The sequence below is a fragment of the Loxodonta africana genome, chromosome 2, assembly GCF_030014295.1.
Source record: "Loxodonta africana isolate mLoxAfr1 chromosome 2, mLoxAfr1.hap2, whole genome shotgun sequence".
Taxonomy (NCBI): Eukaryota; Metazoa; Chordata; class Mammalia; order Proboscidea; family Elephantidae; genus Loxodonta; species Loxodonta africana.
This window is the reverse complement of record NC_087343.1, coordinates 152,368,337-152,438,912: the sequence shown is the minus strand read 5'-3', so window position 1 is coordinate 152,438,912 and position 70,576 is coordinate 152,368,337. Positions and strand designations below refer to the sequence as shown.

The following is a 70,576-nucleotide window of genomic DNA, read 5'->3' as shown; positions in this document are numbered from 1 at the left end:
AATCCTGGCTTTCTACTGACCATTGTGGGAGTAGGAAAAGTCTCTCCCCATCTCAAGGCTCAGTTTCCTCATCTGTAAAATGGAAATAATAACAGTACCCACCTGACAGGATTGTTCTGAGCAATCACAGAAAGACGGTATGCCTGGCCCAAAGTAATCACTCAAGAACTGAGAGCTGTTGTTCTTGTTACTGGGCAATGGGGAGCCACTGAAGGCTCTTGACAGAGAGAGGAATACAAAGTAAAGCTGGGCTGGGAAAGAGCTGACTGAGCTGCTCATACCTCACCACAAGGGAATCCCTGGGGCTCGAGAAAGATGAAAGCAGGTCCTCAGGTCTGGGCCAGAGCACAAGCTGTCCCAACTCAAGGTTTCTTTGATAGCTTGCTTTATCTTTTAAAAGTCTTGTGAATTCCCCTATAATCAATCCGCAAATGTTCTTAATAAAATTAACATATTATGTTATTGAACTCTCAGTAGGATAGGCATTCCAGGAACCCAAACCACTGCCATCAAGTCAATTCTGACTCGTAGCAGAACAATTTATCCCAGGCTGCCCTTTATCCACCTGCACAGTCAGGCTCCAGGCTGACACCACGGGTGGACCTAGCCAGCAGCCCAGCCTCATAAGGGTGTCCTCAGCCGGCTAGGAGTTCCCTGCCTGGAGTGCACTCTCCTCCTACCCTAGCACCAGCACCAGCCGCTACAGGACTGGGTTGTCGGAACATCCATTTCACAACTGAAGGGCTATCTTCTTGAAACTCAAGTATTGGCTTACCTGTCCCCTCTCAGAGAGGTCTTCCCTGACCTGCTGGGTGAATCAGTTATCTACTGTCTCTGTCACATCACCCTCTTTTAAATGCCTGCCCAGCACTCTTCCCTATCTTATATTTTCTTAGTTATCTATCACCAGTCTGTCTCTCTTACCCAACCAGAATGTAAGCTCCATGACAGCAGGACTTTGTCTTGTGCACCAATGTGTCCCTCCCATATGAAACAGGGCCTGGCTCATAGCAGGTGCTCAATAAATACTCATAGAAAAAAGGAAATAACTAAGGAAAGGAGAGAGGAAGGAAGAGAGAAAGCGAGGGAGGGAGGAGAGCAGACGCAAGGGGAGGAGGGAGAAAAAAATTAATAAAGGAACAAAATCTGGGTTCTTGGCCCCAAGGGTGGAAGGTTCCTTTGAAGCCTCAGTCACCCCTTCTGTAGAATGGGCAGGGCCTCTAGCCCCAAGGCTCCCTGCCCAGGGACAAGCACTAGATATAGTCACACTGTAGGTTCCTGACCTCTCCCCACAGTGCTGTCACAGGCCTGCCTTGGAGCCGCCCCTCCCTTCCCCACACCCCATCTCAGAGAGACAGAATTAATTTCCCCTTGGCATAAACTGATTTTGATGAGCCCAGTCCCTGGCGATTCATCACAGGCCTCTCAGGGAGCGCAGTAGGGGACGGCCGGCAGCAGCATGACTTATGGGCCTCGAGGACCCAGACACCCAGCTGCTTCTGATGGCTCCGGACACCTCCAGCCCCCCTAAATCAGCTGCGCCGGAGGCACCAGGATCACTGCCCAGCCCATCCTCAGGCTCGGCTGGTGCCCCTGGCAGGCGCCTCCCAGGTCAGGGGTCACAGGCTGCAAGGAAGCCAGTGACTTCATCCAGGCTGACTCACTCCAGCTGGCTAGTGGGGATGGAGTGAGAGGGAAGCAGCAGCCCTCTCCAGCTTGGAGCTGAGGTAGGGGGAGACCATCCTCCCCCTGCACCCCAAGAGGTTCCCCAAACCAGATTGTGCCCCACCCCCTACCCTGTACCATCATCCAAAAATCCACTCTGATTATCCTGCAAATAGTCTAGGATCTCAGCTCACTGCTGGCCCCTCTTACCAGCCAGATCAAATGGACCAGTCCTATAACCTCTCAGCCTCAGTTTTCTCATTTGTAAAATGGGCCTGGTGACCCCTCTTCCACCTACTGTCTAGAGGTAATAATGTGAGAATCTGACGGATGTAAGAAGGTCTTGGAGATAGGTAAGTACCATCTGGAAGAGGGGACAGGAAGTGGGGATCAGAGAACCCCTGTGCCATGGGGTTGACCCCAGAACTCTTACCCTGGCTTGCAGTGCCCTAAATGGATGACCTGCCCTGCCCTCCCCTCTGCCCCCTCACACTTCACCCTCAGATAGGTGGAATGCTCCTCCCACCTCCAGGGCACTGCAGTGCTGTTCTTCCAGCCTAGAACTCTTTTTCGTTCCTCTTTGCCTCTTATTCAACCCTCAGTCCTCAGCTTAAATATCACTTCCTCTGGGAAACACTTCCTAGCCCCTCAGTTTGCTGTTAGGGGCCCCTCGTCTGTGTCACCACAGCCTATCAGTTGCCCTACATCTGTACCCTGGACCCTGGCCTTGTTCTCCCCTGCATCGCCAGGGCCTAGCCCAGTACCTGGCTCACAGTAGGTGCTCACCGAGTATTGGCTCAGTTGAACTGAACTTCGTGCTTACTTAGGCTGGCTGGCAGTGGTTGCCTAGAGCACTGTGTTGAGGATTCTGAGAGTGCACAAACACACATAAAGACTGTGCCTGGCACAAAGTTATTGCTCAATACATGTCAGCTGTTATTATTGGTGCTGTTATTAGGAGTTGGCTCTTGGGAATCTACAGCTTCCCTCCCCTGCACCTGTCCCTACCCTTAGTCACAGTTCCAAAAACTCTCAGGGTGGGGAAGGAAACAGAGTGCTTTTGTTTTGAAATAAAAGGAAGACAGGTACCTGCCTCTAGCAGAAAGAACATCAACATGGAGTCAGGAGACCTGAGTCCGAAGCCTGTACCACACTGCTGATGAGGTATGGGCTTAGATAGCAGGGACTCCAGAACCAGGGTGGTTATTAGCCATGGTGGAGTCCTCATCTCAAGCCCCTCCCATCCTAAGATCCCCATCTTCATACAATTGCAGGGCCTGCTGTGAAACCTTAAGAGCAGGGTCAAACCTCCCATTCCCTCACTCTCCAGCTCTGTGACCTTGGGCAAGTCCACCTCTCTGAACCTCAGTTTCTTTATGTATAAAATGGCAATGAAAGCAGTAGCTGGCACTTCTTGGAAGGATTAAATGAGATAAGGTAGGTAAAAAATGCACTTAGCATTTGGCTCAAGGCCCAGTAAGTGCTCAGTGAACATTATCCTTTATCATCATCATCCCCTGAACACTTTACCACTCTGCGTGGGTTAAGATGCCCATGTTAACGATTCTGGTCCTTCCACACCATGGTAACTCCTGGAACCCTCACAGCCAACTAAACTGTCATCCCCACTTTCTCGATGGGCAAAGTGAGGCTCAGAGAGGCTGGGACTTTTCAGACTGAAAATTCCCTGAAGGCAGAGGCCATGCCTACCAAGCATGGGATCCTCTTAGTACTGAGGCTGGGCCTCTGCCATCAGACCCAGGGGCCAGGTCTCTTTTGGCCCTCCCAGCCCAGCACCAGGCTCTGCCCTAAGATCAGCCAGAGGCCCACCCACCCTCCCACCCAAGGGGCCTGGCCTCGGAGAAGTGGGATTGGGCAAGGCCCACTCTCCCGCCAGCTTAGAGTGCAGCACAAGGGGAGATTCAGGCTGTGGACAAAGGTCAGGGTGGGGCCTGCCTGGTCTTAGCTGCCCCAATAGATGCAGGGAGGCCTCATGACTGCCCCACCCCCTGGCTCCAGCTTCCCGCCTGACTGGGCTGAGAGCTTCCAAGCCAGCTGCCTTTGAAATGAGGATGTAGCATCTGAGATGGCGGCTGGTGGTGGAAGCCAGGCAGGCCCCTGGCCCTCTGTGTGCCTCTCCAGGCACTCCTGTCAGTGTTGGCTGGTTGAAGAGCGCTGGCGCCAGGGTCCTGGGGATGGCTCTGGGTGCCCATGCCATGGCAGAAGGAACATTTGAGTTGCCAGCGTGCCAGCCGCCTCCCAGGGCCCCAAGGGGCCAAGTCCTTTATGCAAGCAGGCGCTGGATGCCCATGTGCAAGCAGGAAATGGGAAGCAATGGAGAGCAACCACCAAGACACACATACCCAACTCTGCTTCACATACTGGGGTGACACCATGGGCTCTGGCACCCCAGATCTGAGTTCAAATCCTCCCACCTTATTTCCTAGCTATGTAACCTTGGATAGGTGACCAGTTCTGAGAGCCTCAGATCCCACAGGCCTAAATGGAAATTGTAATAGTGCTTGCCTATAGGCTGCTGTGAGGCTTAGAGAGACAGTATTTAGCACAGGGTTAGACACATGGTAAGAACTCAACAAAAGGTAGCTGGTTTTACTATTATGGTTATTATTCACTCATATATTCCACAGTTCTGTATCATACACCTTCTGAGCACCAGACGCGTGGGCCCTGAGGTTAAAAAAATCTGTGTTCGAGACACTGGGGGGATTTAGCAATGAACAATGAGAGCCTTACCCTCATGGGAGACCAATGGTCCACATATGCACAAATTAGCTTAAAAAAAACCCACTGCCGTCGAGTCGATTCCGACTCAAAGCAACCCTATAGGACAGAGTAGAACTGCCCCGTAGAGTTTCCAAGGAGTGTCTGGTGGATTCAAACTGCTGACTTTTTGGTTAACAGCCATAGCACTTAACCACTACGCCACCAGGGTTTCCACAAATTAGCTTATGAGAGAGTAAATACCTGGGAGTTTGTCCATGTGTGCACATGTGTTGCTGTGTGTGTACATGGGTATTAAAGTGTGCATGGGTGCCTATCTGGGTACCCATGCACATGCATGTTAGTGTGTGCATCCAGGTACCAAAATGTGTGTGTGTTTGTGTGCATACTTGTGTGTACACACGTGTTTCTTGTGGTGTTTTAGCATATGTGCACATGTTAATGTGTGTGTTAATGTGTATGTAGACATGAGAACATATAGGCCAGTGTGAGTTTGGGTGAATGTGGCTGCACAAAGGTGAATGTGAGGGAAAATGGATTTGAGAATGGTAGGGCCCAAAGCTAGTGCCCTCTGCTGCCTACAGCCCAGGGGGCAGTTCTGAGAGGTCATCTCAGCCATTCCTCAGTCTGAAGTACACACCTCTTCCCCAATCAGACTTGAATACTTCTGTGTCCAGAGACCTCCCAGGATCATACCCAATGCCTAGTCCCTGGTTTGCAGGAAATCCTTCATGCATCCTCATCACAGTTCCTGGGTGACACTTCAGAAACCAGCAGTCCCAGAGCCCCTGAATGAACCAGATATCAGCCCTACCTTACAGCCACACACTGTTCCTTCCAACCTGCCTTTCCAAAGGAGCAGAATGGGATCCCCTGTTTCCAGAGGCCTCTCCAGTTTGGATATCCTATTCCTGCCCCCCAAAACACCCAACAGCAACATTCCCTGCCCCATCACCACACAAAGCGCATGCTGTTAACCATGGGGCCCTGGGACTGTCCCTACCTTACTGAGTGATCCTAGACAGTCCTTTCTCCTCTCTCCATCTCCCTGTCTGGCAGTGAGGGTGCTAGACCCCATGACCTCTGACTCTTTGGGGCTTCTAGATCTGACTCTTTGGTGGTGTTGGTGGAGGTGGGGATGCTGCTGTGAGTGAGGCATTTTTGTTTATAGTGAAGGTCCCAGACTCACTAAATTAGATACTCCTTTCTGCATCTGCACTCACAAAGCCAAGTGGTCTGTTGTGCACCGAGGTTGGAAAATTCCGGGGTTAGTGGGATCCCTTGGCCAAAAGGAAATTGGGGGAGAAGTGGAAAAATCCTCTCCTCCTACCCCACCCCCAAGCTTTGCTGGGGAAGCTCTGAGGTCCTGCTACCACTCCTTCCTCACCAAATGGGCATTACTAATGGGGAGATCAGTGAATTCCAGAAATGCTCCCCATAATACGGGTAGGGTGGAGAAAGAAGGGAGTTCTGCCCCTCCAATCATCCCCCTCTGCCATCCCTGAGCCAGAGAGGCAGAAGCGTAGGAGCAGAACCCTAAATTTGAGAGGGGTGGAGCAACAGACATATATGGGGAGGGGGGCAGGCGTGACTGGAAGGGCTGGAAGGTGGAAGCCCCGTTCAGACAAAGGCTGACCCTAGCCAGGCTGGCCGGCCAGGCCCTCCACCCCCACCCCCTGCGGCAGGCGGCTTTGCAGGGCTAAACGCCAGCTCCTCGCTCCAAACCCAGTTCCCGCCGAGCGTGCTTAATGTAGCGGCGGTGACATTTCTGCCGTCAGAGCCAAAAACAGGAACCCGGCCATTTTGATGAAGGGCGCCCAGAACGCGGGTGTGAGATGGAGGGTCAGGTTCAGGCTCCTGCACTCCCAGCCCTCACCACCCATCCCTGCCCCGGCCCTGGGCCGGAGCCAGAGGGTCACATCGCAGGGCCAGGGTCCACCAGACAGATGAGGAAGCTGTTGCAGGAAAACCACCCCTCCCTAATCGTTAAGGTGGGGAAACTGAGGCCGTAGCACTGACCCCAGCCAGATCCGGGGAAGGCTGAGGAAGGGGTCAAAAACAGCCCTGAGGAGGATACCCTGAGGCATGTTCAGGTGAGAGTGCCTGTCTGAAGAGCCAGAGAGGGAAATCCAGCGGGCCGCAATAACCCATCCCAAAGGAGTCTGCACACCTGGCCCCTCATGAGGGCGCTCGCGGCGCCTCTAATCGTCCAAGCAGCGAGAGGGTTAAGCTTCCTCGCGGTACTTGCCGCAGTAAGTGGAAAGGAAAGAAGTGTCAACTCTGTTCTCACCACAGCGGGGCTGTCGGATGGCACCTCCCCCCGCCCCGCGCACCCCGCTCGGCCTGCTCCCCCGCCCTCCCCTCGGAGCGCGCACGCATACACCTCCCACCGCTTTGCCCAAATTATTTTCGATCCCGGGAGACTCCGGATGCCAGACGCGCTCGGCGGCGGCGGCGACGGCGGCCGCGCCTGATTCATTGCGCCAAAGCTGCAGATGCGACCTCCCGCCTGCGCCCCGTGCCCCGGCCCCGAGCCCGGGTGCGCGCGCGCTCCTGGAGAGATGGGGGGAGCAATTTGTAGGCGCTCCCCCCACCACAAGAGGCGGCCCCAGGGCCAGGTCCCCAGTCCTCAGCTCCCCGGGCTGTGCTAATTAGCTTCCTCCGGGGGCGCCAAGCGGCGTGAGGGGCGGTAATTTCCCGGCCGGGCTGCGGGGGAAGCGCTCGCGCCGCCTGGAAAGGTGAAATGGGAAACTCGATTCAAAGAGAGCTTTCCTCCCTCCTCCCGCCAAGCGCGGTAGAAAACGGGTTTGAAATTCCTCCTCTTTTTTTTTTTTATTTATAGTGCACCGTCTCCATGGCAACCGCGGAGGAGGTCACGGTAGCTGGGCCCCCGCGCGTCACCCCGCGCCGCGCCGGCTACAGGCGCCCGGATTGCGGCCTCCCAGGCGCCGCGGCCCGCGTGGACTCGGCTCCGAGCTCCACCGCCCCCGCTCCGCTCCGCCCGCGGCTCAGGCCTCCGCCATATGACTACCATGTCCTAACCCGGTACGGTACACCTGGGCACCAGTGCGCAAGGCTATGCCTCTGTCCCAGGCCTCCGGCACGCGGGACTGCGCCACAAAACACGTGTCCAGCCCCGAGACGGGGACGTGTGCGGCTAGACACCGCCCAGGGGCTCTCTGCACTTGTGGAAGCCCTAGGGGATCGACCTATACTGGCGCACAACTCCGGAGCTTCTGCCATGACTAGACCACCCGTGGTTAACGCGTGCTCTGGAGTCAGAGGCCCGCCTGGGTAACTTACAGCTGTGTGACTTCGGGCAAGTCAGTCTCTCTACGCCTCAGCTAGCTCCTCAGCAAAATGGAGTTGTGAGGCTTAATTGAGACCAAGTATGTTAAATGCTTAACACGGTGTTTGGCACATGGTTTTCAAAAATGGTAGCCGCAGTTGTGGTTATTTTTTACCCCAGGCTGGGAAAGCCGAAGCCTTATTGGCCCTGCTCAAGGTTGTGCTCTTAGCCGGGAGACCGGGAATTACGCCCGGAAAGCTCCCCACCACCCCCAGGTTAGGCACAAAGGCGAGAGGTGAGGGGATGCGTGCGGACTGGGCCGAGCCTGGGCTCGCCTGGGGCATAACGGGCGGGGTTGGGATCTCCTGAGTTCATCACATCCGCACCCGGAACCCTGGAAACGGGGCTCCCCGCCGTGTCCCTCCCTCCCAGTCCCCAACACCATTAGCAACTGGCCTGCCTGCCCTCCCTCCCTGGGCTGAGGCCGCACCTGCCCCACCGGATGGCGGCCCCGGGGCCGGGCCGTGCCCCCCACCGCGCACATTTCCTCCCAGCCTCCCAGCGCCCAGTCGAGCGCGCAGGGGGAGGGGACCGGGCCGCCCCCGCCCCGCCAACTTCCCACAGCCTGAGCTGCCCGGAGCCGGAGAGGCAGGAAGTCTCAGAGCCGGGGCGTGGAGGCGGGGTGGGGGCAGGAAGTTGGGGGTGACTCTCCCAGAGACCCCAGACGGGGCCCCGGCGTGGGAGCAAGGTGGGCGGGTGCGTAGGGATTAAGGGCCACACACCCCCCGTAGATTTAGACCATGTGATCTCCGAGGAGCGCCTCACGCGGTGAGGGCGAAGGCCGCTACCTCTGGCGACCCCCAGCAGCGCGCACAAGGAGGGAGGGGCAGCCTTTGTCTACTTTGCCGCAGAGGCAGCCCCCACACCCCCCACACACACCGCGCCCCGCCGGGCCCTGCACAGCCCAGGTTTTCCATCCGGCCCGGCTCGGCTCGGCAGCTGTCAGGGGACCGAGCTGACCTTCGCGAGCAGGGAGTTTCAATTAGCCGCAGATCAGATAAGCGGGCGGGCCCGTCTCTCCGGGCACCGCGGGGGCGCAGCTCCGCCCCCGCCACGCCGCGCCAAACGCGCTCCAGATGGGAACAAAGATGAGGACGCGGCTCCACCTGCCTCCCCGGGGAGGGGGGAAGTGGAGGCCCGCCGGGAGGAGCTTCCCACCCGAGGAAGGGGTTGAGCGCCTTCCCTTGCCTGTCTGGGATCCCGTGCCAGGGCAGGGGGCTAACCAAGATCTTTACGGCTCTGCTTGCCTCTTGCACTGCAGAGAGGCGCCTGCCGCGCTGACCTCATCCCCAGGCTGGCATCGTGCCCTCCTTTCCCTCCCGGAGGGAGCGTTTTGCTATCTCTGATCTCATCCAGAGCCTTACCCCAGAGGCTGGAAGGAGGCTAGGCCCAACAGAAGGAAACTGAGGCAGAGAGGGGCTGGGATTTCTTAATGCAGGTCACACCAATGCAACATTCTTTCACATATTTATTGAGTGCCTACTAAGTGCCAGGCACTGTTTAGAATCTGGGGACACCAAGGAACGAATAGTCCTGTCTCCAGCCTCACAGAGCTTACATTTCTAGTTCGGAAAGACAGACCATAACTGAGTAAACAAATAGTTGAACAAGATCATTTTAGAGAATCTGAAAAGCCAAGAAAACATTAAAATAGGTCATGTGAGACTCACTTTAGGGAGGGGACCATATAAGCTATGGTGGTCTGGGAAGGCCTCCCTTAGGAAGTGACATCTGAGCTTCAGCCTGAAAGACCAAGAGGAGCCAGGCAAGCAAAGGAGATGGGGCAGAGAGTGCCAGGCAGAGGGCACAGCTAAAGCAAAGACCCTGAGCCTGGAAAAAACCTTGCTGAAGGCGGGAAAAGGAGGCCATTGTGGCAGAACCATAGGCCCAAAAGGGAAGCAGGTTGGGCAAGGCCTTGGCAGGTGAAAGCTCAGGATTTATGCAAAGTGTGGTGGGAGCCCTTGGCGGGTTTTAAGCAAGGGTTGATATGGCCTGAGTTAAATTTTTAAAAGATCCCTCTGGCTACTACATAGATCAGAAGGAGGCAAAAGTGCAAGCAGGGAGACCAAGGAGGAGAGAGAAAAGATGGGTGGGGGGGGGAGATGTTGATGTATTATTGATATATTTTGGCAGATGATCTGGATGTGGGGGTGAGGTAGAGGAACAGAAGCTTGGTGAGTGGGAGAACCAGGATTTGAACCTAGGTCTGCCTTTGGGAACACAGAGCGGCTGCTTAGAGGTCAAGGGTAAAGCTCTGAAGCAAGAGTGCCAGGGTTCCAATCCTGATGCCGGTATTCACCAACAGAATGACCTTGAGCAAGCATCTCTATCAATTCCCTCAAGCGTTAAAAAAAAAAAGGGGGGGGGTTGATAACAAGATTGTCATTGTAAGAGCTGAATATAACAGAGCCTGGGAAAGAATAGGTGCTCCATAAATTTTGGCTACTATTGTGGGTGTTGTTACACCACCCATCCCCACATACCTGCCTCTCAGTTCTAGAGCCCTCCCCTACACACTGCCTGACCCTCCCACCCCACCTCTGGCCTTGATTACACCTTTGTTTGGAGGGCAGCCATGAACTAGTGTGCCCAGATTCAAGGAGAGGAGGGAGTCACTGGAAAAGACGTCCCAGTCTTTTTTCATTAAACTGGCTGGTGGGATCCCTCCTCATCCCAGGACCGCGACTCGCCATTCTGGGTTAACCCTAAGAGCTCTTGTCTTCATTCATGATCTCAGTGTGGGCCCTGCCTTTCCTGCCTGCCAGAAGAGTAGAGAGTATGCAAGCATCATTCATTCAATGAGGCAACTACTACAATTAACAATTCACATTTATGGGGCTCTTACCCAGATGGCAACAGAATTGTTTGCTTACTTTTACCAAGTACAGGCAGCACCATGCCCCAGTCCATACATGTATTATGTATGGATCTGGGTATGATCCATACATGACACAGTCATCCCCACAGCCCCTACAGCTCTGGGGTCACACACTCTTGGGGTTGAATTCCAGGAGCTAATCCTTACAACCACCCAATGAGGTCAGTACAAACAAGTAAACTGAAGCTTCCACAGGTGAAATGTCTTGCCCAAGATCACACAGCAAGTAGATGGTGGAGCTGAGAATCAAACCTAGGTCCTGCTGGGGCCAGAATAAGACAATTTAACCATTCTATTTTTTTTTTTTTTTTTTTTTATCCCTGTCTCACATACTGCTAAATGGAAGGTGCCTTTGAAAGTGCTTGAAAACAGTGTACCCTGAACAAAAGTCCTGCAGAGATGGATCTTCCTTTTACTTCCCTCAGCAAGTGTGTGCATTCATCTTCAAGACCCAGCCCCTTGCCAGGTGCACAACAGGTGCTCAAGTACCACTTGAATGTGGCATCCTCTTGACAAAGCCTTTACTCCCACCCATCCTTTGGGTTCTGGGCCTCCCTATAGTCCATTTCTGAGTGGTTGACTGGAAAAAGGAAATTTCTAGTTTGCATAATATTTGCATCTGCTTTGCATGCTGTTCACATAACATCAAAATGCACAGAAGGCTATGACCTGGCACCCTATTCCCCTTCTTGGTATCCTCCCACTCTAATTCCTTTCTCCACTACTGACCCAGAGCAAGTGGTGGGTTTTTTTTTTGGAGGGGGGAGTACCTAGTTAGGCTCCAACTAAGCTTGTCTACTTCAAATGTTGTAGAGAAGAGATGGAAAGACTCCTGCCTGCCCTCCTGCCAGCATATCCTGCGGGTGCACACGTGCGCGCACACACATACGCACACATGGCAGTGCTGCAGGAATCACCTGGGAATTTGGGGCCTGGGTGCCTGGCACACCCCAACAGAAGTTGAGGAGAAGGGAGAGAAGGAGGTGTTGCCACTGCTAGGAGATGGCTAGGTGGTCCCAGTAGAATCCTCACACTCCAATCTCTTCTCACACAGGGCCAGTCTGTCCCCACCATCACCACGAGAGCTGACCTCACACCCACATACCCTTCTGATATGGCCGCTTGGGCTGGAGAGAGGGGAAGGGAGAGGAGGATGGGAAGAAACGGAGATGCCAGTTAATGAGATGGGAGCAAGGACTGGAAAGAAACTGTGACTCTGAGATCCATGAGCGGTGAGGGGAAAACTCTGTACACAGCAGTCAGGTCCAACCTGGACCTTTAACCAAGCCAGGGCCTCTGAAGAGACCCTGACATGGGGACAAAGGAGGAGGGAGCTCCTGTGATTGGCTAATTAGGTGTGAGCCATGTGAGTTAACAGAGGCCAATAACCTCTCCTGATTGGATCTGGACATATTGTAATGAGTGTCTTGGGGTCTGATTGGTCATGAGGTGTCAGCAGTTAAGGACCATGATTGGCAGAGGCTTCTCGCAGCCCACACATCCGCTTCTCCCACTCCAGGTTGAAATAGGAATAGAATAGAAGCTGAATAGGAATCAGAGACCCAGGAACTCGGAATTGGGAGCTCACTTGGCGCCTTAGAAGGATGGTAGGCAGAGGGAGACTTACCGAGTAGCTATGTGCCAGCCACGTAATGAGTACTGAGGGTAACACATGTTGCTGGCAGCCTGGCAGGGACCCTCAGACCTGCAGACAACCATTGCCCAAATGCTGTGCCCTGGGAGTGCTTCCTACAGAAGGTAGCACTGGGACTGGGCCTCAAAGGATAGGTAGAGACAGGGACAAGAAACAGCGATTAAAGGCATATTGGCCAGGGACTGCTCTGGGGCATAGGAAGCAGCAGGAGGAGAGGAAAAAGGAAAGTTAGGCAGGAGCTGGATGGCACCAGGCCTTGAATGCCAGGCCTAGGAGCTAGCACTTTGACAGGGGGCATGAAAGGTAGATGCAGACTAGAGGAAGAGGTTTTGAGATTCCCCTGCTTGCCCCCTACACTCACGCCCTTGCCCCTGCCCTGGGATGGAGAAAGTGCCAGACCTATGCAAAAGTCCCCAGTGCATCAGCAACTCCATTCACTCCCCCACCCCCACTCCCCTGCTCCCCTTTCCACACAATGCATTGGGTTCTGCCCCTAAGCCCAGGAGAGGCTCCCTAGGCTACCCTCAGCTGAGCTCCCAGAGAAACCTTCCGCCCTGGTGTGGATCCTCCTGGATCCTTCTCCTTTCGCATGTCTCCATCACCTGCCTATGTTCAGCTGAGTGGCCCGACTTGGCAGAGACCTTCATAATCATTCCCACAGCCCCTACACCTCTGGGATGACACAGTCGTGGGATTGAATTCTAGTTCCCACAATTTATAGTCACATAATATCCTTCAGCCTCAGTTTCCTCACCTCAAAATAAAGATACCAATTTCCTAAGGTTCTTGTAAGGATTAAGTTGGGTAAAATACTTAACAGAGTACCTGAGTTTCATTTCTTTAATCGTTCTGGATTCATTGTGCCTTCCATGTGCCAGGCACAGTTTTAGACACTGGGGATTCAGCAGTAAATCACAGACAAGATCCCCTGTTCACAGAGGCTTCCATTCTAGAGAGCCCACCCAGTGCCGTCAAGTCGATTGCGACTCATAGCGACCCTATAGGACAGAGTAGAACTGCCCCATAGAGTTACCAAGGAGTGCCTGGTGGATTTGAACTGCCGACCCTTTGGTTAGCAGCTGTAGCACTTAACCACTACGCAGAGGGAGAATGAATATAAATCACAAACGTGTGAGATAATCTCATATTGTGACAAATGCTGTGAAAATATAAATAGATAATGTGACATAACAGGGTAACTGGAGGTAGGGGAGGGTGATTTTGGATAAGGTAGTCAGGGACCACGTCTCTGAGATGACATCTGAACTGAGACCTGAAGGATGAGGAAAAGTCACCCAAGCTAAGAGGCAGAGAAAGGGTGTCCCAAAGAGAAGAAACAGCAAGTGCAAAGGTCCTGAGGCTAGAAGAGCTTGCTTGGTGGGGAGGCTGGAGAAAGGAGAGCAGGGAAGGCAGAGGCAGGGGTATTGGGGATCATCAAGGACCTGAGAAGGAGCAAGACTTCAATTCCAAGAGCCATAGGAAACCACTGGAGGTTTCCATTAAGGAGTGCTGGGATCTGATCTACACAGTAATTGCTCAATAAAGGCTTGCTATTGTCATTATGAATAATAATAATGAGGCCCAGAGAGGAAAGGCAATTTACCCAAGGTCACAAAGTCCCCAACAACATAGCCCTTTCCTCCTCTGTTGGCCTTCCCCCACCCTAAAGGAGCTTTGTGGATCAGCCCCCAAGCCTGGAGGGAAGGAAGTGAGAGCGGGCTCCCTTCCCTCATTCAGGCTCCCTTCCCTCCGGCCATTTCCCGTGCTCCAGGCGCCTGCACCCCAATTAGCTGGCGAGGCTGACGGCCTTAGCTCCGAATGACAGACACCTCCTGTCACCCCCTGACGGGCGAGGAGATTAACTCAGAGCAGCGCCGGCTCAAGCGGACAACAAGCGGGGGAGGGGATGATCAGGCCTCCCCCAACCAAGACCAAGGGTCCCCAATGTCTGGGGAGGAAGGAGGGCTAGAGTAGGACCCTGCCCTCTGAAAGGAGCACTGGGAGTCTGGGGAGGATCACCCCACTCTCCTGATTGGCTGCTCTGAGCTGGGGCGGCTGCTGAGGGCAGGCACCAGGGCCTGTGGGTACTGCAACGCTGAACCCTCAGTTTCAGGCACATGGTGGGTGCCCAGTAAATATTTGTGGACTGAGACTGTGCTAAGTATTCTTCATGCAGGCTCATTCACTCCTCACAACATTCCCATTTTAAAGAACAGGAAACAAAGGCTCAGAGTTAGAGGAATTGGTTCAAAAAAAATCATATGGTTGGTCTAGGATTTAAACTGTGGCTGCCTGACACCAAAACCAAGCTATTAATCACTATACCACATCACTCCTCTCTTTAGGAGAGGATGCAGGTCATGCCATTTAGGAATTTACAATCTACTTTGGCACAATGAGATAAACCCCAGAAAAGGAAATTAACACGTCAGTTCTGAGCACAGACACTGAAGACAAGGCTGGGGGTCAGAAGTTCCAGGTAATTCTCCAGGAGAATGGGGACAGGAGAGATAGGTACAGAATGGAAGTGAGCCTCCTGCAAGAGAGGTGGACTGGCCCTCCAAACACAGTAATGGTGTTACAGTACTGTGTTGTTAGGTGCCATTGAGCTGCTTCCGACTCCGAGCGATCCTATGTACAACAGAATAAAATGCTGCCCAGTCCTGCACCATCCTCACAATCTTTCGTTGCTATGTATGAGCCCATTGTTGGCCACTGTGTCAATCCATCTCACTGAGGGTCTTCCTCTCTTTTGGTGACCTTCTACTTTACCAGGAGCTCTGGTGGTACAGTGGTTAAGAACTCAGCTGTTAACCAAAAGGTCAGCAGTTCAAATCTACCAGCCGCTCCTTGAAAACCCTATGGGGTAGTTCTACTCCAGTGACTAGTTCCTCCTGATATCATATCCAAAGTGCGTAAGATGAAGTCTTGCCATCCTCCTTTCTTAGGAGCATTCTGGCTGTACTTCTTCCAAGACAGCTTTGTTCATTCTTTTGGCAGTCCGTGCAATATTCTTCACCAACACCATAATTTAAAGGCATCAATTCTTCTTCCTTATTCATTGTCCAGCTTTTGCATGCGTATGAGGCAATTGAAAATACCATGGCTTGGGTCAGGTGCACCTTAATTCTCAAAATGACATCTTTGCTTTTTAACACTTTAAAGAGGTCTTTTTGCAGCAGACTTGCCCAATGCAATATATTGTTTGATTTCTTGACTGCTGTTTTCCATGGGCATTGACCGTGGATCCAAGTAAAATTAAATCCTTGACAATGTCAATATTTTCTTCATTTATCATGATGTTGCTTATTGGTCCAGTTGTGAGGATTTTTGTTTTCTTTAGGTTGAGGTGTAATCCATACTGAAAGCTGTGATCTTTGATCTTCATCAGTAAGTGCTTCAAGTTCTCTCACTTTCAGCAAGCAAAGTTGTGTTATCTGCATATCGAAGGTTGTCAATATGCCACCCTCCAATCCTGAGCTGTGTTCTTCTTCATATGGTCCAGCTTCTCAGGTTATTTGCATACAAATTGAATAAGTATGGTGAAAGGATACAACCCTGACACACACATCTTTCCTGATTTTAAACCATGCAGTATCCCCTTGTTCTGTTAGAACGACTGCCTCTTGGTCAATGTACAGGTTCCGCATAACCACAATTAAGTGTTCGGGAATTCCCATTCTTCTGCAATGTTATCTATAATTTGTTATGATCCACATAGTCAAATGCCTTTGCATAGTCAATAAAACACAGATAAACATATTTCTGGTATTCTCTGCTTTCAGCCAAGGTCCATTTGACATCAGCAATGATATCCCTTGTTCTACATCCTCTCCTGAATCTGGCTTGAATTTCTGGCAGTTCCTTGTCAATGTACTGCTGCAACCACTTTTGAATGATCTTGAGCAAAATAGTACTTGCATGTGATATTAATGATATTGTTCAATAATTTCTGCGTACTGTTTTATCACCTTTCTTTGGAATGGGCACAGATATGGATATCTTATAGTCAGTTGGCCAGATAGCTGTCTTCCAAATTTCTTGGCATAGATGAGTGAACGCTTTCAGCATTGCATGTTGCATCCCTTTGTTGAAACATCTCAATTGGTATTCTGTTAATTCGTGGAGCCTTTTTTTTCTTCAATGCCTTCAGTGCAGCTTGGACTACTTCCTTCAGTACCATCGGTTCTTGATCAGATGCTACCTCCTGAGGTGGTTGAATGTTGACCAATTCTTTTTGGAACAGTGACTCCATGTATTCCTTCCATCTTCTTTTGATGCTTCTTTTGTTGTTCAATATTTTACCCATAGAATCCTTCGAAATTGCAACTCAGGTTTGAATTTTTTCTTCAGTTCTTTCAGCTTGAAAAAAGGTGTGTTCTTCCCTTTTGGTTTTCGAATTCCAGGTCTTTGCACATTTCATCAAAATATTTTACTTTGTCTTCTCGAGCCACCCTTTGAAGTCTTATGTTCAGCTCTTTTACTTCATCATTTCTTTTATTTGCTCTAGTTACTCTACGTTCAAAAGCAAGTTTCAGTCTCTTCTGACATCCATTTTGGTCTTTTCTTTCTTTCCCATCTTTTCAATGACATTTTGCTGTCTTCAGTATGATGTCCTTGATGTTATTCCACAACTCATCTGGTCTTCAGTCATTCGTGTTCAGTGAGTCAAATCTGTTCTTGAGATTGTCTCTAAATTCAGGTAGGATATATTCAAGTTGTATTTTGGCTCACGTTGACTTGTTTTAATTTTCTTCAGCTTCAACTTGTATTTGCATATGAGCAGTTGGTAGTCTGTTCCAGAGTCGGTCCCGGCCTTGTTCTGAATGATGATATTGAGCTTTCCCACCATCTCTCTCCACAGATGCAGTCGATTTGTTTCCTGTGTAGTCCATCTGGTGAGATTCACATGTATAGTCGCTATTTTGAAAAAAGGTATTTCCAATGAATAGGTCACTGGCCTTGCAAAATTCTATCATGCAATCTCCAGCGTTGTACCTATCACGAAAGCCATATTTTCCAACTACTGATTCTTATTATTTGTTTACAACAATCACCAGTAATTATCAATACATCTTGATTGCATGTTCGATCAATTTCAGACTATAAAGTTGGTAAAAACCTTCAATTTCCTCATCTTTGGCAATAGTGGTTTGTGCGTAAATTTGGGTAACAGTTGTATTAACTGGTCTTCCTTGTTGATGCATGGATATTATCCTATCACTGACAGTGTTGTACTTCAGGATAAATCTTGAAATGTTCTTTTTCACAGTGAATGCGATGCCGTTCTTTTTCAGTTTGTCATTGCCGGCATGGTAAACTATACTATTGTCTTATTCAAAATGGCCAATGCCAGTCCATTTCAGCTTACTAATGCCTACAGTATCTATCTTTAAGAGTTCCATTTCATCTTCAACAACTTCCAATTTTCCTAGATTCATACTTCAAACATCCCACATTCTGATTATTAACAGATGTTCGCAGCTGTTTCTTCTCATTTTGCTTCATTCATGAGCAGCTTTCCCCAACTGGTGCTAGCCCCAAATTCCCACACTACCAAATAAGACACACACACTCCTCCCAATAATTTCAACCAAAGCCCTGGGATTCCATCTGATTGGCCATGTCCAGGTCATATGCCTATCCCTGAACCAATCACTGTGGTAAGGGAGGAGGAGTCTGCTCATTGGCCGGGTCTCCCATCACCAGGGGTAGGGTGAGTCCTTCTAGAGCCCTAAGTCTGGTGGGGGAGGAGAAGGTAGTTCCTCCAGATGGGAGGTGGATGCTGGGGGCCTGTCAACACTACAAAAACCCAGTGCTGTCGAGTCAATTGCGACTCATAGCGACCATATAGGACAGAGTAGAACTGCCCCATAGAGTTTCCAAGGAGCACCTGGCAGATTCAAACTGCCAACCCTTTGGTTCGCAGCCGTAGCACTTAACCACTACGCTACCAGGGTTTCCAACACTAGGGCTCCTCAATCCCAGGGCTGGATTCTGGGCCCTTGATGACCATACCACGGGCAGCCTGAGAACCCTCCACTCTCTTCCCAATTCCAAGAGTTCCCACCTGTGTAGATAACATCTAACAGCCCAGCTCTGGCCAGGTGAGAGGGAGCTCCAGGAAGCCCTGATCCTTGAGGGCCTCCTCTGCCTGAGCCTGATCTTCTGTTAGACCAGCTAGAAGTTTCCCAAAGAGTTTGCTTCATTATCAGTGTCTACTTGCCGTTTACAAAGTCACCAACTCTGACTGGAGCTCAAGAACAGTAGTTTTGCAACAGGAAAGGTGCCACGAAGGACTTCCACACTCCATCCTGTAGCCAGGGTTGGTCGTGACTACTTTAGGAAGTGAGAAGATGAGCCACAGTGGGGCCAGTCCCCAGGCTAGAATGGGAGGGGGGTTTGTCCATCCTAGAGCTAATGACCTTGAGGGCAATGAGCTCCTTTCACCAGGAGGAGGGAAAAGGCAAAATCACAGCTGTAGCCTGGAAAGAGGCTCTGGAGTTGCAGCAGTCAAGTTCAATGGTTTGAAGCATGGGCTTGAAAGTGATTTGAATTGTGGTCAGTTGAGTGGCTTTGGGCTTCTACTCGCCCCCCTGCCCCAGCCTTGAGTTCCTCATCTGTAAAATGGGGATAATCCAAGCCTGACCTCAAGGGGCCATGAAACTCAAATGAGATACTGCACACCAGGTGCTAGCACTACTCCTAGCACACAGCGACTGTTCCATAAAGGGCCAAAAAAAAAAAAAAAACCCAAACCCACTGCCCTTGAGTCGATTCCTGCTCATAGTGACCCTATAGGACAGAGTAGAACTGCCCCATAGAGTTTCCAAGGAGCACCTGGCAGATTCAAACTGCCTATCTTTTGGTTAGCAGCCATAGCACTTAACCACTACGCCACCAGGGTCTCCCCATAATGGGGCAGCTGTTATTAATACTCTTCTAGCTCTCCAAGGGAGCGCTCTCTAGACCTCCGTCCCCATTCGTACTTCTAGCCCTCTTGCTCCTAGGATGGGTGAGTGACTTGGATGATCTCACTGAAGTGAAGACCCCTCCCATATTGGTCAATTCTGTTGGGGGGGTGCGGGTGTGGAAGGCGGCAGTGCCCAACCAACATTTTCACCAGGCTGGGCAGGCAGCGCCGGGCAGGCGGGAGCTGGTCAGGTTTTTAATTGAACGCAATGCAAATGAAATGTAAATACCATGCAAATAAGCTCTTGCCAGGAAGCACTGGGGCCGGGAGGAGAGGGGGCAGGGAGGGGACTGCTGAGTGGGGGCCCTCCCCTGCCTTCATTTTTCACTCTCCTGTGTCTGCCCACGCCCACCCCCTGGTGCTGCCCACCCGGCCAGCCATTCCATTCTAGGAACACTGGGCACTTTATCCCACTCCCAGCTCCCTTCCAGACCCACTTCCCTACCCTGTGGATCCTGGTGGAGGTGGTGGTGGAGGTGCTCAAGGAGGAGCCAGGGACCTGGTTGGGGCAGAGCTGACGCAGACATTCACAGTCACACAGAAAGACCCACACAAGGACACAGAAGAACATGCAGAGACACATTCCCTCTCAAGCCCCCTGCAACACTGAGACCCACACAGAGAGTCACAGCCACACACAAATATACACAGACACACATTCAGTCACTAATACACACAGCAGCACAAATAGACCCAGTCAGGGACACACACGCACACGCACCGCCTGCCCTGCCGTAAGGACTGCAAACTGAAGTCCCTGCGCTGGCCAGAGGTCAGACAGCAAGGGGGGAGGGGGGGACAGGCACCCTGTGTGGTCAGAGCCTGGTGGCCTGAGTGAGGCCAGACAGCCCGTAGGGGGTGAGGGTGAGAGAGGAGCTTCAGGGTGGCCTGGGCCCTTTGCCCACCCCCCATCTTAGGACACATTGCTCATACCCCAGGACTCACAGCCACTAGACAATCCCAGGTGTTGGTTCATACCTCAAGTCCTCCGGGTACTGTGGACCCCATCATGGGATTTGGGGTCTCCCTTGGCCCCACAGCCCCCACTCCTGAGGCAGCCAACTGTTTGGGGGAGGCTGCTCCAGGGTGACAGGTCCTGGCTGGCTAGGTCAGGAATCCATGCCCCACCCTGCCAAGGGGCGGGGGGTGAAGTGCAGGGGAGTGGGGGAAAGGCTGAGCAGCCAGGGCAAACCTCCATTCTACCCCAGGATTCACATTTGGGGGTGGTCCCAGCCTCCCCTCCTAGCTGACTCATGCCCCACATTTAACTCTCATTAGCGCCTCTGAGCCCAGCTGGGAGGGACAACCGCCAGCTTCCCCTAGCAGACCAGGAGATCTGGGTGGGCCATCCTCGCATCCTCAGTTTCCCCCGAGGGGCCTGGCCCAGCGACAGGGGCTGCGTGGGAGAACAGCCCATAGTCCCCTCTGCCAGAGTTAGGGTGTCCACCACCCCATGGAATGAGGGGCTGAGTGTAGCCTCTTTCAGGAATCCCCCCCACCGGGTCATCCACCGGATGAGCCATAGCCTCAAATAGCCGCCGCCCCACCCCACCCACCAAGGGCCCAGAGGTCGGTTAGGAGGGGGGGCAGGCAGATGGCGCTGGACCTGTGGCTGCCGAAGTTGCGGGTGATGCCGCAGCCAGTGGGGCCTCGGCACCGTCCAACAATACTTCCTCTCCGTTAGGGCCCTTACCCAGAGCAGGGGTGGATGAATGTGGGGGCAGAGAAGCAGAGACATGGCAACTGGGGGTTTCTTCCGTCCCCATTTCACAGGCCCGGCCCTGCTCTTAATTGACCGCGAATGCCCTGTTAATTCGGTCATCGTGGTGTGCGGGGCGGGGAGGGGTGGGTGGGTGGGTGGGGGAGCATGTTGGGCACAGGCTCCAGGGAGGCCATGCGGGAGACCCCACCCTGCCCCAGGAGGGGCCGTTCCTCCTGCCTCCACCATACTCCCTTCCCCCTTTCCCCTCTCTGTGGGAAGGAGGCAGCTGGGGCGGGGGTGGCCGCGGGAGCGTCTTGCCCGTGTGATCGTGCCGAGCCGGGAATTCGGGGCCATGTGGGAAAGACATTAGTGCCGGCCGCCCTGCCAGCCAGGAATGCGCCCCCCGCTCTGCAGCCGCCGCCTGCCTGGCCCAGAAATGGTGACTCACCAGCTCCGTGTTCCCACCCCCTCATCGTGCACCCTCCACAGTCCACCACAGGCCTGGCCCCTGCGTTTCCAGCCTCCTGCCTTTACTCCTGCTACCTGCCTTGCCCATCCCCCATCTCCCTCAATCTCTTATAATAGGAACCAGGTCTGGAACCTCCTGGGGAGCTCTCAGACTTCTCCCCCCACCTCTAATGAGGCTTGTCTATTCTCTGGACTCTTGCCCTGGTTAGAACACTCCTTTGGGACTTAACACCTAGGGCTGTCTCCCTCACTCCAGGATGATTGTCCTCTGGGCCCCCACACCCACTGTAGACCTTGAGCACAGGGCAGGTGTAGAATAAAGGAAGGAGTCAGTGTAGCTAGTTCTTCAGTTTGAGAGGCAGAACACTGTGTGAAGAGTGCTGTATCCATAGCTTCCTCCTTTGAGAACTTGGAATAAAATAACACCACCTCCCTCATAGGGTGTGTGACCTTGGAACCTTGTTTCCCAAGTCTGAGCCTTGCTTTCCTCGCCTTGTAGAATGGGAATAAGAGCACCCACCCCATGTGCTAACAGGGGGAGCCTACACAGATGCTTATGTCTGTAAAGCCCTCAGCTCAGGGCCTGCTACTGAGAGGAACTCAATGACGAGGGTGATAATATTACTAGTAATCATGACTGTTTAATGAACACCTACTATGTGCTAGGCCCTGAGGCTGGGTACTTACTACACATAATCTCATCTAATCCCTGCCTCAGTTCAATGAGGTAGATTTTGTTATTATCCGCCTTTTATTGACGAGGAAACTTTAAGACTGATGCAGGAAAGGTACTACACAGCGCCCCACTTTGAGTGGCAGAGTCTAGGCCCACACCAAGGGCTTTGGTCCCAGCCCTCTTCAGAGCTGTCTGGGGCCCATACGAGAGCATTCCCTAGGTCTGCCTCTTCCAGAGACCAAACTGAGCACCAGTGGACAGCCCCTCGAGGTCCCCTCCCCGTTCGGAACCCTGCAACTAGCCTCCCACCCAGGCCCACCTGTCATAACTTTTAATAAGAGGTAATAGCACCAAGAAGTGGGCATCAGCTTAATTATCTAATTTATATTTAATTTTCCCCAACAATGTGATGCAGTTTATTAATGTTTTACCTAAGACCATCCATTTATGGGCTGAAAACATGTTCACAAAACTAAAACTAATGGGCGTTGCTTCCCTATTGGAGGCCCCCACCCCAGTTCATAGTGTAAGACCCCATCTGGGGTCTCAGGCTCCAAAACCCAACAACTAACACAGTTCCTAGCACAGATCAGCGCTCCAAACACATGTCTGGAATAACTAATGAACAAATGTTCCTTTCAGAACATGCCCCTTCTCTGCTAGCCACCAGAAATAATTTAATGATCAAGTGTTTACTCTGCCAGACACTTTATGGGAATATCTCATTTAATCCTTGTACCAACGTTTACAAGGTGGATTCAGACTGCCTACCTTTTGGTTAGCAGACGTAGCTCTTGACCACTACACCACCAGGGTTTCCACCAACCCTTATAGGTGTTTAATAATACCTGTATGTAAAAAAAAAAAAAAAAAAATTTTTTTTTTTTTAACATACAGGTACTATTAAACACCTATTTTACAGATGGAAAAACTGAGACCTAGAAAGATAAAAAGGTCTTGCCCGGGGTCACAGCAACTGAAAGGAAAAGCTGGCACTGTAAACTTAAGGTACGGACTCAAAGCCTACTCTCTGCACTGCAGCATTCGGTGACCCCCTCAGAAAATCCACGGCCTGGTCCTGCAGATACCAGACCCAAACTTTGGGACTTTGGGTCCATAGGGAAGTGTGCCCTGGGATTCTCAGAATGTCAGCCAAATCAGGTGACAGAGCAAGTGGGGAGGAGTGTGGGAACCTGATAACTCAGGACCCTTCAAGGCCAGAGGCCTGAGTTACCTCTCACCTCATCGAGATCCCTGGAGCCAGAGCGTCTGTTCTTCCCTCTCTGCCTGGGTGTTGAGGCCTGTGCCTAGAACCAAAGGGAAGAAGATGAGACCCCTTCCTCCTTCCTGCTTTGAATCCCCTGTGGTCCCACAGCAGGGATCCTGGTGCCTTGTGGCTTGCATGGTGGATATTCCCTGATAACCTCCAGGTCCTGGAAGTACCGGCCACCACCCATCTTTCTTTCCCCCACTGGCCCCAGTGGAAACTGAGCCTCCTCTTAAGTAGAGAAGATGAGCAAAGATTCTGGTTTCCAAGAGGGAAGAGAGAATATGAAATCCAAAATGAAGTCCTGAGCCCAGGGCCTGGGGCAAATAGGTAATGTGGAAATTCACCTTGGCCTTAGCTCTGGGTGGACAGTGTGGACCCTCACCTCAGCCTCAGCTAGGTCTGGGCAGACAGGCAGTGTGAACACTCATCTTGGCCTTGGTCAGGCCCAGATGGATGAGCAGCCTAGAGAGTTGATTCATGTTTCAGCCAGGCCTTGGGCAAATAGTGTGGGCATTCACCTAAGCCTCAGCCATACCCTAGGTGGGTAGTATGGACTCTCACCCTGGCCTTGGCTAGGCCCCAGACAGGCAGGCAGCAGGATGGACATTTACCTCAAGCCTCGGCCAGGTCCTAGGTAGAGGGCAGTGTGGATCCCACCCAGTTCAGTGCTCTCACAGAACTGGGGGCTCCTCTGAGATTCGATGCAATCAGCCACTGCCCCACTGTGGGTGCACAGATCTATTCTTCAACAATGCCTGGGAGTCCCAGAAGCTCAATTTGCTGCTACAGGACAAGAGAGAGCCATCCTGGAATCCAAAGGCCTAGATGAACATAAATTAAGCCGCCATTCTCTAGACTTAGTGTGCTCATCTAGAAAAGGGATATGACCAGTGCATACTCAGGAAGCTGTCAGGGCTGCTATGATAATTAAATAAGATGGGGCAGCCAGAGCCTGATCATCTACTCCATTCCTAAGCCTCCTCCTCCTTCATGTAGCTTCCTCATTACACAAAAAGGGAAACCAAGGCCCAGGGAGGCCAAAGGACTACCCCAAGATCACACAGCAATTTGGAGTCAGAGGTGAAAGGGGAACTCAGATCTGGGTCTCACAGAGGGTGAGACGTTGGGAACCTCCGTGGACCACAGCTCCATGTGAGTTAAGCAGCACCTTGGAGCCTGGTCCAGGCTCGGCGTATGTGTGTTTTGGCGGGGGGTGAACAGGGTGTTGGGGGAGCTGCTGCCGCCACCTCCTTGGTATTTTTAGCCTCGAGAATGAGCTGAGCTCAGGGCTCTGAGCTCCCATAGGCAGTGGGGGAATGGGAAGGTCCCCGCTGCCCCTCCCTACTATTACAAATCTGCAGCAGAGGTGGAGGATGAGGGGGCAGCAGGCCCGTGTCTGGAAGGGGGCAGGTACCCTAGGTGCTGGGGGCAATCAGGCCCTTAGCCCCTGCACGCCTGCACCCTAGCCCACCCCCATCAGGGTCATCCTTCCTGTGTGCCCTTTCCCCAGGGGTGTGTCAACACCCAGTAAGCTGGCAGGAAGAGGAGCCCCCATTTTGCCCTTGGTACCCTCTGCTTCTCCTGCTAGGAGCTCCCGGCCAGCTCTAGCCTGAGCCAGGTCAGAGCTGTGAGGTTCCCATGACAACGGATGACAGCAGCAGAGGCTGCTGGCCACAGGGTCAAGGGTGAGGGGGGTGTGAGCAGAGGAGCAGGAGAGGGGAGGGGGACCAAGCATGGGGATGGGGGAGGGGACTAGAACGAGACCCCTGAAATCACAGCTTCCTCCTGAGCTTTGAGCCTCCTGGAGACTCCTGGGACCCCATTGCACTGGTTGAAAAAACTAAGCACCGGAGGATCTTGACTATGCATTTTGTCATGTGATCTGTAAGCCAGCTAGGGGTATAGCTTGATGGCAATATTAGCCCTCTGCCTTGCAGCCCAGGGCTCTGCTGCCTCTTGGCTAGGTTCTTGAGGGGTAAGGAGTAGGGACCCAGAGCCCCCTGACCTCCACCTCTAGGAAGTGAAGCCCTCCACCATTCTGTAATTTGGCCATTCTGTAACTTGGATTTCCCAACCTGTAATGCGTAGTCAAGTCCTACAAGCTGACAGGTCACTTCCCATTGAGTCTGGCCCCCCTACTTTCTAACACAGGATATGTTTTGGTTTCCCTGGAGGAGGACGTGGTAAGGATCATTGTCTCCTGCTGACCGCCCCCTCGACCCCACCATCCCCAGGGGCCCAGAATGAAGTTGGGAAATTGCTCCCGCATGCCCAAGTTGACTAAAGTCTTCATCTGAGACTTTAACCCCTCCTCTGGACAACGACTACCTATGTCCAGAACCATTATTGACTCCCACTTTTTCTAGGACAAAATATACCCACTTATCATGGAGCTTAAGGTTGACCGCATAGCACCCTAGGCTTCCTCTGGAGTGGTCCTGGAAGTACCAGTCTCCAAGCCTCTGAGATAAGTAGTATGGTTCATCCAGGCTCAGCTCCACTCACAGCTCTTCCAAGAAGCCTTCGTGGATGTTCCTGTCCACTCCAATCTCTTGCTCACCAAGGGTACAGTACAAGGCTTAACAGTTCACAAGGATCTTTCACACAGGGCTTCTCATTCCACCCTTATAGTATCCCTGAGAAGTAATGTTACTTACTAATAGGTAAACTGAGGTCCAGAGAGGAAAGTCATTTGTAGAAGTCTGTGAATGCAGTCTGTGAAAGTCAATTGATGCCTGGTTCCAGGCCCCCTTTTCTCTTGGCTCCTTCTTGGGGCTCCCCCTTGGCCCCTTCTTGGCAGTTACCAGCCTGTGGTATGCCACTTAGAATCCTTAAACTCCGGCCCAATCACTCTTTGCCCAACCCCTGACACACAGCAGGCTGACCCATGTCCTCTACTGCTAATTTACCCATTTATTCAACATCTACTGAGCACTTAATAATTGCCAGGCAGACAAGCCCCTACCCCATGGAGCTTTCCTTTTAGCTAGGGAGACCAGCAAGTGGACAGGCCAGTTCACCAATGTGACCCCAGCAGGGCTGTGATGAGGGGCACCTCGGACAATGGATGCACAGAAGAGGGTGGTCCAGACCCAAGTTTTGGAGTTCAGCTTAGTCTCCCTTAGGTTCCTCATGCCTAGGGAAATTTACTCCCATGCCTAACCCTAACCCCACTCACTGTAATCTCTAAAAGACTTTTTAAGTGGGAGACTGGTTGAGAAAGGGCCAGTAACAAGGCCCCTGGTCCCTGTGCTTTATCAACCAGCAACCTCACTCTAAATCTGCTCAGGACCCCCTCTCTCCACCATCCCCACAGGCTCCCCAAGATGGTTAGAGGGGGCTGGCTGGACAGCAAGCCCATCAGATCCAGAGCCAACAGATGCCCCATGTTCTTCTTCGAGCCCCCCATACAAACACTGCAGTCCAGGGACTTCCTGCAGCACCCCACCCCCCTGCTCTGCTTTGGGGAACTGGCAGACCTGTGGGGCCCTTGGAGCCAGTGGGAGGTAGGAAGGGAGGCAAGGGTCAGAGCCTCCCCTCCCAGGGCTGCTGGGCCAGGCCAGGAACAGGAAGGGGGGGCGGGAGGAGGGAAAGAGGCCCCAGGGTTGCTGCTTGGTCCTCAGGATCCCCGAGGGCCACCAGGAAGGGAAGAGAAAACGAAAAAGTCAGTTTCAGCTCCCAAAATCCTTCCACCAGTTACCCTGGGGGCCGTGGGGGCTGTGGGACGCAGGGGAGGCCTCCGACAAGGGACCCAGAGCCCCTCATGAGAGTGGGGGGTCGGCGCGCTGGGCACCCTCGTGATGAGGCTGGTTGCAGGGCGATTAATCTTGTGAGGCCTGTGTGTCAGCCCACCCCCCCTACCCTGCCCCACTCGCAGCCTCCCATGGCCAACGCCACCCGCGCTGCCCCGGGAGTTAATCTCTGCTTGGGGGACTTCTCAGCTGCTGTCACGGCTGCATTAATTCTGAGGCAGAGGGAGGCAGGAAGGAGAACACAGTTGGGGGGTGGCAGATAGCCTCCTTGGGAAGGTTTTTGTGGTCAGCAGTTGGTGAGAAGGGGTCCCAAAGGAGGGGGCCTGGGTCCGTTTTAAGGCCCAGCCCTGGATGAGGGGTGGGGGGCATCCCCCCCCGTTATGCTCCTCAGACCATCAGAGCCCTCGCACCCCTGGCCTCTAGCCCTCTTCTGCCAGCTGAGCCCCAAATGCAGTTTGCAGTTTTGACAGCAGATGTCTCTGCTATTATGATTTATCAAAATGCTTAAGGTAAATAATGCGCACATATTTATAGGAAGGAAAGGGGTGGGAGAAGGTGGGAGGGACTGAATGGGGTCAGGAGGCTTTGGGGCCCCAGGACTCAGAGCACCCCCGCCTCTGTCCTCAGTCCTCCCCACTCAGACCCAGGGCTTGACCCCAGCCAGGCCTCAGGGAAGGCAGGCTGGAGTCACACCAAGCCTGTCCAGCTGCCCGGCCAGGCCCTGCCCCCAGGAGGGCAGGGAGTGGGACGGCCAGTGGCTGGACCTGTCCTGCTGGGCCCCCACCAGGCCTGGGAGGCAGCCACCTGGGGGAAGTGGCTAAGCCAGCCTCACACCTCAGCCGCGTTTCCATGGCTTCACTGGGTCCGTCCTGGCTCCTGAGGGCTCTGTCGCCTTATCAACGGTAAGGCGGTACTGCGCTTGCCCTCACCCTTGCTGCCACTCCCCCCAGACCCCCAGCAGCGACTTGTCGATCCCACTGCAGCAGAGCCAAAACTCAGCCACAGGCTGTGCCCCTCCTGGGCAGGCCTCAGAGCTGGGTCAGGGGCTAGGAGTGTGGTGGGGAGATGACAGGGAGGTGGAGCGGCAGGGGCCTCTTGTAAATTCAACCTGCACCCACTTTAGGCTCCCAAAATACCCCAACTCTGCCATACCAGGGGAGGGACAGTGATCCTGGGCTGCCCCTCACCCCCTCTCAATCTACACAATACTCTTTGTTTCCAAACCTTTTTGAGCTTGAGAACATTTGGTTAAAGAACTTTATTGGGTTTTCTGATTTGAAAGGCAATATATGTTCACTGCAAAAAAGTAAAAACAAAAAGTCAGAAAATAGCAAAAAAGTTTAAGGAAGTAAGGAACACTTGCCTCTAATACCACATCTGGGCATGACCACAAGCAGCATGTATGTGTATGGGGAGCTGGGGAGGGGGGTGGTTTCTCTCAGCTAAAGCCTGAAGCATAACCAGGTATTTAAAGGCCAACTTCTGAAACCAGAGGAACCCAGCTGTGTGACCTTGTACATGTCTCTCTACCTCTTTGAGCCTCAACTTTCTCATCTATAAAATGTGACAAATGGATCCATGCCCTCCCTATAGTGTTGCTGGGAGCATTAAGTGAGCTAGTAAGTGCAATGGATTGGCTCAGTGCCTGGTACACGGACTACAAACTTGATGCCTTGTGAGACACGGTGGTATCCTTAACACCTCTGACCAAGGGGTAGAAACGCAGGGTATGGGGGCTCCAGGGGAATGGAGGAATTAGGGTTAGAAAGGCAAGGGAGGAAAAAATGCCCAGAAAGAGACAATGTTTATTCAGCCCACAAATGTTTTCTATCCCTTTCTGCCTTCATTGATGGGCAGCGCCACAGCCAGGAAGCATCACCCAGGGTGATTAGAGCCGTGACGGGGTAGGCACAGGGACACTTGGCCTGGCCTGCAGGGATCAGGAAGGCTCCTGAGGAGGTACCACCTGAGCAGGGCCCTGAAGGGGGAGGAAGACATCTGTAAAGAAGAGGATGGAAGCAGGGAAGGAGCCTGCATTTGATGGAGCACTGGGAGGCTAGGGTAGCCAGATACCTGAGCCCCCTAACCAAGACCCCCCAGCCCAACTGATTTGCACCCAGGCCTGGAGCCTCAGAGGACCCATTCACCTCCCCAGGCCCGTCCTATCTTCACGCCCTGCTGCCTGGAATCTGAGGTAGCCCTTGTTCTCTGGCTGGAGGGGAATTTAATGCTGCTGAGAGATGGCAGGTCGACAGGCAGAGAGATGAAAGTGTCTGCTCTGGCAGCCGGGCCTGTGGCCTCGGGGGACCCTCCCACACCCCCACCATCCTCCCTAGCCCTTCCCCACTTAGTGTGTCAGGAAGAGCCCTCAAGGGCCCCTTAGGGGAGATGTGGGCCTCTGGGGATTGGACTCCCTGCAGGGCTGTGTGACCTTGGAGGGCAGCTGGGCCTCTCTGTGCCTGCTGGGTGTCTGGGCCAAGGTCTGTATTATTAACATGCTGGTGGCTGCCCTCTGCCCCCACCGTTGCTGTCACCAGCAGTGCCTGACGGCCCAGGGCCTCGGGTGGGTAGTGGGGGGCCGGGGCGGGCCAAGCTATGACCTCCATCCATCCATCTCTGGGACCTGGGAGGGGCAAGAGTTGGTGCTGTAATCAGGTCAGGTCCAAGTGGCCTTGACTGCAGCTGAGCCATTCAGCCATCACCACCTCCTTTATGGCAGCCTGGAGCTGGGCTGAGCTGGAATCTGCCCCTTGGTCCCCCAGCCCCATGTCCCTGCTGAGATGTTGTGGGTCTTGGCACTAACTGGGAGGTGACCTTGTTCTACAAAGCATACTGCCAGGTGTCCTCACCTCCACAGCCTCTGACTATGTTGACCTTCTTTCCTAGGAATAGAGAGGCAAGGATGCTTGGCCAAGGTCATCTAGCAAGGGCATGCATACACACACACACACACACCATGTGTACATACGCACACACGTATACACACACACACACCCCATAGCCTTGTCAAACGGTGATCAAGTGATGAGGAGGGACCCACATGTCCAAACTCCCCTTTTCGATTCTTTTGAAGGTAGCTGGTCCTTCGCCCAAGGCAGTCTAGTGCAGGGGACTGGCAGCCAGAAGTCCTGAGTTCTAACTGGGATCCTGCCCAGTTATGTACTATCTGTAGGCCTCCGTTTTTCATCTGTAAAATGGGTAATAATCCCTCTCCTGATAACTTTCTGGAGCCAAAGGAGCAAACTTAATAAACTGACATGGTCCCATACTGAAGACTGAGCCTCCAGCTAGGTTTTAGTCGAGAGGAAACACCCATACAGAGTCCAACTCCTGGCCCACAATCACCCAGTACAGCCACTGGAGCTGTCCTGCTTCCTCCTTCCTGCACAATATGACCACAGCAGTCTCATAGCAGAGGGCCAAAGGCCCAGTTTGAAGTCTTGAGTCAGGCCTAGGGCGTGGGACAGAGGGCCTGGTCTGGGTGGGGGGGTAACAACAGCAAAGGGGACTAGGTCAGACCAAGACTGCTGTGGGGGGTGGGGGGTGCAGTACGCCTGGCAGGCTCTAGGCAGGCTGGGGTGGGGGAGGCCTTTGGCGGCCACAGAGAACAAAGACACTGGGGTTGCCAGGATATTCTGTGGAGCTCAAGCCGGCGGCAGTGGGGCTGGGAGAGAGGGGCTGCAGCAGCCGTGGGAACTGCGCCTGCTGCCCCCACGCCAGCTCCCCCATCCAGACTGGGCCTCAGGGCCAGGCTGGGGGTTAAGAGGGGCTGCCAGGCCCCCCCAGAATTGCATTGCTGTCAGGACAGAGACTCAGAAAGTGCTGTAGGAAAAGACACATGGCACATGGTGTCAGCATCACTGAGGGTTTCAAGCGCACATTGCCACACAATGTTATGAACACACACCGGGGTAGAACAGGCAGCGTCACACGGTCACACCGTGGTCAACCACCAGCGTCACACAGATACATCACACACTCACATACAATCACCTGATGTCATCCCAGGGTCATAGCCACGATGGTCACACAACATCCCGCACTCACATAGAATCGCCCAGTGTCTGTTACGGGATCATGCGATACCATACAAGGTCACACATTCAGTTGTACAACCTAGTATCACACTGGGCCTATTACAAGACTGTACATTGTTACAGGATCACACAGGCAATGTCACAGACATACAAAAGTATGGCCGCTGATGTCACACACTAACCCATGGCCATACAAGTTCTCACATCAGTCTCCCACATACTGTCACAGACCCATTTTCATGTCACACCCTGTATCACACATGGCCACACTGCTGCTACACAGGGCCTCAGGTGTCATCAGCACCCCCCTGCCCCCACGTGTGCACTGTGTCACATGTGCGTGTGCTGTTCCATGTGTGTGGGCAGGGGCTGCCTGGAGCCTGGTGTGTCTCCAGCCTCTTGAACTACCCCCACTCCACCTGCCTCCCTGAGAACCAGCCCCCAATGCCAGATCATCCATGTGAGGGGTCAGGCTGTCTGGGGTGAAGGCTCCCAGGTCACGAGGAGGTCAGGCTCCCAACTGCAGCAGAGGGGAGCTGAGGGTGCCACAGGGAGGAGGGGAATTGGACATACAATTCCACTAGGGAGCCTACCTCTAAGTACTTTTCTGTCAGACTGGAGAGCAGCAGGGGTGAGCCAACGACAGGGAGAAAGACACAGAGATGCAAGATATAGATAGAGATATAGAGAGATGTAGACATGAGAGACAGAGACCCAGAGGGACAAGAGACTCAGATGCAGAAAGATGAAAAACACAGAGGAGAGAGGCCAACAGACACCATCAAGTTAGAGATGCAGAGAAAGCAGCAGACACCAAATCAGAGAATCAGACAAGCTGGGGCCAGGGCTGGTGCCTGGGGTAGGTGGGAAGAGAAGGGGCAGCGTGTAGGCAGCTCTATGCAGAGATGGGAAGTGGGGGCAACTGGGACAGCTACAGATGGGGAGGCTGCACACCCTGGGTAGAAGGTGGGGGACATCTTGGTGAGACTTAGGTGAATAATAGTTTAAAATAGCAACACCAGCTGCCATTGACTGAGCACTTACTACAAGCCAGGCCCTTCCCTAGTGTGATCTCATTTCATCCTCAGGCAACTTTATGTGGAAGACTATTATTGTTCCTGTTCCCAGATAAGGCAACTGAGGCCTTGTCACGTGTCCAGGTTCACAGCTATCCCCACTCCTGCCTGGGCCTCCCCCAGACCAGACGGGCTGAGCTGCCACCCTGCTCCGGAGTCAGGGAGAAGGGCAGGCTGCAGCTGCTGCAGCTGGACTTAAACAGCAATGAGCTTTGGACATCTCTGTGTTGGGCGGGGGGTGAAACCAGGAACCCCGGCTGGGCTTCGGGTTGGCACACTAACAGGTACAGGCTGGCTGAGTCACAGCACCTCCCCTCCCCCCACCGAGCTGGCACCGGAGCTGTCCACCCCACACCTGTAGGCATGCCAATGAGGGCCGGCCTAGGCCATCTGCGCCCAAGCTCTGCCAGCAGTTGGGTGGGCAGGGAGGGACCTTCTGCCTGGGCGCCCCCTACCGGTCAGGCTCCCCCTTCCACCCCGGGTAAGAACCCTCCCCCACCCCCATGAGGTTTCGGAAGTGCTGCAGTTTGACTTGTGCTGGGGATGAGGGTGCCCCTGGCTAGAACACCTCCCCCCCTACCCCCCGCTGGACACCCCCCTTGGCAGAGCCGCCTGGAGAGATCACAGGCAGCCACATGAAAGGGAATTTTTCCCAGGCAGAGATGGAGTTGAAAGCTGCCTCCCACACCCCGGCCTGCCCCCGCTGTGCCAGGCCTGGCTGCTGAGCCCCTGGTGCTTGAAGGGGGCTTGTGACACCTGGGAAGGGGTTTGGGGGTCAGAGCCCTCACCCATGTGGCTACTTTCTCCTCCCACAAACAGTAGCAGAAACACTCCATCTCTCCCAACTAACCCCCAACTCCATTTCAGAAGTTGCTCCTTCTCCTGTCCTAGAAGCCCTCACCTACCTGAGGCCAGGCCCCCACACAATCAGGAAGTCCTTCTTCGAGTCTAACCTCCATCTCAGCCAGGCTAAAAGCAGCTGGGTGGCAAGAAGGCTCCCCGGGTCCAGTGGATGGTTAGGCCTTGCCCTTCAGGATGGCCTTCGTGTATGTTTAGGGAGGAGGGTGCAATGGCCATCCTTTCCTGTTCAAGCTGCCCTGGCCTAGACCATGTGATTGCATTGTGATTTCCCCTGATATCTGGCCTCTGAGGTCCTGGGCAACCTTGTGCCAACAAACTTTCAGGGGGTGGGGACAATCACAGGAGAACCAAAGTCAGGAGCACCCCCAGGTCTCAGCCCAGCAGCCCTCAAGCCTGAAGAGGGATATGTCGGGGTGGGGGGCAGTCTATGTGTGATGGGCATAGCCAGGTCCCCACAAGCCTGGGCTGAAACTGCTCCCTGGAGGGCACTAGATTCCTTCCTTGTAAGGAGAGAAATAAGAGCCTAACAGGCTCAGGCCTCATCCCCAAAACTATGAGCTGCTCTGCTCTGATCAGGCCATGGTGGGTTTAGGTGAATAAAGATGGGGGTTCCAGGTGAGTGAAGATCCCCAGAGCCAAGTTCTGAGGTATGGTATACCGTCAAGCAGGTGAGGTCTCCAGCACTGGCCACTTCCACATTAAGAGCAATTCCATCCTGTCAAGGTGGCTTCTCTTTCCAAGAGATGCCCACTCTAACTGTCCCTGGGCCATCCTCCTTCCTCCCCAAGGTGGTCCCAAACAACCCCTGCCCAGCAACAGTCTGCCGAAAGCGAAAGCGGACAGCAAGAAGCCAAGTGGTGCTTCATGACACAAACATGCATTCGTTTTATTCACAAAACAGCCTGGTTTCCTAAAACAATACAAACAGCATGTTCATCAGCAGGAAGCCGGCCATGGGCAGGGGGCCCGGGCCGCAGGGGCCCCCCTGGGTACCCACCCCCACCGGTGGGAGGGCCCCACAAAGAATTGCTTTCTTCTGTCACCATCAGCAAGGCCAGAAAAAAGGGCTTATTTTCTCTAAGTAGCCAGGATTGGAAATATCGAGACATGGGCTCCCCAGAGATCTCAATGGATAAACGAACAGAAATTTCATTTTTCCAAAATCCTTACTGTTGGGGTGGGAGATCCAATTCTGGGGACTGTGGATTCAGCATAGCAGGCCCGGGCCCAGGGGGTGGGTACTCCCTCCCGCTCCACGAGCTCCTGCCGGCAGCTCTGCCAGTGTAGATGGGGACAGAGGGGCTTCTCCACGACGCCATCAACATTCTTTTTATAAACATGAGTGGATTCTCCAGGCAAACTATGCACTATTTCATGGTTGGAAAGAATCAAAGAAGTTTAAATGAGGGTGGAGTTAAACTGTGCTAAATTACAGTAGTGCTTATTAGTAACTAGATTTCAAAAGGTTACAGAAAATTTACATTCTCTACACAAAAACTGCATCTCCTGCACAGACAACATTGACATCGACACAGGAAGGAAACTGATTGTCCATTCTTTGCCCAGGAAGTCTCGGTACTTTATAGATTCCTCTTTACCTCTGTTTTTTGTTGTTGTTGTTGCTGCTGTTCTTCCCAAAAAAGTTAAATTTTTTTTTCCTTTTCTTTTTTTATACTAGGGACGTGGAGATGTTAAAACGACAACAAAAAATATATATATAAAAACAGGAATGAAATCTGTGAGAGAATATTTTTGGTTCTAAAGACGGGTGCATCCGTTTGTCTTCGCCCGAATCCCTTGCCGAAGACCACGCGAGCAGTGACATTGCACGGAGAGGGCAGCTTTGGGGTCCTGCCGCCGTCACTGAAACCACCGGAAGGCGGCTCCCGTCGGAAGCATCACCTTCTGGCGAGGGCGGGAGACAAAAACAAGGAGAGAGTTCAGTCAGGGTCCAGGTGGGCCTCGCGCAAAGACGTTCCCCCGTGGATGGCCTCGTGGCGGAGGGACGGACACAGAGAGCAGCCGCCCTGCGGAGTTCCTGCCCATCCCAGCCAGGCCAGAGGAGTCTTGACCTGATGGGCCACTGGAGGGCCAGGGGCACCCTGAGGCCTGCGGAGTCACTGTGCCCAGGAACCCTCCATCCAGACAGGAAGCACCAGGTGGCTGTGGGGGGAGTGTGGGGGCTGTGTGGACGCTTCTGTCCAAGAGTGTATATGTGCGTACTGGGTATGTATACAGGTGTCTGCCTAGTGCTATGGTTGTGTGTTGTGTGTATACTGAGCTGTGTGTATGAGTGTGTTTATCAAAACACTATTATATGATTAGACTTATGTGTATTGGATAGGGGTATGTGTGTGTCTCTACATTGGAAGAGAGCAGGTGCCTTTGTGTGCATACAGGTGTATTCTCTGGGTGGGAGAGCAGACATATGAGGAAGTTCAGGGGAGGGCAGCCAAGAGGCCAAGGCTAGGATACCATTGTTGTTTTCCAGCCATTCTAGACATTTGCGTCAAGCCCACTCGTAGAGGGGCGGAGTCAGGCTGAGGCAGCAGGCTGAAAAGATGCTTTTGTACTCGGGCCTGGCACCCCAGCTAGGGTGCCATGGCTAGGGGCACAGGGATAGGCCCTGCCACAAGGGTGGAGAGAAAGCAGCATAGTAACCCCTCTGGGTTCTCTAAACCAATCCCACAGTGGACAGGCCTTGCCCACACCCCAGGCACACGGCCACCCCTCAGCCCTAGGACCACAGGACCCCTGGCTACTAGCCACACAGTCAGGCTGGTCCCTGGGGCCCCCCTCAAGGTACCCCAAATCTGTTAACTCAGCGCCCAGATCCAGGGTTCTTCTGGGTCTCAGAGCATGCAGCCAGCACTAGAGCCGATCTATCCTAGGGGCCTTAGAGGTAATGACTGGCTCTGGATGGTCAAATGAAGGTTATCTTCTAAGCCACAGGGTCCAAAGGGCAGAACCCCTCCTATGGGACATGGTAAAGTCCCAGAAACTTGGGTCATGGACTGGAAGCTTTAGGACAGAACCAGACTCTTAGGATCTGTATGGGAATTTCAATACCTGACCCAGAATCCCATGAAGGGGATCAGAATCCTGGGGCCTAGCAGGGAATGCTAGCTCCCTTGCCTGGAAGTTTATGCTTATACTACAAACTACAGCCTGACAGGATCTCAGGATGTGGCTCTGACTTTTAGGGCAGTGAAATGGTGTCTTGGAGCCTGGCCCAGACCCCTAGACTCCAGGGACTGGCTGGGCATCCCTCTGATACTTGCCCAGGTAGGAAAGGTAGGGGTGGGGGTAGGAGTGGGTTTGGACGACCACATAGACGCAAGAGCCCACACACCTCCCTCTAAGGCGCTGTTACCTCCAGAGCAGCGGAAGGCTTCTTTTTGAGTTCCTCACATTTTCTGAATTTGCAAATCTGATGGCCAGTCTTTCGGTTCCTACAACTGCTGCACTGCTCGCAGTTGATGCGCCGCCGGCAGGGCGCGCACATGCCACAGCGTTTCCGCTTCTTTTTGCCCGAGCTAATGGCGGAGGCCAGCTCTCCCTGCATGGGGTACTCAGCCAGGCCAGCCATGTGCAGTGCGCTCTCCGCCAGGAACACACCCGCTGGGGTCATGATGAAGAGGCCTGGGTTGATGGGGAAGGCGCCCAAGTAGGGGAAGTCGGACTGGCCATTGAGAGCTTCGGCGCCCGCCACGGCCTCCATGTCAGGCAGGCCAGCACCAGCCTCGCTCATCAGTGGGAGGTGCTCCTGCACCACACGCTTCAGCATCTCTGTGGACTGCGCAAACTGCTGCAGCGTCAGCTGTCCCTCGGCTGCCAGCTCCGTGGCCCGCTCCGCTTTGCTCAGCAGGCTGGCCACAGCACCACTTTTGTGCTTTGAGGTAGGGTTGCTTTTGTCCACCGCCATGGCTGCTGCCAGGTCATGCCCATTGGCCAACAGGGAGGCAGCAGCTGCGGTTGCAGCAGCCTTGTCGGCGGACTCTCCACCCATCATACTGCCACCTCCACTGCTACCACTGCCACTGAAGGAAGAGTAGTGGGAGAGTGGGCGGGAGCGGCGCAGGCTCTTGTTAAGGGGTTCGCTGATGATGCCACTCTTGTTCCGACGCTCAGGGGGTGGGGCATCTTCTGCCACTGAGGCTGGTGCTGCAGCAGCCACGGCTGCACTCTTGTCTGCCACTCCCGCCTTTGAGCCACTGCCGCTGCTGCCATTAGTGGTGGTGGAGCTGCTGCCGCCGGCATCCTGGGGGCCACTGCCGAGGCCTGACATGGTGGGGCCAAGGCCCAGACCCCGCCGCCAGGGGAGCCTGCCAACTGCTGGGGGTCCACAGACGAGTGTCTGGCCCTGCTGCCCTCAACAGAGATGCTTGGTGGGCCTTGCTGCTCAGGGCAGGCACATGGTCAGATGCCCATGTGGAAGTGTCTTCACTCTGTTGGGATAAGAGGATGCAGGGTCAGCGCAGCAGTAAACACCACCTCCTCCATCATCACTGCAACCACTACCATCATCCTCCTCAACGGTACTACCATTGTTAACAACCAATAGCCTGACTAGGCATTTACTAAGTGGCAGACCCACCCTGGTTAGCGATTTTATATTTGTACTATCTCATTTAATACTCACAAGAACCTGGTGACGCAATGGTTAAGCACTCGGCTGCTAACTGAAAGGAGAAAAGACCTAACAATCTCCCCCCATAAAGACTACAGCCTAGGAAACCCCGTGGGGCAGTTCTACTCTGTCATTTAGGGTTGCTATGAGTTGGAATTGACTCAACAGCAAATAAGAGTAATACCCTATTTTACAGATGAGGAAAAAAACGTTTAGGAGAATTGTCAAGTTCACAGACATATGGACACCAAATAGCATGGCCCAGCCCAGGTACTCCCAGCCCAAAGCTGCCCTACTGGGGTATGGGGAAGGAGCCCTTGTGGCACAATGGTTAAGTGCTCGATTGTTAACTGGAAGGTCAGCAGTTAGAACTCACCAGCTGCTCTGTTGGAGACAGATGTGGCAGTCTGCTTCCATAAGGATTACAGCCCTGGAAACCCTATGGGGAAGTTCTACTCTGTCCTATAGAGTTGCTATGTGTCAGAATTGACAGCAACAGGTTGCCTTTTTTAGGGTGTGGGAAGACCTGAGGGAGGCAGGCAGTCCTTACCGTGTTGAGGGTAGGAGAGAGGTGAAGATGTTTGTTAACTTCCCCCTGATCCAAGAGAGAAGGGATTAGAACAGCCTTCTGAAGGCCTTTCTTTACCCATTAAAAAAAAACATTGCTGTCGAGTCAATTCCGACTCATACCAACCCCTGTAAGACTGAGTAGAACTGCCCCATAGGGTTTCCAAGGAGCAGCTGGTGGATTCGAACTGCCAATCTTTTTGGTTAGCAGCCATAGCTCTTAACTACTAAGCCACCAGTGTTTCCAAAGGGCTTTAGGATATAGATTAAAAAGTCTGGGAAGCTGTCCCTGGATCCTCATTTGGAGGTTCCTAGTATGCATTTGTTATTTCAAGGCTCTGATAAGTCCTGCAGGAAAAGGAATCTGTTCGATTTCATTTAATACAGATTACTAAGTAGAGCACAGAACTCTTATTTCAAGGAGCATCTATCCTCCAACCACAGGGCAGACAGCCCTGGGCCAGAGGATGTGTCCTCTCCTACAGCAGTGGGAGGACATGCTTGTGCACACGCCGGTACACACTTCTTCCTCAGCTCCCAAACCATAGTCAGTATCATCTCAGACCTCGCTCTTGTTTACTCAGGCTTCACTGTTGTGCTCAGGCCTGGCTCTCAGACTGGGCAGCGGCAGGGGCCTCACAAGAACTACAAAATAGGGTCTGGGTAGAGGTCTCAGTGAGAACCCAGAGAGTTGGGTGGGCTGTGGACAGGAGGGGCCTCTGGCTGGGATAGGCTGGGACTGAAGAGTGAGTGTGATCCTCCAAGGAATGAAGCCAGGCAGGAGCTCGCCCTTAGCCACCCCCATGTTTCTGAGGCATCCCTTCCCAGGACAGGGCCTGCTCAGTCCAGGTCCCCAGTCTAAGGCACTTGAACAGCCAGCATCCTTGGCCAGGAGCTCTGGAAGAAACTGGTCCAGATGGAGTGGGGTGGTAGCTTGCTCATCAGTCCTGGCTCTCTAGCATCCCTTCTCTGTCTGCATGCTGCAGCCCAGCATCCCCAAGGAGAGGGGAGGGAGGACAAGGCCCAGCCCCTGAACAGCTGGGGCCCAAGGGGGAGGTACACATCTGGCTGGGCCTGCCCCACCCTGGACTCGAAGGCTGCACACACTGCAGCTTTGTCCCCAGACAACCCCATCATCCCCTAGTCACAGGACAGGATGCAGCCTGCCCCAGGAGACATCTAGTATGACCCTCAATTTATACAGGAGGCAACTGAGGCACTGAACAGGCAGGACCCCCTGCCCTAGTACTGCTAAGGAGTAGCCACAAAAAGGAGGTGTGGGAAATGGAAAAGCTCCTGTCTCCAGGGTAAGGAGAATGGCAGGTGTCAGCAGACAGCCAGACACCAGTCCTCCCCAGTGGGCAGCATGCCCCACCTATGCTCCTTCTCAGCTATGGTCCACAGGCAGTGAGGAAGAGCTGGGCAAGCTGGCAGATTCTACCAGGACAGACCCAGAAGGGCCTTGTAAGGTATCCAGGCAAGGTTGGTGGTGGCACAAAGGTCAGAGTTGTGCTAAAAGGGGGGTGGGGGGTGGTCATGTGTGCCCAGGACAGCAGTGTCTGTCCCACCTCCCATGGGCCAGGCGCAGGATAGCTCTTGGGCTTCTTCCCTCAAAGGCTGGTGACCCCTCCGGGAATCAGGGACCCTAGCTAGGTGCTGGGATCAGGACCAGTGAAATCATGGTCAGAAACCATTCCTCACTCCAAATCAACTCATCCAGCCCCTGCCCATCAGAGCTCAACCACCCTTCCCTGGACCATAACCCCTACAGCTTCAGATACAGGGTGAGAGGAGAAGACAGGAGAAGGCAGAGGTGGGGAGGAGAGCAGTCTTCACCCCAGCCCCTGTGTGTGTCCTCCGTCTCTGTGGCCTGCTGGCTGGTGGCAGAAATCGATAGCTGCATTAACGCTGCTCTTGCTCTGCTCACTCCCTCCCTCCACCCAGCTCCAGGATCTGGCTCTGCATGCGGGGCGGACAGGTCAATTAGAAGTCAGCTCCCTCCAACATGGCCAGGGCCTGCTTTCAGGGCTGGTGCTCTGGCTGTTTCTTGGCTTTTGTCTCCATCCTGAGTTTCTCTTAGTGCAGACTGAGCCTCATGTTCTGTTCATCTCTGGCCCTCTCTTTGAAGCTCTCTGATCGTCTACTTTTCTGTCCTTCCTCAGGGACTACCCTCCCCCAGCTCCCCAGGTCCTGGGACACGTTAAGCTGGGACCAGAGGACGTGATATGTCACTGAACAGGTGCTGCAGGCAGAACACTGTGGTCTGTCAGCCACAGAAACTGAAGGTGGGAAAGTGTGCAAGGGGGACTGGTGCTCAGAAGAAACTGTTCTAAAACCCTGGAGTGGGCAGACACCAACATCCAGTCCCCAAGGCCTGGTTCCCAAAGTTGTCCAAAATCTGTACCTGGCTCAGCTTCTCCTTCAGACCCTGGGAAAAACTGATGATGGCCTGGTCCCAGTGGACCCTTGACCACAGGGCTTGTTTGCCCTATTAACAGAAGGAGAGGGTACATAAAGGATGTCCTTCCAGGCCCCAGCCCCCTACTTCAAGGCACACAGCAACCCCCTCCCAGGCCAGGCAGGGCCTGGCAGTGCCCAGGCAGCAGGGGAGGAGCTGGGGCTGCGTTGAAGCGGAGCGGGAATGAGCGGGAGGGAAAGCTGGCGGGCAGGCGGGCGGCAGCGGGTGCATCCATCATCGGCCCTGCCAGGAACGCATCCAGCCCCCAAAAAGAAATACTGCGCCTGAGGAGGGACAACAAAGGGCTCCGTTTCATCAGCAATGCGGAGCCAGCGCCCCGCCGCCCCGCCAGCCGCGGTCAGCCCACAAAGGACCCCTTTGTCCATGCAGGAGCCGGCCAGCCGAGAGCTGGGACCAGGGGCTGGCGGGCGGGGACAGAGCCCAGGGGGGCGGAGGGGGGGAAGGAGGGGACCCAGTTGTGAAGAGCTGGGGGGCAGAGGGGAACACGGAGGCAGAAGAATAGTGACAGGTGGTGGGGGTAGAGAACCATGAGACATAGAACTTGAGGGGTCAGTCAGAGTAAAGGGGACCTGAAAAGGAAGGGAAAAAGTGTCAAGGCTAGAGGACAGTCTCATGAGGGCCAGAGACCGGGGCAATGGGGCTCAGAGAGACCCAGAGACCCAAGGGACCTAGCTCAGACTCAGACTCAATGGTCTGACAGATATGGTAACAGCCCTGAAGAGAGAGTCCCAGATTCTGGGACATGGGGACCAAGAGAAGGCAGTTGGACATGCCCACAGGAGAGGGAGGCAGAGGGAGAGGGTATAGGGCAGGAAGGGGGAGTGGGGGCAGGGTGAAGGGAAAGGAGATCAGATGAGACACACCTTATCTAAGGCCTCCACCCAGGGCTTCCCAAGCCCTGAAGGGAGGGGATTGGAGGAGGGCTGGGGGCAATAGGTTCTTGGCCTCAGGGCTTGAGCTTACTGGCTGAGCTGGGGAGTGGGCCACTCAAAGCTGGGGCCATTCCCTGCCTCTACTCTCAGACCATGGCCAGCCCCAGAAGGCTGGCTACCCTCTTTAGTCAGCCCCCATCACCAAAATACTCAAGCTCCCTTAACTGACTATCCTATCAGCTAGCATTTATTGAGCACCTACTGTGTACCGTCCCTGAGCACTTATCTCAATGACTCCTCCTCAGAGGCCAGTGAGATAGGAGGTATTAACCAATTTTAGAGATGAGGAAACTGAGTCTCTGAGAGGTTCAAGCCATGAGCCCAAGGTCAACCAGCTGGTGCCTAGAAGGGACAGCTCTTGAACCCAGAGCAGAAGTGTTAGTCACCTTGCTCTATGACCTTCTTTGTTCCACTTGGGCAATTTGCAGAGTAATCCAGGGCAAGGTGACTCAGCTACTCTGGAGGCTGCCTTCACACCCCGGGGGTCGTTCCCCGTGTCTGTCACCTCTCCATGGTGAGGGGGCCAGCTGTCACAGACCCCAGGGGAGTGACCCCAGCCGGGGGACTTGGAGATACCCAAGCAGGAGCCCAGAATGCTGGGCCAGTGATGTCACAATGCCAGCTGGCAATGAGGTCACCACAGGTGAGTGCAGTGCCCTCACCCCACTTTTACCCCCAGGAGAGCCACCTGGAAGCAGGACTCTGTCCTGAAGCCCTCAGGCAGACAGCACTGGGGCTGGGATCAGGGGAAGGCATGGTGCTGCTGCACAAAGACATGGACACGGGTGGCCCCCAACTAGCTGTTCAACTGCAAACATTCCCCACTGCCTGGCACAATAGCAGTTCCGGGCCCTGTGTGGTACTGGGCATACAGTGAAGGATACAGACCCCATCACTGCCCCAGAGTGCATGCAAGCTGCTTTGATGGTCAGAAAGAATGAGACAGTAGAGCTGCAATGGGACCCAGTGAGGCATCAGGAGCCTTCTTGGAGGAAGGGACTGCTGAGCTGAGAGTTAAGATAAGGAGCGGTTACCAGAGGGGATAGGAAGCACAAGCTTGAAAGAGTTCATAAGAAAAGCAAGTGTGAGGTGTGGCTATGAGATTGGCAGGGTCCCAAGTGCGCAGGGCTTTGAGGCTAAGGGCCAGATTTTTTTTTAACAGCTTTACTGAGGTAATTTACAAACTATAAAAGTCATCCATTTTTAAACGTACAATTCAATAATTTTCAGTAATCTTACAGGGTTGTACAACCATCACCACAACCAATGGCAGGATTTGATCATGGTACCATCCCTCCTCTACTCCTTTGCCGGCTAGAACAGCCTCAGCCATCCCTGCCTGCTGAGGGAAGAGCTCCTAGAAGTGACTGTTTAAGCAGGGCCTTCAGGACCCCAAGACACTGGCCCTGCAGAGCAAATCACATGTCAGGGAACGCCCACTTTGTAGACTTACACATCCTGACTCAATGTCCCCTTCCTCACACTTCCATGTACACTTGATGTCCCTGCTACACCCTCCAGCCCTTCTCCCACCTTAGTGGGTGATCTCCTTGGGCAGTCAGACTGATGGCAGGCAGGCCAGCCATGGCAGGGTGGGGGCAGACCACAGGTTGTGGTGGCTGAACTGGGCTGAGTAATAAGGTGCAGGGGGTGGGGGTTTCCATCTGTGATTTCCATGATTCAGCCCAGGGAGTTTCCAGAGGGGAAAAAAAGCCGTGCTCAGGCCCCGGGGAGATGCACAGAGGGACACACCCAGCTCCAGACGGACACACATACATGGGCACACCTGACCACTGCTAGCACCCAAAAAGTGGGTCTAGGGTAGGACATACCCTCAACATTCTTAGGGTCTCCGCAAGACTGACTACTAAGGACAGAATGGAAGAACTGCAATCCTATGTCCCTGACTCCATGACCTGATCTCCTTATGTCCCTCCTACCAAGGACAGACACAAACCCCTTGACTGGGGATCGAAACACACTACTGAAATGCAAGGGTGTGAGCAAACCCCAGGGGTAAGTGGAGATCTGTCCTCCCTTAGCAATCAAAAACAGCTGGAGGAGAAGGTCAGCCCATTTCATGGATAGGAATATCAAGGCCCCAGGCAGTACATCCTGACCTTGGGCTATAGGAGTGTGATGAGGAGCCCAGGAAATTTCTGATAGGGACATGGTCTTTCTTAATAAGGAGGATCAGGAGGTCCTCCTACCTGTGTGACCTTAGCATATGGCCTCTGATCCAGTTTGTAACATGGGACCATGATAATAGCCAACACGTATGGGGAGCCCTTCCTATGTGCCAGGCATAAACCACCAAAACCAAACCCACTGCCGTCAAGTCGATTCCAACTCATAGCAACCCTATAGGACAGAGCAGAACTGCCCCATAGAGTTTGCAAGGAGTGCCTGGCAGATTCAAACTGCTGACCCTTTGGTTAGCAGCCATAGCACTTAATCACTACACCACCAGGGTTTCCATGCCAGACTTGAAAAAAACCTGCTTTATCTCACGAATTTCACACCTGCCCTCTGAAGGAAGTACCAGGATCGCCCCACTTAGAAAACAGCTGTGATGTACAGAGAAAATGATGCCCTCCTCCCCACTCAGGACGCCCTGGATCTTGGACTAAACGTGATGTCTGAACTAATAGTATCCTGCGATCAGAGCCCACACACCTACTTGGGACCTTCCTCCTGGTGGGCCTTGTTCAGAGAAAGGAAGGCTAGCTCGGAGATACAGGCACCAAAGAATTAGTGGTGGTGGTGGGGTCTATCCTTCTAGGGGAAAATCTCTGGGGCTCCAGCGTGTGCGTGTGTGTGTGCGTGCGTGTGCGTGCGTATGTGTGTATATGGGGGGGCGTCAACAGGACTTGCTAGGGGTTAGGGTCCAAAGGTCTAGGTTTGTGGCTTCACCTTATCCCTCACTATTAACTTTGACCAAGAGCTTTCCCCCCACTGAGGCTCAGTTTCCCATCTGTAAACGAGAAAAGAATGGTTCTCCCTCCTCACCCCAAAAAGGAATCACGACACCAGAGGGCTCCATGGGGAAGGAAGTGGAGAGATACAGAAGAAAGATTCCAGATGGCGACCCTTCCTAGCTCATTTGCAGGTAAAGAAACTGAGGTCTGGAGAGAAGAGTTTTGAGCCAGTCACAGGGTTGGACAGAGCCCCAGGTGGCCCCTCCCACTCCTATCCCCGCAGAGGAAAGAATAGCAGGTCCTAGTAATGAGCACTCGCTCCCTCCCAGGACCTGTGCTAAGCACTCCACATGCATTTTCTCACTGGATCCTAACCACAATCCTTTATTATCCCTACTTTACAGAGGAAGCAACTGAGGCTCAGGGAGGTGAGGTTCTCTGCCTAAGGTCCCAAAGCCAATAAAAGGAAGTGGCAGGATTTGAACCTAGGCCTGTGTGACTCCTGAAAATCTGGCTCCATGGGCTCCAAGGCACATGGAGGGAGGGACTTGGGCTGGAGGATGAGGTCTAGTTCACCTCTCAGCCTAGGGGAACCCTCCAAGTTTCCCTTGGATTTTAGGGGATGGCTCTCAGGCCTCAGGCAAAAGACATTAGGGCACTGTTGCAGAGAAGTCTGCAGCTATACTCCAAGGCCCAGGAAAAGACAGGGGAAGGGGCTGCGGGTGGACCGGACGGGCCAGGCTGGGCCAGAGCTCCGGGCATTCCGGCGGCCTCCGCAGGAAGCAGAACGGGATGGAAACCGGCTCCTGCCTCCTCCCCCAGAATCCTGTGGGCAGCCCAGCCGGGCCGCACAGAGGCCCTCTTTGTGCCTGCCCCAACCCGCCACCCGCGGCTGGCCCAGGGTTTTGAGTTTCCTCGGGGGTGGGGGCCCAGCCTTCAGCTACCTCCCCCTCTTGGGGGCGGTCACAGCAGTCCACAGCTGGAGGAGGAACTAAGTGGATGGCCAGGGCTACCCCAGAGACCCTGGGGGGCCTGAAGGCTGCCTACATCCCATCCCCCAACACTTACACACCCTACTCAAGATGGGAAAAGGGATCCACAGACAGTGCCTGAAAGCCCACTCCCCTGAGGCTATCTCTCTGCCGGCCACCAAGTCCATTGTGACCCACCTAGAATCCCATCCCCCAACCCATCCCCATGCTTGTGGGCCCAGGGTGGTGCACCTATGGAGGCTGGCCAGGTGAGCAGGGGGGTCCTTTTGTCAAACCACCATTTCCCACTCTCCAGGGGCTCCCTGGGCGCACGTAGCTTACCTCATTCAGGGGAGGCCTCAAGCCCACTTTGCAGCATTTCAAGGGACAAAAGCCCCCTACGTGGTGTAACTGTGCTAGAGGAACACTGGGCACCAGAGAGTGGGCTTGGGGGCTGGAGTGTGCTTTGTAAAGGGCACTATGTACCAGTGTATCTGTGTGTATCTACCTGCTGTGGGCTGTGGGTGTGCCCAGGCAAGTGTATACATTCTCAGATGTCACTCTCTGTAGATCTGAACACTGATGTAAAACAGAGCTTATATACAAGTGTAAGCAAAGGTCTGTGACTGTGAGACTTCTCCTGTGTACAACTGGACGTGTGTGTCATCTGTATCTGTGAACGTATGTGCATACCCAAGTGTGTATGTGTGTGTACAAGTACAGTGGTTTACACAGTGGCTGCATACAAATGGGCTCATCTTGCCTCTGAGTTGACGTATCTTTGTCATGTGTGTCTGCGTGTGTGCGTACTGAGAGTTGCGTCAGGGCCTCTGAGGGGTTCTGGGATATGAAATCTGGGGCCTGACTGGGATGAGGAGGTTACAGACAGGAACTGGTGTCAGGTGCTTAGCCCCCATGGAAACAGGAAGCTGCCGACAGGTGCCGTTGGGTTGTGGTGGGGGCTGGGCTCCACCCAGGTTCAGTTTGTCCCCCTGAGAAACCAAACTACATTTCCACTAACCAAGAACCCATCCCAGGCCCGGCCATGGGGGAGGCAGGCCCAACAGCTCTGGCCAGCGTCTGCCTGCCTGCCTGGCCTGAGGGTGGAAAAAACCGGAAAACAAAAGCCCCCAGACCGCAGGCCCTCCCTGCAGAGGCATGGGGGAGGCAGGCAAGAGGCGGGAGGCTGAGGAGGAGGGAGGGAGGTGTCGCCGCAGCCCCGGAACACAAAAATAATGAGGCGAGAGGGGCCATGGGGCCGAGCCGGCTGGTTCCGGAGTCGCTATCTGACCTTGACAGATGCCACAGCTGGGCGCCTGGAGAGGAGCTGCCGCCTCCGTGCTGCAGAGGCCTCCCTACATCCCCCAGGCCAGGGTCGATGGAGGCTGCAGGGGAGCACCCCCCATCAGGCCAGAGCAGGGAGACCTCAGAGCACCTCCCAGTAGGGGGAATGGGTAGGGGGATCTGGAGGCGCAGGAGTGGGGGCAGGGCCATTGTAGGGCATGGGTGGCCGCAATGGGGTCTCCTGAGTGTGCCCCAGCACTCAGGTGTGGGAGTGTGTGTGTGAGAAACACAGTGTGCCATTGTGCTTATATAGCTGCGAGGCCGAGTATGTGTGGGGAAGGGAAACAAAGTTGAGTGTGGGTGTGACAAAGATTGTACTTGTGTACTTGCGTCCTTGGGGTCACACAAAGCTGAAGAGATGGGCTTATGTCCCTGGAATAGGTGTGGCCTCATCACTCAGGGGTGGGCACTGATTACTTCCCCACCCTCAAGGGCCCAGATAAAGTCTCCTCCCATTCTCCCTTCAAGAGCCACAGCTGTCCTGGAGGGTGCCTGCCATGCTGGGGGTTGAGGGGCAGGGGCACAAGAGAGCCACAGCCCCCCTCCCCCCACCAAGCCTTGCCACTTGCAGATAGAGGAGAGCCGATCCCTGCAGCCTTTCCTAGCTCACCCTCTCACTGTGGCAGTTGTCCCAGGCACTCAGCAATGGGCACAGGGCTGGGCACCACCACTCTGGGGACATCAGTGAGGGGATGAGGTGTGAGCTGCAGGAGGGGATGCTGGGCTGGAGGCGGATTAGCAATTCCGAGCACTGGCTGCATAATTAAAAAATCATTACAGCAGGCACAGCAGAGTGTGAGCTCACGCTCAGAGCGGGCGGGGACACTGCCATGGCTCTCCCCCCTCCCATCGCTTCCCCGAGGAAAAATCCCACCTGCTAATATAATTATGGAAAAACACAAGCACGGAAATTCGGTTTCAGCAAACAACGTGCCTGAGTGCCCAGGGCCTGCCTGGACCTCAGCACAGAGAGCAGGCTGGTCACTGGCACCCATGGCTCCTGGCAATGAGGCAGGCCCTGCTGGGTCCACATTCCAGACCCTGGCCCTCACCCCCTCAGCGGCCTCCAACAGGGGGGAGTGGGCATATAAAGCCCAGCTTTCCAAATTCAGAAGAAAACAAGCTAGTCCTGGTATTTTACAAATGGGGAAACTGAGGCTAAGGAATCTGCATAATGTCACTGTATTCGTGGCAAACAGACAAAGAGTCAGATCCCACTAAACCAATGCAAAACCTCAGGAACTGGATCCCTCCGCGGCCCACCCCCACCCGCCCAGCTTCCCTCTCTCATCTGATACCCTTCAGCCCCTTCCACTTTCTCTTGGATAAGGATCTCTCTCCTTGACACTGAATTAGACTGTCCAGGCCATGTACCCCAGGCCCCACAGAGCACATTCAAACCTGAACCCCACTGTAGGGGGGGAGGGGTGGAGCCCCAGCCTCTCAGTTCAGGGACAGGGCATCCTGGACACGGCTGGGTTAAGCCAGGCAAACAGAACTGGCTCCTGCCCCGAGAAACGCAGCCAGCTCTGGGGCACAGGCCCCAGAACGGCAGGAACAGCCGCCATCACTTCGGGCCTGGAGCAGGCAGTGGGAGGCAAGGGGAGGGGAGCCGCGCCTAATTAGTCGGCCTGGGACCCGTGCGGGCGGCGCCGGAGCGGCAGACGCAGCCGCTGGAGTCGCGCGGGCACGTCCGCGGCCGGACTGGGAGGCGGCGGGGAGCCGGGAGGCCAAGGCGCCCTGAGCGCCGTGGGACAGGCGGCCTGGGAAGGCCTGGGCCAAGGAGATTCCGCACTGAGCAGGCCTGCCTCCCCTCATTCCTCAGTGCCACCAGGCGCAGCAATTAAAGGCTTTCAAAGTTTGTCCTTAATTGGTTTCATTTTTGCCTCATAAATGATTCATGGCCCCGGAGGTCTGAGAGGTGGCAGGAGTGGCGGGGGAAATTTGGGGAGCCTTTCGCCTGGAGCCAGGCCCCATACCTGAGGCCTGGAAGGGGGTCCCATCACCAGCCCAGTGGGTGGGAGGGGCTGGGAAGCCTTGGGCAAGTGGGACCCTCCAGCAAAAATAAAATTCAGGCCTCTCCTTGTAGTGCTAACTAATTAGGAACTGCAACTCCTTCTCAGCTGGCTGGAGCTTGGTGTCCACCACAGCTGCTGAGGCCCTGGGAGTGTGAATAATAAGGTAATGATAACAAAATAACAGTGCCAGTAGTAATAATAACATGGCGAACACTTATGGAGCTCTCAGTAAGTTTCAGGCCAGGAACTAAGAACATACACATCACTTCATTTCAGCCTCCAGCCACTACAGGGGTAGGTGCTAGGTTCCGTTTTACAGACAAACAAACTGAGGTTCAGAGAGATAAAGGCCTGTGCTCTGACCCTCTGTCTGATGCCAGATCCTCTCCTCTCCAAGCTCTCAGGAGCACAGGGCTCAAGGCTGGACACCAGGAACACTCCCCGCCAGGTGGGTCAGGAGCTGCAGGCCTCTGTTAGGTCCTAAGGCCTGGAGGAAGACCCCAGTGGACATCAAGAAGTAGCCACACCAACCTGGTAGGTGGGGCCAGTTAGAAGGGGCCCACCCAATTCACCTGAACCCTTTTTTTTTGCCCCACCTCTCTCCTATCTCTGGGGCCTGAGGCACAGCAGGCTCCCAGACCCGCATCCAAAATGATGGGGCCAGGCTGGTGCTAGCCCTCAACAGGCTGTGACCTTGGCTGGGCAATGTCCTCACAGGGCCTAATTGGCCGATCTGTAAAACAGGACAAAAGGAGCCCTATGGACACCCCCCTCTCGCACTAACTCTGTTCTGAACACTGGGATACAGAGAGGAGATGCCATGCACCCCACCCTCTGGGAGCTCCCAGTCTAGAGGAGAAACCGACAGGCACATACACAAGAAGGGCTAAACAGAGTTCGTGCAGAGAACCCTGAGCACTCGGTCAATGGGCTGACGTGCTGGGGGGCTTCTTGGAAGAGGTGAGGTGGGCAGAAGATGTTCCTCCCCTCTGATAGAGCCTCCCATTCCTCTGACCCCAAACCCAGCCCAGACAGAGGATGCTCATGTAGTAGGTGTGGTACACTTAAACCCAAGATTGGACCCCCCCCAACCCTGAAGAAACCCAGAACTACAGCCCCAAACAAGAGTGATATGGGATGTAAAGCTCTGCCCGCCCATATAGGTCACTTTTATTCTGAACAACCACGGTGGTGAGGCCTACAAAATTAAGGGTCCACTTGGACCCTATGAAAATCCTGGAGGTGAGGAAATGCACCAGACATGTCTGGGGGTGGTGCTGGATGAGAGAGCCCCAGGGTTCTGGGCCACTAGCTGTTTGCCCTTGGGTGCCTCACAAACATTACCTCTTGGCATCCTCCAGCTCTTCTGTCCCAAACATGCATCAGGTTCCCTTCCCCTAACTTGCTGGCCCTCTCAGGCCCCAGTACCAGCACAGTCCCAGTTGTTACCTTCCTGTTCTCTCACCTGTCGGCCTCCAACAGGCAGTGAGACAGGCTTATGCTAGAATCAGGCGCTTGGAGTGGAGATACCACATCACAGCCCTCTCAGTGACATACGTGATTATTCCTGTTTCCCAGATGAGGAAAATGAGGTTCAGAGAAGCTAAGGGACTTGCCCAGGGCCACACAGCTAGGGGGAACCCAGGGCTGACCCTCTTGAGAGCCCATGTTTGTTTCCTACCTCGCTGGCCTCCTGCCATCAGTATCTCAGACCTGACCCTTTCCCTGTCTAGACAAAGAGCACACAGAGCCAGCTCTCCTCCAGACACTTGGACTTGGTGCTTTAAGACTTGTGATCAGGGGCCCTGCAGGGGGCCCAAGAGATAACGGGGGTCCCAACATACTCCAGGGAGCCCTGGGGTATGAGGGCTCCTACCTCAGCCCAGCTGGGCCTTCCTTAAGGGTTGGATGAGGTGGTGGTAGAAGCCCCCACATGAACACACAGGGCACCACAAATGTCTGGAAGGAGGCACAATGGTTCTGGGTGTGACAGGGGGAGAGGGTTTCCATGTTTTCTGGCCCCCTACTTGGGAAAAAGAGGGTCAGCATTAAGGTGCCTACCACCCACACCTGGGAGGGGGGCCAGCCACCCATGGGATTCTAACAGCTGGGGCATTCATCCCTTGGGAAGAAGCCTAGGCTCTATGCACCCCTACTCCACCCTGCTAGAGGACATAGCTGAACGACCCGGACAGATCACACCCTCTCTGAGCCTCAGTTGCTTCAGCTGTACAATGGGCTAAAAAATGTCCCCTGAACCCTTTGGAAAAGGCCTTGTGAAGAACTGGACAAAACGCTCCGTGGCCTATGTTGGCTGGGGAAACTTGGGACAGTGGGGTCAATGCACAATAGAAGCCTGACAATGGCTTGCTGAACAATCAAACAAGTGGCTGAGTTCTCAGGATCCTGAGTTGACCCTCGGCAGGTCCTGTCAACAAACCCTGCCCAGGTGCCCACAATGGGCTGGAACACTGCTCTGCCCTTTGCTCCTCATGGTCCATCTGCCTGTCCCCGGGCAGCCTGGCCAGGTCACCGGGATCCCTCTTGCCAGTCTGCCCAGGAAACTGCACGTCTCAGGTGGGTCAACACTGATGTCAGCAGGACTGGCCAGGCATGGAGCCTGCCACCTCCGGAACTGCCAATTAATTAACTTTTTCAAATTAATTTCCCAAGCAAAATTCCATAATTACATCTGTCTCCATCAGCCTGAGCTGGGCAAGCAAGAGGAGCCCGCAGTGAGATGGAATGTGGGGTAAGGGGCCCCAAGAGTTGATCTGACCAGTCCTGGGATGAGGTCGGCGAGGCCACTAGAGGTTCAATTTCACCACAGCAGGGTGCTTGCCCAGCGTCCTTATGGATGCTGTCTGGTAGGGGAGGGGGCTGAGAGGCCAGAGGCCCCCCAAACCATGCAGGGACATCCAGGGAGACTGCCCAACACATCCTGTGGCCCCTTCACCCCCCAGCCCAGTGCCCCCAAACCACAGCGAGTGTTGGCATGGCCCAGGAGCAATGCAGACACTGTGAGGCTGACGAGGCCGCCACTGCGGTGTTCTAATTTCCCAAAGGGGCTGAGATTAATTAGCTCACACACAGGCACAGAGAGGGAGAGGAGAGTGGGAGCAGGGGTGGGCAGCGTCAGGCGAGGAACTAGCTGGCGCTCCCCCCTGCCCGCTTGGCAGGCAGGCAGGCATGCATGCAGCCTTGACAGCCTGGGTGCTCTGAAGGTCAGTGGCCAAGCTGAGCCAGCAGACTGGCACCGTCTCCTTCCCACAAGCCTTGAGGCCATGGCTGAGGGGACAGCAACCAGGAGGACAGCCTGGGGGAGGGGGCTCCACTGTCACCACCATCCATCTTGTGCCAGGTGCTCTGCTCATTCCATCTTGTTTCATCCTCACAATAGCCCAAAGAAGTAGGCACCATGGTTCTCCCATTTCATGATGAAGACCCTGAGGCTCAGAGCAGCATGGGGCAGTGACTGATCAAGGTCACCCAAGTTGTGAATGTGGAGGTGAGACTGAAATCCAGGTTGGCCCAACTCTAGAGGCCACCCAGCTCCCCCTTGCACCACCTGTGCCAACGCAAGGGTTTCAGGAGTCCCGGGCCTGGGGACTTGGGAGTACCAGTCACCGGATATGTGGGTGTCTGTCTGTGGGGAATGAACCTACCCCTGCCTCAGAGAATTTGCAGAGCAGATTCCTAGCCATTTCACAGACAAAGAAACGGAGACCAGAGAGGGAAAGTAACTTGCCATACAGCACAAACCCAGGGCCATCCCTCAGCAAAATAACCCTGACTCAGTGATGCTTAATGAGCCCTGATCCAAGGCCGTGCCATGCCTGATGGCTAACTGATGGGTGCGGGGTATGTCACAGTGGCTGCCCCATGGATAGAAACAGAAATACCTCCAGCTCAAGTGTACTTTCTCAACACATCCCTGCAGGCCTCCCTGGAGAGAAGAAAGGAGCCCCTAGAAAGATGGGGTAGGGGGTAAAGGGTGGAGAAGGTATGTGACCCTGGACCAGGTTCCTAGGTGGCTCTCACAAACCTGGTAGTTGAGTTTCCCAGAACTTGTCTGCAGGAAGATCCCCACAGCCCCAAGGGACATCTATGTGCTCCCTAGGGCATCCCCTGGCACCCCCACACCACCCCCCAGTGAATCACTTCCACTCTAGAAGCCAAGGCCAAGGGGGTTTACCCTTCCCAAGCCTAAGGAGTCAGCAGTCCCTTGGCCCTTGGGTCTAAACCTAGGGTGCTCTGAAATTGCAGAGGGCCCTGGGTCAGTTGTGGGGAGGGGGCTCGTTCAACTGAGAACATTACTCATATATAGGGGTAAGGGAGAGGTGAGGGCCCCTCCCTTCAGAAGCACAGGCCCAGGCCACGAAAGGGTCCAACCGGGCTTTAGAGTCACGGTTCCCATCTCAGCTCTGCAGTCGCCAGCTTGAGTGAACTCGGGCAAGTTGCTCAACCTTGCTGACCCATGCCCTCATCTGTGAAATACAAATGATGACAGCCCCATTCGCCACGGCCCTGCAGAAGACATATGTGAAGCTCCCAGTGCAGGATCAGCACCCAGTAGGCACTCAATAAATGATAGCTGTGTTGTTATTTTTACCGTCGTCAAGAGCAAATGTCAAGGGCAGTTCTGCCCAAGCATGTTGGAAGACCTAGGTTGTGGCCCTAATTCTGTTGTTTTCCTATGGCTCTGAGGTACCCCTTTGTGCCTCAGTTTCCCCAGCCCCAAACAGAGAGCATCCTTCCTGCATTCTAACCTTTAGGATCACGGGGAGATGAGCAAGGGGTAGGAGTCTGAAGGCTACAAAGAGGGCAGCACCCAGATGGCCAGGCATGCACCCCCTTCTCTGACCACAGGAAGACCCCACCTGCACTTCCTGCTAGCCTTTCCTCCCATTTCCCTGGCCCCCCAGCTCTGCCCTCTCTTTGTCACCACTCCTTATATCTCCTGCAGCCCCCTGATAGCTCTACTGCACAGGCAGGTGCCATACCCCTCACCACCCCATGAAGGCCCCATTTGCCACCTGGAAGTCCCTTCTCAAGTCTAATTGTTGTGGCCTTGACGTGTAACTGTTGATGACTGCGAGACAAAGAAAGCCTAGCAACTATGGTTGGCTCTCTTCACTTCCTCCCTGACTGTGAAGCCCCCAGGAATGTCCACCTCTGCCTTGGGTCCAAGCCACTCCCATCCGCTCCTCGCCAGCTCTACTTCACTCTCACTCCTCAGAATTCCCATCTGAGAACAACCCCAGAGAAGTTTAAATTCAAAATATTCTAATTTAGGAGCCGTTGGGGGAGTCCCCCTTTCAGAAAAATTCCAGCTTTGGTGGAGCAGACAGGTAGGGGCGCGGGTGAACTCACCTGGTGATCCAAGTGTGGCAGAGTAAGACTGGTGAGAACCACACCCCAACATCTATTTCAGGTCCTGCAACTTTGAGCCTCATACCCATTTTATAGATGGCAAAAGATCAGAGAGGTTGACAGACGGGCCCATGGAAGCACCCAAGCGAGGTTTGGAACCCAGACCTGTCCAGTTCAAGTCCATGGTTCCTGACTGGCCACTGTTGGTTTCTTTTCCTTGAGAAGCTTCTCAACCACTCTCCTCAACTACTGTCCAGGGCTTTTATGGAGGAACTTTGTATGGCCAGGAGATGGGAGCCCACCTGGGCCCCAGTCCTTACAGCTACCCGCCCCTTGACCCCTGCTAGGCTGTCTCAATCCTGTAGGCCTAGAATTATTTGTAGTCTGGGTATTAAGTGGACTGTGAAAGCCCTTCATGATCACAGGCAAGTCATCCCCATTAGACTCAATTCGCTCATCTGAAAAATGGGTATGCCCCCAACTCTATTCAGTTCATAGAGAGCAGGCCCCAGGGGGCAGTATAGGCTTAGCGGTCCCCTGAAAGCACCCCCCTCCCCCGCTTCAAGCTAGCAGGCCACGCAGAGCAGCATCCCCTTGTACTCAGGCTGGCTCTGTACCCATTCTGCAGGCCAGTAGACTAAGCACCAGAGGCAAGGGCCAAATTCTGAGTCTCAGGTTGGTGGCTACTGGGAGATGGGGGTAGAAAAGGGGCAATAAGGGCCTTAGGAGCCAAAGGGACAGAGAAAAGCAGGTCCCAGGGTGAGCAGGGAAGGCAGGCAGACATTATCCTGGGGCACAACCCACTCAATCGAAGGGGTCTCATTTGTTCTCCAATCTCTCGCACCTCTAATCTCCCAAGGACCCCACCCCGTGAGTGGGGAACACATCTGGCCATTTGGCACTCCAGGGGAAATTGATTTTCTATGGCATTCTTTCTTGGGTCTTTCCTCTTCTCAACTTCTCTGCATCCCTCTGCATCTACTCCCAACCCACCACTGCCTGGGCCATAGTTCTAGCTACTGGAGGGCAGGTGGGTTTAACACTTTCAAGCCTGATCCTTAGGTCTCTTCCCTCAGGTAAGGCCAAGTCAGTCTGGAGACTAGACTCTACCATCCAGCCCTATTTTACAGAACTCATCTCCACATAGCCAAGGGTTGGGCCTCCTTGGTGTAAGCCTACAGGAGGTATTTGTGTGTGTGCATGTGCACACATACGTGCACACACCAGGCTCTGTTGTGTTGGTGCTCCTCGCTCACTCTATGGCGTCATCTAGGTGTGAGCTGTGGCCTGAGGATGACTGTCTGAGCCTGTGACAGGATGGAGTAGTATGTGGGGTCAGTAGGTGTGAGAGTAGCCTCCTCCAAGGGTCTACACTCATGTGTGACAGCATATATCCATTGGCCAATGTGTGTGCCAGTTTGTGTGTACCAGTGGCTGGAGCTGTACAACAGTGAGTGAGTTTCCTGACTGACCATGTTGAAGCTGTGCACAAACTGTATGTGACCAAGTCTGAACCATGCCTGTCAGTGTATATGCTCAGTCGTGTGCAACTATGCATACTATGAGTGACTATGTCTGTCCTGAGTGTGTGCCCCGGGTGTGCCGTGCATGGAGTGCGTGAGTGCAAGCTCTGCCTGCCAGGCCGCAGGGCCTCGTGGGGGCTGCTGGGGATGGGGTGACTCACGTCTCCTGAGCTAATCCCGCCGCCCGCCACTCGCCCAGCTCACCCTGCTCGGCAGCCGCCGCCAGCGCAAGGCAGTGGGGGGGGGGCGGGGAGGGAAGGCGCAGGCAGACGCAGCAGGGAGGCTGGCTTGATAAATAACCTGCTGCTTCCCCAGGACTCTCTACATGAGGAGGAGGAAGAGAAGGGAGGTGTGGAAGGCAGCTCTGGGCCCCCAGGCTCCGGCTGCCCTGGCCCCCACGGCCCAGGCTGCAGCTCCGGTTCCTGTTTCATCGAAACCTGAGCTGGGAAAAGCCTATCGGGTCATCTTGCCTGTCCCGACGGCCGCCAGGCCCAGGCAAGCTGCCCCTCAGGGGACAAGCCCGCAGCCTGGCTGCCCAGCCAGTTGAAGGGTGGGGGGGTGGGGGTGGATATTTCTGTGCAGACTAAATGCAGCTCAAGGCCTCCGTCTGCACCCGCAAACAGCTGCTCCAGGGGCCCCTGGGCACTGTAGGACTAAATATAGCCCCCCATCCTAGCAAAACCCCAATGTTCACCTCTTCCCATTGGTCCCACCCACGTGAGGGTTGGAGAAGGCTGTGGAGCCTACTGTGTGACCTTGGGCCACTGTACCCTCCTCTCTGGGCTCTCATCTATGAAAAATTTAGTACTAACTCTGAGCCCTGCGCTGCCTAAAACATCCTATCAGAGATCAGACTACAAAGGTGGCTAGGTTGGGGTCTTTGTCTAGGGAGATCAGGGCTGAAATTCAGAGCCCTCCCCTTAAGTGACTCCAACCTGCTTCAGCAAAAGAATGGCTGGGGGAGCCCCTTCCCAGCACTTCAAGTGCCTTTAGGCATATAAACATGGCCCCCTCCAACCTGCCTGTTCCTTGCCCAGGCTGGGCAACACCAGGCTCCTCCAATCTGCCCCGGCAGGACCCTGGCCAGGAAACAAGTTGTGCCAAGCTGAGGGGGGGCAGGTGGGGGAGCAGGGGTGGGGCAGGGAGCATGACAGCTGCTATTTCCTGGAGGCCACAGTTGGGCACAGCCCGGATTCCTGCCTGGCTCCATACGCCAACAGTCCACCCAAGAGTCTGTTCCAGGCCAGGTTCTGGGACCCTCGACAGGGCGTCCTTTCCCTAGTGTCAGCATCATCATCAGACTCTGGCCAGGATCACAGCCAGTCCCTTTTCTGCACTGGTACAGGCAGGAAGATGCCCTGTTATAGCCCTCCTTGGACTGGAGAAAGTGGTGGTCTCTACAGGGCTCCACAGGCAGAGGAGGCAGCCCCAGCTTCCCTCTTCCCGCCTGCCCACCCGGCTGCTTCCCCCAGCCCCACTGCTTCAGCCCCACACACACCAAATTCCCCACATGCCTGTATGTCTCTGACAGCTCGCACAAATACTTGGCTGCACAGGCACCCGCTGTTCTGAGCCTGCTGCGCCTCCTCCTCTGCCTTCCCCGGGGGGCTCTGCAGACGCAGCCAGGGATGGGAGGGAAAGCTTAGTGGGCAACAGTGGGAGAGAGAGTAAGGGTGGGAGGGACCATCCCAATTCAGAAGCACCACCCCCCACCCCCAGGCCTAGGGGGCCGAGGGGCCTGGGAGGCCACCGTGACCCAGCTCTGGCTGGGTGGCAGCTGCCGAAGGCCCCGCTGCCCCCCGGAACCTCCCAGGAGACCTTCCGGAGGCCTCCCACTTGCCTCAACCGATGAAACAGCATCTGCTGGTGTGGCTCAGGACAGGGCAGAGGGCATCATGAGACCCCTGGGGATGGCTCTGAAATCTGGACTGCAGCCCAGCCCCTCCTGGCAGTCCTGGCCCCCCACTACAGGCCCAGCTTAAAAGCATAGGAGGTGTGTTCCTGCTTTCCCGCAGTGTAAGGGGCACACCCATCCAGTTGCCAGGCATAGCTGGGGGCCTTGTCTGCCCCCAACTGCTCTCCTTCCTGCTGGCCTTGCCACCATCCCAGGAGACCATGGAGGAAACACTTCCTGACAACAGCTGGGATTTTCCGCTGGACACTGCCTCGCTTACCTCCCCCCACCTCATTTCTTCTCCCAGAGCCAGCCCTTAGGCCAAATCACACCCCCACCTCATGTGCAGTCAAGGAGCCCCCCTCCACCACCGCCGTGTCATTTGCCTCAATCAGCATCCCCAGCATCCACCACATATCCAGGCACACTAGACACTGAATGCATGTCCTTGTGAAATAACCCCCTGTATTTTTTCTTTTTATTCTGCAGATGGGTCTGCTGAGGTCACAGAGAGCTAGGCCTCCCATTTAGTGTTTTTCCTGAAGAAGACTCTGACTGCAGGTCCCTTCTGAACCCTTTCACCTCCCACCATATTTTCTGTCCTAGGAATCAGTTTCACTCCTCCTGACTACTAGAGGTATTAGGCTGACTCCAAGCAGAACCTCCTGGTGCTCTGGCTCCAAATGCCCAGCTGGCTATCCCAGCCCACTCTCTCAACTCTCCCACAGCCTAACGGTGGTCTCGAAGAGTCCCCCAATTCTAGCCTCTGCGAAGGCAGACTGTGGGGAAGAGCCTCCTTCTCCCCATTGCACAGATGGGGCTGCTGAGGCCCCCAGGGGAGGGGGAAGCTGCCCGTGGCCATGAGTCAGAGGGGGAGCTGGGAAGCCGCCCGGCCTGCCGGCTGTTGCTGGAAGCAACAGCCTGCATTTCCTCCTCACGCTGGTGCCTAGGGAAGCGTGGGCAGCAGGCTGGGGCGGGAAGGGGGGCACTGCCATGAGGACCGCTCCTGGCTCCTGTGTCTGCAGGCCAGCGGCATCCTCTTGCCACCTGACTGGACCCACAGCATACTCCCTACCTGGGCTGAATCTCCAGAGAGGGGGCAGGCTATAGGCAGAACTGGCATTTCTGCCTGTGCTCATATCACTTGAGGGTACCAGGCTGGCTCTGTGACCTCAGGGAAGTCCTTCCCTCAGAGCCTCAGTGCCCCCTAACATCAAACAAGGAGACCGAGTCAAGACAATTTACACTTCCTTCCAGCAATAAAACCCCACGGTTCTGTGCTTCTAGACTCCCACCAGGCCAAGAATCCTGACTCAAGAATTCCTCCACTCAAGCATTCTATGCTTCTAGAATCCTGTGACTCTAAAATTTCTAGGCCACCAAGATCCGACACCTCTAGGAAGGCAAGGGAGCTATTGGGAGTCATGATTCACAGCCCACTGGCCTAGTTAACCAATTTCCCACCTAGCTTAGGAGGAGGTGAGTCAGGAGGGGGAAGGGTTGGGTCTCTCATCAGGATTAACAGGAACTGGTCACGGGGTTGTGGGAGTGGGATAGGGGGCTACGGGCCTAGAGATGGAGCTGGTCTAGCCCTGGGTGACAGGCTATCTCCTCGCACCTCAGACACTGACACTGTAGACATCAAAGAAGCCCAGTTCACACACTTCCCTAGGGGAGCAAGAGTGGGTGAGTGGGGGTTTGAAAGCCTGAGCCCCCACCCTGCAGCTCAGAGGGAGCGCAGGTGTCAGGTCAGGGCTGGTCTTCCCACTTCTCAGGTTCCAAGCCAAGCTCCACGCTTCATCTTCCTGTCTTCACCACCCACTGCTTCCTCTTTCCCGCCACAGCCACTCTACCTCCCAGACTCCCAGGCCAGCCGCAGCCCAGGCCAGCTGGAAGCTATCCAGGGCAAAGGCTCCTAAGCCCATTTGACTGATGAAAAAACTGAGATCCAGAGAGAAAATATGACTTGCTCCAAGTGTTTGCTCCAGGAACCTGTTGGTCTCTGGCCACATCGCTCAGCCTTGCCCCCTCCCCATCTCACTTGCAAAAATCCTCCACAGGGCCAGTGGGTCTCCACATACCTGTCTGTCCACCAGCACATCCCCCATTCCAATGTCCCCTGAGAGAGCTCCCCTCCCACAGCCATTCATCCATTCACCCAACTAGCCAAATTATCCATCTTCCCACATGCTAGGTCCCTTGCCAGGGGCTAGAGGAGCCTCACGGAGTCCTTTCTGTTTGCCAGGCAGTATGGAAGGTACCGGGAACACCACATGCAGACCCAAGCCTGGCTCCCCTCACAGCGTTCACAGCCCAACAAGGGGTCCCGAAATCCCACTTGTCAATGGCAAGTCATAAACTCTCCAAGCCTCAGTTTCCTCACCTATATGTGTGGATGCTAACAGCATCCAACCCAGTGAGCTACAGTCGGGATTAAAGGAAGTGAATAAGGTGAACAAAGCACCTGCCCCCAGTAAGGGTTTAGAATGAGTTAGCTAGTATTATAACCATTGTTACGATGTATTAGTATAGTAGTAGTAACAATTGGGAGACAGCAATTAACTACAGCAGCAGCTAAAGCTCTTCTAAGATTTAGTTGGTGCCAGGCACTGAGGGTACGGGCAAGAGGCACTGAAACATCCTGCAGCAAGCCTGGCTCAAAAATTCCTATGATGAATGAGGCAACCAATGACACGAGGCACGGCCCCGCCTCCAAGGAGGGTACAACCCTGCGTGTGTTCATTAGTAAGGGGATCTTTCTGAACACGTGTATGTGCAAGCACTTAGGTGTATACATGTTTGTGCGCTGTATGAGGGACCTGAGGGGTCTACCAAAGGGTGAGTTATTGGGGTAGAGGCAGCAATGCAGGGAACACAGTTCTTCAAGCCCGCTCAGGCCCCCCACTCCCCACCCCTACCCACCCTTCCGCCACTGGCGCTGAGGGGACTTTGGCAGGAGCAGGGGCCAGGCCCAGTGGGGAGAGGCCCAGGAAGATGCTTTGCATAGTTCTGGCCACCAGATTACAGGCTTAGACCAGGTCCCTGGGTGGGGGTGGGGGGTGGGAGCTAGGGGGCACCAGGTGCTACCCCACAAGAATCAGAACCCCAGTGCCTGTACTTTATGTTTGAACTTGCATGGCACACAAGTGTTCCTGTTGGCAGGCTGGGCAAGTCCACAAGGTCAGGGGAGGTCACGGGCATGGGAGGGAATGGTGGGCCCAAGGGCCATGTGGGGTCTGCCCGACAGAGGAGGGCGGGTACAGGGCTCCCCCGGGGCCACCGGGCAGGCCTGGCTCTGCCCTGCTGGGGCCAGCAGCTGGAGGGGAGTAAATATAGAGCGGGGCGTCCCAGCCACATTCCTGGGAGGCCAGCACGGCCCGCCTGCCTGCCACTCTAGGCAGAGTGCAGCAGCCAGGGCCCAGAGCCGCCACTGCCCTCTTCCCAAACAAACAGAAAAATAAATAAAACCAGCTCTCTCAGCCGACACAGCTGGGGGGAGGGCAGGAAGGGGTGGACCCTGGGGGCGGACAGGCAGGCGGACCAGTTGCCGCGTTTCTGTTCCGTTGGGAACGAGGAGGCCAACAAAAGAGGAAAATGGAGGAAAAGGGCAGGGAGATGGTCAGAGATGTCAAAGAAGGGGGGAGAATCTCTAGGAGAGACAGAGGGTATGAGAAGTAGAGGTGTGGGGGAGGCAGGTCACGAGCGACAGGGAGGGTGTCATGGGCAGGCACAGTGGGGGCCAGTTGGGGGGAAGGCAGAGGCAGCTTGTGTGTCAGTAATTCAGCGATAGGCATGCCCTGGGGGGGAGCCGGCAGACAAAGGGGGTCGTGTGCGCTGGGGCAGGGGGTTGGCTTGAAGGGCCATGAAATATTAAAGACCCTAGGCCAGTGAGTGACAGAGGTCACAGCAAGCAGGAGACTAGCCAGGGAGCGGTGGGGGACCTGAGACAGAGAGCTGCTTCCCCACTTCTGGCTGGGCCTGCTCTCCCCACCTCCATCAGAGCCAGTCTGCCCAGATCCCCTCCTGCTGTGGCTCCTTTCTGTCTTCCTGTTGTAGATAGAAAGGACAGGCTGAGGGGTAAGGAGGGGCCATGGGGATTAGTGATGGGAGGGAGACCTTTGCGGGTCCCTCTTCTCTCTGGCTGATCTGTGCTCAGTCGGCCTTCCAGAGCTGCCAGCCACCCTAGCAAGGCCAGGAGGCCTGTCAGCATAGCAACTGCCAACGGCGCCTCCTGGGGAAGGAGAGCGTAGACACTGAGCTTCCCTTTCCCAGAAAAAAAAATCAGCCAAGCCACCACCTTCCGCAGAGGCCTGGGGGAGGGAAGGCTGTGCCTCCTGGCTCAGCTGAACCAGAGAGTCAAGGAGCAAGCGAACCAGCAGGTCATCCCCCACCCCCTCACCCTACCCTGGCCCCATCACCAGCCACATGACCTTGGCCAGTCCCCTTGGCCCTGAGCCTGTGTCTTCACCAGCCTTGCCCCACCCCAGGCTTGGTGTGAGGAAAGCAAGAAGTGGGCAAATAATATACTGAAAATCTGCTATGGGCAGTTGGGGACAAGCACCTGCATGCATTATCCCAGATAATCCTCCCATGCCCACTGTGAGGTCAGCCCTACCATTGTGCCCATTTCACAGACGGGAAAAGGGAAACTCAGAGGGGCAAAGTAAAGGTCACACATCTGGTAATCAGCAGAGCAGAGACAGATGCCAAGTATGAAGTGTTCTTTTCTTCCTATTCACTGGGGAATATGAAGTCCTTGCCAACTTTTATTGAATGCTGACTATGGATGAGCCCTGTGTCCATCTGAAAATGGTCTCGTGAGCCAGGCACTCTTACTGTTCCATTTTAACGACACGGAAACTGAGGTTCACAGAGATAGTGCAATCTGTCCAAAGGTCACACATCCAGTAGACAGTGACACAGCCAAGACTTGGAGGCAGTCTGATGGACTCTAGAGCCAGTGCTCATATATACTTGTGTGGGTGGGGGGTAACGGAGTTAGGAGAACCCTGTAGGAGGGCAGCTCAGTGGTCCGACTGAGCCCCAGAACAAACGACATGAAAAAGTCTGATACAAGGTCACAGTTGCTGTGCTGGGTGATGGCCAGCAAGTGCTAAGTGCACAGGAAGAGGGCAGTCTGTGGGGAAAGGGGGAAGGTGGTGTACAGGGACCTGGCCTACCCAGAGCACCAGTACCAGGTAATACAAGCCCCCTACCCCATCCCCTCAGGATGGAAATAGTGACGCTGGCCCAAAAAAGGCCAGTGGGGTCCTGTCCCCTTGGTCCCCAGGGTTCCATCCTGAGCTCCCAGGCCAGTGTGCCAGGAACAAATCACCCCTCCAGAGCCCCCCAGTGCTGGCAGAGGGGGTGGCTGGATCCCCACCCTCCCAGGCCCTGTGAGCCCAGAGGGAGGCCAGCATCAGAGGCAGGAAATGAAGAAGAATTTGCGATCTAATTGAGCTGGCGGAGGATTAGGCAGCAGAATGCAATTACAGGGGCTGGAGCAAGGCCAGGGGCACTGACACCCTGAGATGTGGCCTGGCCTAGGTGACTAGGCCCAGACAATCTCTGGCCAGAGACACTCAGCCTAGAGGGCAGGCAAGGGTTGGGGCCAGACTGCTCCTTAGCACACACAGGGCTGCAGGGTTCCAGCTCCACATGATACCCAGAAGCAAGAAATCTTCCTGGGAATTCTCCCCAGAGAACGGCCCTGTGGACACACATATGGAGAGCACGCAGACAGGTGCAACCCTCTCACAGGCTCTGCTTATGTGCTCATGTTCCTAGGTAAACCCCACATATGCACACTCCATGGGGACAGACTTCCCAACCTGTAGACACCGCCCTAGCCCTTTGCTGCTGCGGGCTCCGTCAAGGGGAAAAAAAAAACACCAAACAACAGGAGAAAAAAAACCCATGACCTTAAAATCCTTTTATTCCCGTAATCACAGGCTGCCATCGCTGTGGATACTCGCTGTCACCCTGGCCCCAGCCTGTCTCCCTCCAAGGCTTCCAAAACTCCCACCAGGCAGGCAGGCAGGCAGATCAGGCAGACAGGGAGGCTGCCCAGCTACTGCCAGGGAAGGGTGGGGAGGGGAAGGACCAGGTGGGAAAGGTTTGATACTTTACACACACACTCAACACCTCGACCAATGAGGGAGAGACTCAGAAAGACAGACTGGCAGACAGAGATACAGACAGAGAAATCCACAGACACAAGCCACGGAAGATAGACTGACAGAGAACACTGCCCACACCGCTCAGATATGCCCACTCCCAGATTCACACACACATTCAGAATTCAGATACACACCACTCAGGGAGTCAAGACATTCCCAGATTTACAAGCATACACAAAACACACACACCCCAAAACTCAAGTACGTATGACTCACAAAATACATGCATTCCCCCAGATTCACAGAGACATATCCAACTTTCAGATATACACTCCCAGGTTCACAAACACACATGTACGCACACATCACGCACAGATACACACACTGCTAGATACACGGGTACACATGCCTTGGTTCACAAATGCATACTTGACTCCCACACTCCAAGACACACACACACAACACAGAGATCCACAGATACAGATGCACAACTTATAGATACACATGTCCAGAGTCATAAGCACGCACACCACCCAGACTCCCACATCCCTGACCAACAGACTAGTACCCACACACAGCCCCACCTGTCTGCTGACACTGCATTTGACTTTAGGGCAGGTGGAGCGGTTGGAGATTCTTGGGTCTTTGTAGGGGCAGTCCTTTCCTATTGCCTGCATCCTAGGAGGGTGAACTCACAGTTGAGGGAGAATTGAGGAGGAAGTAAGAGAGAATGCAGAAAAAAACTTTAGTGGGATATTCTTGTTGGGCAGTAGCGCGTGAGTAACCAGGGAGGCTTTTTGTGGTCTGGTGAGCTCCAGCTATGAGTGAGAGTTAACTATTAATACTCTTATCAAGGGCAGTACGTACGCGCACGCACACACACACGCGCGCGCACACACACGGCTAGGATGCCACGGGCTGGTGGGTATAAGAGAGGGAGAACCCCAGAAAAAGCTCCAATCAGCGCCCAAGGGGGTGGGACAGTAGGCGGAGCTTCCACCCTGGGCCTACCTCCAGAGCAGGAACTGAGGGATTCGTTTCTACACCCCAGAAAGGGTAGGGACTGACCACACAGTAGGTTCTCACAAGTACATATTGGGCCAATGAATGCATGAATTACATGTAAAGAGTGAACAATAATAACAGTAATAACAATAAGCGCCCCCATCCTTGGCCAACTAAAGCATGTTCCAGAGAAGGGGTTAGAGGGCAAAGGCCAAAGGGACAGCCACTCTGGGGCAGCATGCTTAGGGAGTTAGTTCTGACTTAATTGTCATCCCATTTATCAGGCCTGTATCCGGTCACCTGTATCTCCCTCAGTCCCTTCACCTCATCCCACACGCCGGAAAGCCAGTTGACCTCAGCCCATTCCACACCGTTTCCACCTTCCCAGGAACACCCCAGTAAGCTTTACAGGTATAGTCCATCCTCCTATAAATAACTAGGTGGGGTCTTTAAGAAGGTGGAGTAGTTAGTTCCCAGAGACTTCCTTCCTTACCCAGATGCAGCCCTTCCACACTCCTATGGGCATTAGTTTCACAGTGGCCAAATGGGTATAAGGCAGACAAAAAGCTATAAAGAGGCAGCAAGGAGTTCGGGATCCCAGTGGGAGCCCACAAAACACAGAACAGTGCCGGCCTGGGCCTTGGATGCAGAATCCTCCCCTCCCCTCCCCTTCCCCCACCCACACCCACCCTAGCCAAGCCCAGCCTGTGGACATTCCAGGCCTCACATGATAAAGACGAGGCCGCTGGCCCACGGGTAAGTCAACAGGCTCTGTCGGGGGAGAGATAGGAGGCCTAGGCCAGGGTCACCTGCTGAGCCGGGAAAATAGCCTGGACCAAATACACACATAAATAAGACCCCAGCCGACAGCCAGCCAGCCTAGGGTCTGTCTTCTGCAGAGGAACCTCGGTCCCCACCTTGGAAGAGGGGGTGGCATGGGAGAGGAAGGCACAAGCCCCACTAGGGGCGTCTCTGGGAGAGCCCCAGCTCCTGCCAGGACAGGGGTGGGGGGTGCGTTTCTACCAAACCCCTGGTGATTGAAGATTCATAGGCCAACCTCCCTCAGCTATTCCCACCCCTTCCTAGGGCTTAAATCACACGACACCCCCCCCCTCCTTTCCAAGGAGAGAGGACAATTTCCGTTCTGGGAGGGGGGTGACAGCTGCAGAGCGGGCCACTCCCCCCCCCCTTCACCTCCTGCTTGAGTCTCATCCAGGGAAACTGCTAAATCAACACTACGCAGTTATCGGCAGCACTAGCCTCAGTCTCCCCATACAGCTCTCAAAAAGAGATCTGGGAAGGGGCTTCGGGTCCCAGTTCCCGGGGTTTCCAGTGGCGGCTGGAACCCAGGGTAGCGGGATTTTTCGGGAGGAGGATCAGCTCAAGCTTAAGCCAATACATCCCCTAAAAACGTCTAACTAAATCCTCCCAATTGTAAGGACGGACGCCCCCCGCCCCCGCGGGCCGGGGCAGCTGAGGTGGCGCCGGGCGTTCAAATCGCGCTCCAAACAAGTCCGCTCGCAGCCCCCGCCAGGCGGCCCCAGCGGAAAACTTGAAAGGGACTCTGTTTGCCGGCGGCCCTGGGGCGGCTCCGGCGGGGGCGAGGGCTGAGCGATCACACACGCCCCCTTCTCCAGCGTTTCCTGGGCCAATGCGGGGGTGGGGGCGAACTGGGCCCACCACAAAACCAAGGACTCTAAAGAGAGCCCAAAACGAAGGGATGGGCGGGCGGGAGGGCGGGGGGCGGGGGAGGTAGGCGAGGAGGTTCAAGATGTTGGGACCCTGGACCTCCCTTCAGCCCCCTCCCCCCGTAATCCGAAAATGCGGCTCTCAGACCGCCCAGGGTCCAGGGGGCAAAGTAGGGCGCGGCTGCCAATCTTCTAGACCCCCGTCGCAGGGGGCGTGGAGAGGGAGCGGGTCTTTCCAGATGACTCACTACAGAACCCCCCAAATCTGTCGGTGCGTCTTCGCAACCCTGGGGCACCAGCCCAACTCTGCGCACCCCTTCCCATTCCCGTCGGGAAAAAAAAGCGATCTTGCTCCCCCATTGGGCGCTTCAGCTCTTCTGACAGGTTCCGTAGGTGGCCCCCCATTTAAAAACCGGGGTCACTCAATTTCTGTAGATCCTACAAATAAACAAAGCCAGGCGCACCCCGCGCTCCCCGCCGGAAAGCAGCCCATTCCGGGCGAAGACAACTTCCCCCAGTGAGAAAATTAACACATTCCTCTCGGGGTGGTTCAGCCCTTCGCTTCGGGGATGCGCAGGGGAGGGGCGCTGGGGGGTCCGAACTTCAGAGGTAAATTCGGGGCCAGGGCAGCGTGGTAGAAGTCTGGGACCCACCTCCTTCCAGCTCCGCAGCTAGGGGAACACCCCCATTCTCTCACCCTGGCCTTGCACACTGCTTGGCCCATGCGGGGCTCGGGAAACAGTTCGAAAGACTCTACAAGGCAGCGGAGGAAGGGAAAGGGAGGCCGCGGGGCGCGGTGGTGGTGGGGTGATACTTAAACGGGGAAAAAAAAGGTCAAACTTGAATAGCCCGCCAGGCACCCCGCGGGCAGCGGGGGCGAGGAGCTGGAGGAAAAATGCAGAAGTGGCCGCCGCCTCCTCCAGAGGCTCAGCCACGCGTGGTCGAGGGCGCTCGAAGCAGTTACTGTCGCCCCCAAAACACAAGGCTGCGAGTGGGGTTCTGATGAGAAGAGTGCGCGCCGGAGATATCCAAGCAGTCGCCCCCGCAGGCTGAGCGCCCGCTCAACACAAGAAGGTGAGGACCTGGGGCTCCTGCCGCCCCAGCACCAGCGAGCTGAAGTAACTGGGGAGGGGGCGGCAACCCGCAGGGAGAGCCACGGCCCCACTCCACGGCGCCCAACCCGCCGTCCCCGACCCTAAAACCCCTCTTTTTGTCTGAACTCAGTGATCTGCGACCGAGCAGACTGCGGCTTGGGGATAGCAGCGACCGCCGAGCGATCACCGGCGCTAGGGCTCCAGTCCCGGGGCTCCGGAGATCAGGCTACTAGGGCCCCCCACTCCTCCCAAACACGGGCCCCTCCTTCCCTATCCCTGGCTCTCCGCACCTGAACTTCGGGGGAGCCCGCGCCGCCAAACTTTCCGCCGACTTGCAGCGAACTCCGGCCCCGGCCGCGCACCGGGCCCCGGGGGAGGAGAAGGAGGGAGGCGGGGAAGGGGAGGGGGCCAGCCTCCGGGGGGGTCGGGGGAGGGCCGTGGCCCGACACCTACCGTCTCTCGGAGTAGTCCAAGCCGCCAGCGCCGCCGCCGCCGCGAGGCCGAGGGGGAGGGGCGGGGCAAGGAGCTGCGCTCCGCTCCGGGCACCGCCGCCGCCGTGCGCTCCGCTCCCGCGGTGCCCGGGTCCGGGGCTCGAGTCGCGCCGCCGCCGCTGGCCCAAGGCGGGGAGGGGGGGGAGCCTGCAGCACCTGCCCCTCCTCCCCCTCCCCGCGGCCCAAATTAAAAAACAACAAAAAGCAACTAATCACCCCCGAGCCGAGCGCGGCGCGGCGGGCGGAGGGCTCAGCGTGCGGCGTCCGGACTCAGCAGGCGGCGCGCATGGCCAGGCGCGGGCTGGGCAGGGCTGGGACGCGGGGCCGGCGTCGGGGCGCGAGGCTCGGCCGCTTTTCTGGCTCGGCTCGGGTGTCTGCTCTCGCAGCCGCCTATGCTGCCGCCAGTGCCGCCGCCTCTACATCCCCGCTCAGGCTCCGCCGCCTCTGCCGCCGCCGCGCGCCCGCCCGGGCAGGAGCTCTGAACGCGGCCCGGGGGCTGCCGGCAAAACCCGGACCGGACTCTCCGCTCCGTCCTCTTCCCCCCTCCCACCTTGGCTCCCCTCCCTCCTCCCTCCGCCTCTCTCCCAGCGCAGCTCTGGCCACTTGGACGCCGCAGGCTCTGAGACCGGAGCCGCAGCCGTGGCGTCTCGATTTTCCCGCGTGCTAATGAGATCGGCCCAGGCTCGGATCCCCCGCGTGCCCGGTCTTCACCTCTTTTTCTGCAACTTTACAAAAAAATGAGGACCTCCCGACTTTTGTGAGGGGTGCCTGGGCTTGGAAACGCACCTTCCAGGGAAATCCGCCATCTCTCTGGCCCCGTTCTGGTGGGACGCAAAACTACCGGGACCCGAAAGGAAGGTTTAGCCGCGCCCCTCAGCCAGGTGCGCGTGTAGCGGGAGACTCTCAGCCGACAGATCGAGGAGCTAGACGCTAATTCAAAGACCCCGCCCTTCCCAGAGCGCTTTCTGGGTTCAGTGGGCGCTAGGTCCCCGGGAGAAGAGGGGCGGAGGTTCTTGTCCCCATTTCACAGATGGGGAAACTGATCTGAGAAAGAACGTTTTGCCTCCTATGCAGGCGTCAGCCCAAGCTTTGAGTCCTACGGCTACTGCGACTAGATTGTGGTGCCCTGAGACCGTGGTCTACGAGCTGAGCCTGAAACAGTGCCTAGCACAGAGCAGCGCTCAATAGATAACTGGTTGAAAGAGAGGAGACCCAAGCCCTGCCAAGTAGGCACCCAGTGGGGACAAATTTGGGCCCGCGCATCTTCACCCTCACTCAGTGCCCTCTCATCTGTCCAGCTCGGATTAATCCTAAGGCTGCGGATGTTTTCTTTTACCCACCTGGGGCGGGGGAAGGGTATAGGATGAGCTTTGGGCTTCCATAATTCCAAATTGTAGATAATTCCAAAGTGGAAGCTTTTTCCAGTTCTCTGGAATTCATGGAGGCGGGTTTATGCAGTAAGGCAGACTTTCTTCCTCAAAGCAGAAAAAACGCAGCCCCCAGACCCAAGCTGGGGAGGGGCAGGGCCGTTGGGGAAGTCCGCCTAAGGTTAAACGTTACAGTCCGCGATTGATTGGGGCCCAGATAACGGGGAGTTAACTGCGGCGACCCGGGCGCCTCCAGCCACAAGCTTGGCCTCAGTAGGAGAAGCGAAACCGTCTCCCACCTCACCGCTTCCTCTCCCTTCGAGGCCTGTCTCTGAGGCAGGCTTGGGGGAGGGCAGGAGGCTGGGTCTCCAGGGAGCCAGCCTCTGGGGCCCATTCTACAAGCCTTGGTGGGGGGTGGGAGGGCGAGGAGGTGTGTGTGTGATGGGTGTCACAGGGCAGAGTTTCTCTCCCCTCGTGTGTTTCTTTCTCCCTCCTGACTGCCCAGGCCACAGGGAGTGACTCTTCACCAGACATAGTGGACACCCCTCCCAGCCAATTCCTTCCTTCTACCAATGCTGAGAGATGCCAAGGAATGGCTCCTGAGGGGGGTTGTTTAGCCTCTCTCCTCCTCTTTAGCAGCCCTCCTCAAAGCCACCCCAAACATACATACTATGTGTATAAAAGCAGTGTGCTTGCTATGGAAACAGTTCGGAGAGACAAGTGAACACCTCCCAGATTATCACCCTTAAACGATTTAAAGATAGATATTCTGGGCCCCACGTTGAGTGCCAGGCACTGACCCACACAAGGAAAATTGAGGCCAAGTCTGGGGTCTGTATGCTTCAGGGTCTCCAAGCACTTAACTCACCTCCATCTACCTTTGCTGGGAAGCTGAGGCACAGACTGTGAAGGGGTCCTATTCCCTGGAAGTCAGCACCCAAGAAGTGAAATTTAGCCCTGCAGGACTCTCAAAGCCCAGGGTACACCTGAAAAATGCTTCATGCTGGGATCCATGGGGAAAGGTGGATAGTAGCTTCAAAAAAATCCCAGGGCTGTGGAG

General features: G+C 54.9%; 1 protein-coding gene across 2 annotated transcripts; it reads right to left on the bottom strand.

The window, feature by feature from the left end:
• Window positions 1-33,964: 33,964 nt before the first annotated feature.
• CXXC5 (CXXC finger protein 5) lies at window positions 33,965-68,549 on the bottom strand. 2 transcript variants are annotated; one of them, XM_064276966.1, is made up of 3 exons: window positions 68,112-68,549; window positions 36,477-37,551; window positions 33,965-35,008 (listed from the first exon to the last, which is right to left on the bottom strand). In XM_064276966.1, exons 2-3 carry the CDS (start codon window positions 37,389-37,391, stop codon window positions 34,964-34,966), a joined length of 960 nt encoding a protein of 319 aa, XP_064133036.1. In that variant the 5' UTR covers window positions 37,392-37,551; window positions 68,112-68,549; the 3' UTR covers window positions 33,965-34,963. The 2 variants fall into 2 exon arrangements, with proteins under 2 accessions (XP_064133036.1, XP_003404582.2); XM_003404534.4 differs by lacking the exon at window positions 68,112-68,549 and adding an exon at window positions 67,949-68,004.
• Between the last annotated feature and the right edge of the window lie 2,027 nt (window positions 68,550-70,576).

Excerpts from the sequence above, each read along its gene's own strand:
- CXXC5 (XM_064276966.1), bottom strand. The coding sequence starts at position 37,391 with ATGTCAGGCCTCGGCAGTGGCCCCCAGGATGCCGGCGGCAGCAGCTCC. Across the intron at positions 35,009-36,476 it reads AGCCTTCCGCTGCTCTGGAG|AAGGTGATGCTTCCGACGGG; the intron begins GTAACAGCGCCT and ends CGCCCTCGCCAG.